This window comes from Sciurus vulgaris (assembly GCF_902686455.1).
Source record: "Sciurus vulgaris genome assembly, chromosome: 7".
Classification (NCBI taxonomy): domain Eukaryota; kingdom Metazoa; phylum Chordata; class Mammalia; order Rodentia; family Sciuridae; genus Sciurus; species Sciurus vulgaris.
This window is the reverse complement of record NC_136467.1, coordinates 83,245,958-83,318,046: the sequence shown is the minus strand read 5'-3', so window position 1 is coordinate 83,318,046 and position 72,089 is coordinate 83,245,958. Positions and strand designations below refer to the sequence as shown.

At 34.7% G+C, this 72,089-nt stretch overlaps 1 protein-coding gene across 1 annotated transcript; it reads right to left on the bottom strand.

Annotated features, from left to right (window-relative positions):
- Positions 1 to 18,108: 18,108 nt before the first annotated feature.
- Positions 18,109 to 59,142, bottom strand: LCA5 (lebercilin LCA5). Its single transcript, XM_079146526.1, has 7 exons — positions 58,455 to 59,142; positions 53,782 to 54,311; positions 28,130 to 28,267; positions 26,693 to 26,789; positions 25,592 to 25,734; positions 23,578 to 23,710; positions 18,109 to 21,493 (listed from the first exon to the last, which is right to left on the bottom strand). The coding sequence occupies exons 1-7, from the start codon at positions 58,651 to 58,653 to the stop codon at positions 20,664 to 20,666; spliced, it is 2,070 nt and encodes a 689-aa protein (XP_079002652.1). The 5' UTR covers positions 58,654 to 59,142; the 3' UTR covers positions 18,109 to 20,663.
- Positions 59,143 to 72,089: the final 12,947 nt, after the last annotated feature.

Here is a 72,089-nt window from a genome sequence, read left to right as displayed (position 1 = left end):
CAGGGGGAAAAGTATAGTATCATTATGATTTACTAAGAAAATACTTGAGACATCAAATACAAAGGAACAGAATTTAAAAAGCAAAGACATATAGAAGAAAAGTCAAGGAGCAGTAAAACCAACTGACATAGTTGAAGCCTAAATAATTGGTATGTAGTTATTAAATTTAATATGCCTTTTAAGGAAAAGTCTGAAAAAGGCATATAAAATAATAACATTAATTTAAAAGTCTATATTTGAACAAAAACTCAGAAATAGACAAGGGGGAATGAAGAAAATATAAAGGATAATTTTTGTATTTTACACTGAGGAGGTCAAAAGATTTGGGTTCATCCTTAACCCTCCTAGAAAAAATTAGGAAATTAGTAAATATCTAATGCTCAGGTAGTATAAAAGTGTTAGGATCGATAATTTTCAAATCAATAGAGAGATAAAAAGGAAACCTAGTAGGAGGGAAAAAAAAATCGTAAGGTTAGATGACCACTGTTGAAAACCCAGTAATGACAATTAAAAAACGTAAAAAGTAAAAATACTTATACTGGCTTTTAAAGAAATTCAGATGTATGTTCTTTATAAGACTATCAAAAGTTTTTTAGTATGCAGAAAGCATAAAATAAGGAATGAAAAGGATGTGAGAAACACCAACCAAGGAGACATAGGAAATCTTTATCAATGCCAAAATATAATTGAAGGCAAAAGAAATTCTTTAGATTCAAAGGGAAATTTTTCTGTTGCTACAAATTACATGGGAATGAGAAGGGAGAGGAGACCAAACTCTTCCACCCCTCAGCGTTAAGCCCCAGCCTCCAGAAGTGCTTCCCTTTAGCTCTCATTTGTTCCTTCCACGGGGATGGTTTGCTTGATCACTGAAATAGGAGAAGCATCCTTGCACAACCAGAGAAATGAGAAGTTGTACCCTATTTGTGTACAATGAATAAAAACAAACAAACAAACAAAAAAGCATCCTTGTGTATTCATGGGCTCCTCTCTGGCACATTCTTAGAACCACACATCTGAAAACAATATGAATCCTGAGTAGATACCTCCCTCTGTCACAGAATGGTAGAGTTAATGTCTGGCTTTGGAGAGTCAGAGTGGGCCTCTCCCTACTCAAGTCCCTTCGAATGAGCAACAATAACAGCGCACTTGCTATCTGGTCATGGTAGCTTCAAGATATGCTCCTTAGCATACTCCGCCAAACAAATTGTTGCTCCTACCCCTGCTACTTAGAAATTCTGGGACTACTGCCTTGTCCCATCCTAACTACTCCTGTTATGACTGAATAGTTAAAGTGAATGAATATAGAGAGTCGACTTCAATTAGAAATCCAAACTGAATTTTCCGATTCATGCAGTGAAGCTCATATTTCATCCCAATATGATTTCAAAGTATCTTTCTCAATTAGTTTATAAACAAAAAGGAGAAAGATGTGGGTAATTAAAACTTTCCAAACTTCCCAAATGGAAACATTAACTTTAGTGAAAATACATTAAAGCAATATAGAAGAAGTTGGCAAAAATCACATTCTAAAAGGAAGACTTAAACACTCTGAATCCTTAACTGCGGAAGAGGACAAAGAGCAGAACAGGAAATAGAGTATTTGAAAAAAGAAGAATTTGAAGGAAAATAACATTGAAATTTGGGCTTTACAAACAGTATAGTCTTTCTTTTCATGTATTCATGGGGAAATCTACAAAACTTGATTATACGCTGAGTTTTAAATAGAATCACAATAAATTCCGAAAAGTGATAATTTTATCTACCATATTCTCTTACTAAAAATAAAAATGGAAATTAGCAACACAAAACAATAGTAAAATAAATTTCAAAATGTATCAGAAATATCAAATAATCCTAACCCTTTGGTGAAAGTAACAATTAAAATTATAGTTTCAGATAAAGTATATCAGATGCCTCTTGTGTACCATCTCACTTGCTCTTGACCTCACCTCTGATTCCAGCTCTCTCTGTGGCAAACCTTTCCATGTGAATTACAACCTGATTTTTTGCAGATAGCATCTTACCCAAAGAGAGTATCTCAGTCCAGAAGTGTGGGGAGATTAATGCATTCAACCAATGGGGATGGAAGTCTATGGAGAAATACTTCCTTTGTCCCCAGGGGAGACACTCTCAGGCATATTAATACAGTCCCTGTGCGGGTCCCTGTGAGATCAAAGACCATCATCTAACAGTCATTATAAACCCATGTACCTGCTGGAGTTCCTTCCTTTCCCTAGTTCATTCTCTGTGCTCCCTTATTCCCACCTTCCAGAATCACTTTCCAAATCAACTAGCTACTTTTTGTCTCAGACTCACTTTTCCCTTTCCTAGGAATGCAAAGGAAGTCAAATAGAGTCCTGGAAAGCAGCCCCCCTGCGTGTTATCCAGAGTCAATTCACTAGGCAGAGGGCAACGGGGGTCCACTGCGGTGAGATGAACTTCAGGTGACTGAGAAATGACTGGGGCATTACTACAAAAGGAGTGTCCATAAGGACTAAATATATTTAACTACAGAGTTAAGACTAAAGCACATGAAGAATAGAGTGTCAGAACTGAATGCAAATGCTTTTGTGTCCTGATATTATGGAAATTATAAAACTAATAAAAGTTGTGGAGAGAAAGGAAAAAGAAATTGACTCATCTGCAACAGTTTAGAATCAAAAGGTATTTAAAGCTGATGAACTAAGTAGTAAAAATATAGTAATGTTCAATGATATAAAGAATAAGAAAGATAATGTCAACTAAAATCTGTTAGGAAAAAAAAGAGTCAGGGAAAAGAAACATGCTAATTTTCTAACACTGTTGGATAGGGAACTAGTAGATACCATCTAAACTAATAGAGGACAAAATGTATTAGGCTCTGGGAAAAAATGCAAAGCCCTTTCTGAAAAAAGTATACACACACAGGCAAAGAAAATAAACCATAAAATAAAGGACATTTTAAAAACTGCTCAAACAGTACATAAAATAATATGGAACAAAGATCAAACTTATCTGAATATCAATAAATGTCATGTTGCGTAATTTATACGATGAAAGAAAGGTTTTCAGGCTGCATCACAAAACAATATCCAGTTTATACAACTCTTTATATAAGAGATTTCGAAAACATAAAGCTCAAGAAAGGTTAAAAATAATAGTAGGCAAATAGCTTTAAAAATAGAAAGAGGATCAAGATTGTAATATCAAAAAAACATAGAATTCAACCCCCAGAGCAGTAAATAATCTATAAAAATACTTTCTAAGGGCACAATTCACAGTGAGGATATGACTGTAAATCTCTTATGCATCAAATAACACTCAAGTATCTTGTATAAAGCAAAAATTACAGAACCTACAAGAATAGAAACATTTCATTGACTTAATTCACCACCTTATTAAAGAGACAAGTATATGATTCTATCTATCTGTACCTACCAAAAAAGCATTTGAAAAACAATTGAGCAATCAAGCAATCATCCTTGATTAAAAATACTCAATTAAAATGGAAAAATGAGGTATACTTCCTTAACAGGATAATATAAACTTATCTCAAAACTTATCAGTCCAAAAGTTAGAATCATGCATAAGGGAAAACAATAGAAACATTCCCATTAAAATTATGTGCAAGATAATTATGATCACAATTCCACTGTAACATTGTGCTGGAGGAAGAAGCCAAGGCAATTAGCCAAGAGAAAGCAAGAAGAGGTGTTAATGGAGATGAGGAGTTAAAATTATCATTACCAAAATGATTACATAGTCAGAACACTGAAAAAAAACATTTTTTATGTATATAAAAAGTAATCAGATAAAAGATAAAATGAAAGAAAAAACCACAATTACATTGGCAACCAAAAAAAAAAAAAAAAAAAAAAAAAAAGATTAAAAACATAGGAATGAACTTACCAGGAAATGTGTAAGACAAAAACAATCACCACAACAAAACTTTAAAACATTAACAAAGTATACAGAAGAATTGAACAAATAAAAACATATAACTATATTCTTAGGTGGGCTGACATTATAAAAGCACCTATTAACATGATTTTAATAGAAATACCAAAAAGGTTTTTTTAAAAAAATTAAAATCATCCTAAAGCTTTAATTAAAATCATTTAAAGCATAAAAAAATAAGTGTGTGTATGAAAACACTGAAAATTTGAGATGAGAAATGAGGTGAGAGTCTAGTGTCACTAGATATCAAAATATATTTTAGGGTTTCAAATTAAAATGGTGATAATTGGCACATGGTAGACTGGCAACCATTGGAACAGAATAGAAAATCCAAAAATAGATTCAAATGTGTATGTATAATTTAGTATATGAAAAATGTGAAATTTAAAACCTAATTCCAAAAATGTACTTCTTAACAAACAGCACTTGGACAACTAGAAAACCATTTGGAAAAAAAGAATATTTAAAGCCATGTCTCATGGTATGTATGACTTCTATAGAAAGGGGACTTTAAAAAGTGTTAAATAAGAGAATTCCTTTATAATCTAAAATGAAAAATAAATGACAAAATAAATGATAAATGTTACATAAAATTAAAAAGTATGCATGGTAAAAAGAAAAAAATGCATAAAGTCAAAAGATAAGAAACAAGTTGAGAGTTTCCAAATCATATCACAGATAAAGGCTAAATATATCCAATATATAAATCTAGCCTAGAAATTAAGATCAATAACCTAATGAAAAAATGGGGAGAGGATACGAACAAGTAGTTCAGAAGTGTATGGCTCTTACCAATCTCACATTTAGTAAGAAGGAGAATGCAAATTTCCTGCCAATATTGAAATGTCTTTAGGAAGGGCAAAATAGGTTGAGGAACATGTAATATAGTTAAAATTATGGAGGATAGTATTGCAGTATCTGTTAAAATAACAAACAATATACCTCTGCCCATATTTCCACTTCTGGGAACTTGTCCTACAGATATGTGAAACTGATAAACAAAATCATGCAATGAAGCATATTCTAAGATGGAAAGTAATCCAAATGTCCATCAATAGGCCTAAAAAATTAACTGTGGTATATTCGCAAAAATGGAATACCATGAAGCTATTTTTTAAAAGTGAAGAATTTTCTATGTAACTTTCTAGGTAGTACGAAGAGATCATTATATTGGTTTTCTAGGGAGCTGGCTTAACAAATTATCATTAACTAAATGGCTTTAAAACAACGAAAATGTATTTGAAGTTTTAAATCAAGGTGCTGGCAGGGCCTCATGTCCTCTAAAGGCCCTGGGAGGGCTTTGTTCTATGCCTCCCTCTCAGCTCTTGATGGTTGCTGGCATTCCTTGGCTTGTAGACATCACTCTAATCTCTTTCTCCATCTTCACATGGCATTCTCCTCTAAAGTAGAGTTTGATTAAGTAACTGGGCAACCAAAGTGAGCCAAGCAGATATACAAAACTAACCACCCCAAAGAGAGTAAGTGAAAAAAAAATCAAACTATATATCAATGTGTAAAATTAATTACATTTCATTTACACAAGACGAAAATTGAGAATTATATTGCTTGCATTTGTGAAAGTTATGAATGGATTCTCAAGAAACCAATGAAAAAAGTTTAGTTGTATATATGTACATTTATAATTAATTAGATTAGGGATGGGGGAGAAACAAGAATTTACTGTAAGACCTTTTTATGTAATTTTGATTTTCAAACCACAGATGTATTACCTAGGCAAAATAGCTGTGGTATTGGCACAGGAAAAGGAGGATCTTTAGAACAAGATACAATGTCCAAAAATAAACATGAGCAGCCACACACACCCCCTGAACTTGCACTTCAAACAGGCCAGTAGGGCTAAAGTTTAATTTTATTTATCTGCACTGACTACTTCCTCAGTGAACTTGTTTCTTTAGCAATAGAAAAACAATGTTTAAAATGCTAAACTTTGGAAAGTTTAGCAGAGGCAAACGATTAAGGACCAAAGCCTTTTGAGAAAAACAGAATTCCTTTCTTCCTGATAATGTTTAAAAACTGATAGCTGATAGTTTCTCCTACTAAGAGAAAAAGAGGGAGGAAAGAGAAGGAAAAAGAAAGCAAGAGAAAAAGCAAGAAAGAAGTTAGAAGAGATTCAGCAACTTCATTATTTGTACAATGGAGGTATTTATGCAACTCAGAATCAAAAGTGAGAAATTATTTTTAAGGAAACTGGTTCCATAGTGAAAACTATTTGCATAATCATTTCTTTATTATTTCCTTGTTTGTATTCATGCTTTTATACACTAGTAACCTTGTGCAGATCCATGACTATGAATTTCATATCTGTGTGACCAAGTCCCCAGTCAGTACCTCTAGTGGAGATCTTCCTCTTGCCTGCTGGGCACGCCTAAAGGAATGTCCGTCCACTGATCCACTCAAAATGTTTAAGGTGGATACTCGTTATTTCCTACCACCGGAGTCTGCTTATCTCCTCATCCCCATTTCAGTCAGTGTCACTGTCCTTTCCTTAGTTACTGGGGGCCTCTTCTCTCTCCCTCTCTCCCACATCCAATTGATTACCCAGGACTGTCAATTCTGTCTCACAAACTCTTATTATTCATTTATGTAGTATATTCCCATAGACACTTTCATTATTTCTTATCTGCAATTCCTGAATGGTTCAATCCATCTAGCACATTAGTATGGAAGTGACTTTGCAAATGAAAATCTTATGTCCAATTGCCATTTAAAAATCCTCTTATGACTTCTAGTAATTGCATTATATACAATAGGAGCTGCATAAGCACAAGTTAAGTGAATGAACAAATGGACAACTGCATTATGGGCAATGAGTAGATTCAGACACAATCATTTTCATACTGATTAGCCATAAAATAGCTGTTAGAGAAATACCTCTCAGGTAAAGCCATTTCAGTCTGTAACCTCTGAAACAATGGTCCATGTGAAATCAAGCTATTATACATAAAGTTCTATTTTTATTTGTAAGCTTCTTGATTCTGTTAAATCAACTGGGGCAATGGTTGCAATTTATATGAAATTATGGAATCAAATACACCAGTAAATAATAATCATAACAACCACAATAAGATTTCTACAGAGCTACAGATACAATGGAGATGCATTTCCCAGTGGTGATTTAAAATTCACAATTCCTTCAGCTTCAAATCCACATATATATCAGGCAGCCCAAAGGAATGCTTTTCCTAAAATAAAGATGACTAATTCTCATCCACTAAATTATTATTCAAAACACATTCTTTGTAACCATCCCTAAAAACATTTCTGTAATGCTAAAAGCATTCAGAGATATACAGCTCTTCTCTTGCTATAAATTTAAATGCAGTCCTGACCTGTATTTCTACAAATGAATAAAAATGTTACTTGGGCAATCTGGCTTTTGCAGTTAATCAAGAGAATTGTACCTTTAAGAGTATCCTAGCAACCTCTCAGCAGCTAAGGAAAACCCGACTGACAATGGGCACCAATTGAATGATGCTGCTGGACTCCACTACACTTTGTAGTTAATAAAAATTTTAAAAAACTACTGGAGAAACAGAAATTAAGCTACAACTGAAAATGAGAATTACTGGTGAAGAGAGGAGAAAGGGAAGAATTTCATACCTAAATGAGAATTCTTTAAAGCATGTGTATGAATAAGCAGAGTAGTAAGGAAATTGCTGAAGTTATGATTCCAGTGGAGGTGTCAGAACCTATGCATTAATTACTCTAAGAGATTGCTAGACCCAGGCCAAAATTACACTGGGGTAATCAGTTTCATGGATATATTCAAAACTGGCAACTCTGCTACATTTCTGTTGGCCTGCCAAATGCACATTTTCTAGTGGTGCTGTATCTTATGGGACCTAAGTTCAGGAGAAACACACTTCTCTTGAATACACATTTGGAAATATTGCTATTTTCCTAATAACCACGGCCGCCCCATTATCAATGTCATGATTTTACATGGCCTGATGCTGGGCATAAAGATTCCACAGAAACAGGTCTGTTTAAGATGAGGTGTTTTTGTTGCCTTTTGTTTGATTGTGTAATAGACACAGAAATCAAGGAAGCTAAAGACATATGGAGACTTGGTATTGCAAACCAAATCTAATCTCAGGAAAACATGATGGATTTTGTAAATGAATATTTCCTCTGGATGTATAAGAAATTTTTGCTTATATACATCTGTCTTCACAGATGGTAAGGAGTGGACACATGAGAAATTTGAATACTTAGCTTTATTATACTTTAAAATATTCCCTGTATATTGGCTAATTTCTTTCAGGTAATTTTAGTATTTCTTAGACTTCAAGCACAGAAATTTCTTGCTTAGACCATCTATTTTGTTTCTCTCTTTCTCTCTATCTCACATACACACACAGCACTCTCATACTTTGGAGAAACTGGAATTTAAGAAATCCGTTGTCAAAAATCATGCTGATGCAGAGTGTTGAATTTAAACTTCATTGGTTAGCTTCTTGAGCATTTGCTATAAAGACATTTTAAAGGGTCTTCTGAAAACTTGGGGACTGTAGTCTACAATGGAGGAATGCCATATGAACTATCCAATCTTTCGGTGCTGGTTGTTTTTATAGGATTCTTCTTCCCTGACTAGTTCAAATTTTCTAACATGAATCACAAAGAACTGACAGTGACAGACTACAAATTGTTGTAGTCATTGATAGTGGTTTCTTTCTAGAGACTGCACTGTGAGGGCAGAAATGTCTCTAGATGCTACGCCTGCACACCATGATCACAGTCCTAAGTGCTAGTTTGAATATGCAAAACCCTACAGGAAGCTCCTTCTGTATATAAAAGAACACCCCTTGCGGGACTTATTGTAGAAGGTGATTCTCAAACTTCAGCTGTATTAGGACTCCAAGGGGCTTGTTCTAATACAGATTGCAGGCCTGTACCCCTAGTTTCTGATTAGTAGGTCTGGACTAGAACTAGAGAACTGGCATTCTTATTCCCAGTGGATGCTGCTGCAGCTCTGGAGAAGATGCTTTGAGGACTATTGCCTAAAGCATAAAGAAAATTTATCTATTTCAATGATGTGAATCTGTTCTTTTAAGAGGAAATTTGCGGTATTACTCTTTACACAGATTCTCCTGGTCAATGTTCTTTGGTTCTACTAATTCTACTTCTCCATTGAAAGTTATTTTAGATAAAGAACATGTAGGTTTCTATTCAATATTTGAAGGAGCTCCTCTATAAGTGCTTAGGAGAGTAAATATTACAGATATTAATATCCTCACAGATATTAATATTGAATCTAAATTTGAGAAAATATCTTCTAAAAGGAAAAAAAAAAAAACTTCAACAAACGTTTGTTCCCAGGTATACCCAAAGTTCTAAGTATTCATCATTGCCTATCTGCAGTGACTCTTGTGTTCTTCATATGGGGTAAAAATCTTGACTTCTATGATGCCTTGTAATAGATTGTTTGAAAAGTACATCTAAGCAGGATCAATATCAACCAGGAGAGGAAATCTGAAATTTAATATTTAGGTCAGTTGAAGTAAAAAGAAAGACAGTTGCCTTTGGCCATGGCATTTGGAGCATCTCCCCAGCTACAGGCAGGGAGGCTTCTTCCTGAATTCTAATGCCCTGCCGTCAGACCACAGTCTGGGCTGATTTGTATCTACTACTCTCCCATGGAAACAGTGAAACAAAACTATGTATGTAAAACCATTTCTCCTATTCAGGATACTTGTTTACAAAAGCAGCAAAGAGCCTTCTATGGAAGACTTCAACGTCTGAATGCCCATCAAAGATGGCAGATTATGGGGTAAGAAAACACGTTTAGTGTTTACAAATCCATATCAAAATGCTTTTGTTAAAATGTTTGGTGTGTTGATACAGAATATTTTTTAAAATGCTGGATAAAGCTTTCCCTCTACTGACATGCTTAATTACTTATTTTCTTCCCTTAAAAATATACCATCTGAATTCTCACAAATAAATTTTTTTTTTCCACATCTGAGGAACCACAAGAAAGGTTAAATTGACCAAAGTTGTAATTAGTAAGTAGCAAACTTCATCCCATCTCCTGACCCAAAACTTTTTTTTTTTCCCCGTTCTACTTTGGCTATCCATTTCTAATTTCTATTTTATTTCAGATCAAGATTGAATATGTTCCCCTATGTAGATAAATATTTCATAAATGTGCCTGGGTCTCTAAGTCCTTTCTCTGAACTCTAAATGTCTTGCAATTCCTGTTACACTGAAAGAGCTTGCCCTTGAATAACCAATGAACTTCACAGTACACCCTAGTGGTTAGAATCCTATTACAGAAATGTCTTGTTCCTAGGAATAAGGAGTGTTGAATAAGTAATGCTTACTCTGTTAAGAGCATTTTAAAGTTCTTTTTTTCCATAAGAACTTTCCATTTTAAATTTTTAAATTGGAAAATATCATATTTTTTGAATGCCTCAAATTCCTTTATCAGCAGAACCATATTTCCCCACTCCACAGAATCCTGTTCATTCCATGAAGAGGGGCAAAACAGGGAGTCCATCCTTCCCCTGCATAAGGCCACCAGCCTTAGAGGAAGACACAGCGTAAACTCAGTCAATTCAATGTCTGCAGCCATAGCAAAGACTTTTGGGGGGGAACTACCAGTTGAATGGATAATGTGGATTTGAGGCTGCCAATTGTAACATTATTACCAAATGAAAAATTCCTGAAAATGAGACCCAATCTGGCTGAGGTGGACTTAAGAATTAGCACTATTAATTCAATCTCCAAATTCCAACCACTTTTCCAAAGTCAAAATCAAGTCAAAAAATAATTTCTTTATGTTTTTAAGCTAGTTTGAGTTTCTACTAAAGTAGCAGCTACTTGGAAAAAGCTTTGTGAGGAATAAATGAACTAAAACAGAATATCAATTGCCATTTTTGGCATTCAACAAACATAAATGTCCTCCCCTTTGCTCGGTGTTTTTCCAAAACAACAAAATAGCTAGCATTTGAGTGCTTCTGGTTTAAGCTGGTTTTGTTCATAGCTATCATGAAGTAGTTTCTCTCATTAGTGATGTCTTACAGGAAAGGAAAAGGTGCAGGCCAGCCTGTTGTTTATCCAAGGAAACTCGGACTGCAGCAGAGCTGGTGTATGAATGATCGCATTGTACAATCAGAGTCCTGTGTTTTCTGGATTTTGTTTTCTCTTTGCTGTGAGGCTTTCACCTCCCCTTATGTCACTAAACCTGCCTTCAGAAAATTCTTCCAAAGTTTAGAATTTCTACTCTTCTGTGGAAGAGCTCAATTTCACTGCACATTTAATATTGAATAAATAATAAATGCAGGTCTGAGAGGCACAATCTTTTCATACCCGTTTCATGATAGTATGGAGGGTTAGAAGCTGTTTCTGTTTATGTATTGTGCAAAGTATAGTGTCCATGTGTTAAATATACATACCTTTGCTCTACTTTTTCAATTATTCCCTAAAATAAACTCATAATTAGCCATGATAATAGCAGCTAATGTTTACTGAATGCTTATAATATGCCAGGCACCTAGCCAAACATTAACTTAAGTATTTCATTTACTCAAAACCATGATCAGAAATATTGTGAGAGCTCCAGGCGGCTGCTTAGAGGAGGAGGCGATTGGTGAGTTGTTTGGACTTAAAGCGACCGCTCCTGAACACAGGGGGGCTGCCTGGAGGAGAAGCGTGGTGGCTCCCTTGGTCTCGAGTGGCTGCACCAGAGATCCGGGCGGTTGCCCAAAGGACACGTGCAGCGGGTCACGTGGATTCAGAGCCACTCAGAGCGACCGCTCCTGAACACCCAGGGGGTTACCTGGAGGAGGAGGAGGAACGGGGCAGGTCACTTCAAATCGGAGTGATTGCCCAGGGCTACGGGTGGTTGGTGAGAGGAGGAGGCACGCAGTGAGTTGCTTGGACTCCTAGTGACCGCACGGGAACACCAGGCGGCTGTCTGGAGGAAGAGGCGTGCGGCGGGTCTCTGGGACTCAGAGCGATTGTACGGGGCCCCAGGTGGCTGCTCAGAGGAGGGGCCGCATAGCCAGGCGATTAAGTGCAGAGCAGGGTCCCAGGATCTAGGAGGCTTCTGGGTGGAAGAGCCCCACAGAGACACGCTTAGAGGCGGAGCGAAGGTTCCAGGACTGCGGGCAGATTCTCTGAGGAGGGGCAGCCTAAGGAGATTCATCTGCGAAAGGTGAGGCTCCCAGGCCCAGCAGGTAGGGCCGGGCCCCTGGGAACTTTGCAGAGGAAGGCAGACCAGCCCAGGCGGTAGCTGTAAATTGAGGGGAACCTGTAGGAGGGAACTGACCAACGAGACCTCCCCACCGGGTGAGTCTTCCCTGCCGGGTGAGGTTTCCCCACAAGGACAATAAAACCAGAGACAAAGGCCCAAACAGGCCTTGCCTCAGCCCGCAGCCTAGTTCCCCTTTGGATGACCATTGGTCAACAAGTGGAGGCACCTCTGCCCACTAGCAGGGATTATACCCCACCTGAAGGCCACCACTCCTAGAGAGGCAGCTTCCTTGTGGAGCACCGCACTATCAACTTCCTCCAAGAATTCAGCTTACTGAAGGCTAAGAGGGGATATATATAGAAATCTTCAGGGACATTTTAAGTCAATAGAGGAAATCTGCAATATCTCAGCAGTCCACTGATACCTGAACAATATGAGAAAACAAGGAAAGAAAATGCTGCAAACAAATCTAGATGTTACATAAATAAAACCCAATGACAGCATGGCAGAAGAAATGACAGAAAAGGAGTTCAGAATGTACATAATTAAAATGATCAGGGAAGCAAACGATGAGATGAAAGAGCAAATGCAGGCACTGAATGATGAGATGAAAGAGCAAATGCAGGCATTGAACAATCACACCAATCGACAGTTAAAAGAGCAAATACAGGAAGCAAAAGATCATTTCAATAAAGAGTTAGAGATATTGAAAAAAAACCAAACAGAAATCCTTGACATGAAGGAAACAATAAACCAAATTAAGAACTCCATAGAAAGCATATCCAGTAGGATAGAACACCTGGAAGACAGAACCTCAGACATTGAAGACAAAATATTTAACCTTGAAAACAAAGTTGAACAAACAGAGAAGATGGTAAGAAATCATGAACAGAATCTACAAGAACTATGGGATATCATGAAAAGGCCAAATTTAAGAATTATTGGGATAGAGGAAGGCCTAGAGAAACAAACCAAAGGAATGAACAATCTATTCAATGAAATAATATCAGAAAATTTCCCAAATCTGAAGAATGAAATGGAAAATCAAGTTTAAGAGGCTTATAGGACTCCAAATACACAAAATTACGACAGACCCACACCAAGGCACATTATAATAAAAATTCCTAACATACAAAATAAAGACAAAATTTTAAAGGCTGAGAGAAAAGAACCGAATTACATTCAGGGGAAAACCAATACGGATATCAGCAGATTTTTCAATCCAGACCCTAAAAGCTAGAAGGGCCTGGAACAACATTTTTCAAACTCTGAAAGAAAATGGATGCCAACCAAGAATCTTATACCCAGCAAAACTTACCTTCAAATTTGACAATGAAATAAAATCCTTCCATGATGAACAAAAGCTAAAAGAATTTACAAAAAGAAAGCCAGCATTACAGAACATTCTCAGCAAAATATTCCATGAGGAAGAGATGAAAAACAAAGAAGCAAATCAGCAAAGGGAGGAATTATCCTAAAGGAATTGTCAAATAAAGGAGGAAACAAGTTGTGTCAAACAAATAAATAAAATTTAAAAAATGAACCAAATGACCGGGAAACCAAATCATATCAATAATAACCCTGAATGTTAATGGCCTGAATTCATCAATCAAAAGACAAAGATTGGCAGATTGGATCAAAAAGAAAGATCCAACAATATGTTGCCTACAAGAGACTCACCTCATAGAAAAAGATACCCATAGACTAAAGGTGAAAGGATGGGGAAAAACATACCATGCACATGGACTCAGCAAAAAAGCTGGAGTATCAATCCTCATTTCAGATAATGTGGACTTCAAGCCAAAGTTAGAAGGGATAAAGAAGGTCATTTCATACTGCTTACGGGAAGCATAAATCAGCAAGATATAACAATCATAAACATCTATGCCCCAAACAGTGGCTCATCCATGTATGTCAAACAAATCCTTCTCAATTTCAGAAACCAAGTAGACCATAACACAATAATACTAGGTGATTTTAACACGCCTCTCTCACCACTGGACAGATCTTCCAGACAAAAATTGAACAAAGAAACCATAGATCTCAATAACACAATAATTTAGACTTAACGGACATTTATAGAATATACCATCCAACCAAGAGCGAATACACTTTCTTCTCAGCAGCACATGGATCCTTCTCTAAAATAGACCATATATTATGCCACAAAGCTAATGTTAGCAAATACAAGAAGATAGAGACATTACCATGTATTCTATCAGATCATAATGGACTGAAGTTAGAAATAAATGAAAGAGTAAAACACAAACTATTCCAACATCTGGAGATTAAACAATATGCTATTATATGATGAATGGATAACAGAAGATATTAGGAAGGAAATTAAAAAATTCTTAGAGGTAAATGAGAACAAAGAAACATCATATCAAAATCTCTGGGACACTATGAAAGCAGTACTTAGAGGGAAATTTATTTCATGGAGCGCATTTAATAAAAGAAGTAAAACTCAACAAATAAACGACCTAACACTACAGCTCAAAGCCCTAGAAAAAGAAGAACAGAACAGCACCAAAAGTAGTAGAAGACAGGAAATAGTTAAACTCAGAGCTGAAATCAACGAAATTGAAACGAAAGAAACAATACAAAAAATTGACAAAATAAATAGTTGGTTCTTCGAAAAAATAAACAAAATTGATAAACCTTTAGCCACACTAACAAAGAGAAGATGAGAGAAAACCCAAATCACTAAAATTCGGAATGAACAAGAAAATATCACAACAGACAGGATTGAAATACACAACATAATTAGAAGCTATTTTGAAAATCTATACTCCAACAAAATAGAAAATTTCGAAGACATCAACAGGTTTCTAGAGACATGTGAATTGCCTAAACTGAACGAGGAGGACATACACAATTTAAATAGACCAATTTCAAGTAATGAAATAGAAGAAATCATCAAAAGCCTACAAAGAAAAGTCCGGGACCAGATGGGTTCTCAGCCGAGTTCTACAAAACCTTTAAAGAAGAGCTCATTCCAATACTTCTCAAAGTATTCCATAAAGTAGAAGAGGAGGGAACCCTCCCAAACTCATTCTATGAAGCCAATATCGCACTGATACCTAAACCAGACAGAGACTCATCAAGGAAAGAAAATTTCAGACTAATATCCTTAATGAACATCGACGCAAAAATTCTCAACAAAATTTTAGCAAATCGCATACAAAAACATTAAAAAGATAGTGCACCATGACCAAGTGGGTTTCATCCCAGGGATGCAAGGTTGGTTCAACATCAGGAAATCAATAAACGTAATTCACCATATTAATAGACTTAAAGTCAAGAATCACATGATTATTTCAATAGATGCAGAAAAAGCATTTGATAAAATACAGCACCCCTTCATGCTCAAAACACTAGAAAAAATAGGGATAGTGGGAACATTCCTTAACATTGTAAAGGCCATTTATGCTAAGCCCATGGCTAATATCATTCTAAATGGTGAAAAACTGAAAGCATTCCCCCTAAAAACTGGAACAAGGCAGGGATGCCCTCTTTCACCACTTCTATTCAACATCATTCTTGAGACTCTAGCCAGAGCAATTAGACAAACCAAAGAAATTAAAGGGATACGAATTGGAAAAGAATAACTCAAACTATCCCTGTTCGCTGATGACATGATTATATATTTAGAGGAACCTGGAAATTCCACCAGAAAACTCTTAGAACTCATAAGTGATTTCAGTAAAGTAGCAGGTTACAAGATCAATGCTCATAAATCCAACTCATTTTTATACATAAGTGATGAATCCTCAGAAAGAGAAATTAGGAAAACTACCCCATTCACAATAGCCTCGAAAAAAATAAAATACTTGGGAATCAATCTCACAAAAGAGGTGAAAGACCTCTACAATGAGAACTACAGAACACTAAAGAAAGAAATTAAAGAACACCTTAGAAGATGGAAAGATCTTCCATGTTCTTGGATAGGAAGAATTAATTTTGTCAAAATGGCCATACTACCTAAAGTGCTATACAAATTCAATGCAATTCCAATGAAAATCCCAATGACGTACCTTACAGAAATAGAGCAGGCAATTATGAAATTCATCTGGAAGAATAAGAAACCCAGAATAGCTAAAGCAATCCTTAGCAGGAAGAGTGAAACAGGGGGTATTGCAATACCAGATCTTCAACTCTACTACAAAGCAATAGTAACAAAAACGGCATGGTATTGGTACCAAAATAGAAAGGTAGATCAATGGTACAGAATAGAGGACACGGACACAAACCCAAATAAATACAATTTTCTCATACTAGACAAAGGTGCCAAAAATATGCAATGGAGAAAAGATAGCCTCTTCAACAAATGGTGCTGGGAGAATTGGAAATCCATATGCAACAGAATGAAACTAAACCCATATCTCTCACCATGCATGAAACTAAACTCAAAATGGATTAAGGACCTCGGAATCAGACCAGAGACCCTTCATCTTATAGAAGAAAAAGTAGGTCCAGATCTTCAACATGTCGGCTTAGGACCAGACTTCCTTAACATGACTCCCATAGCACAAGAAATAAAAGCAAGAATCAATAACTGGGATAGATTCAAACTAAAAAGCTTTCTCTCAGCAAAGGAAACTATCAGCAATGCGAAGAAAGAGCCTACAGAGTGGGAGAATATCTTTGCCAATCATATTTCAGATAGAGCACTAATCTCCAGAATCTATAAAGAACTCAAAAAACTCTACTCCAAGAATACAAATAATCCAGTCGACAAATGGGCTAAGGAAATGAATAGACACTTCACAGAAGAAGATCTACAAGCAATCAACAAACATATGGAAAAATGTTCAACATCTCTAGTAATAAGAAAAATGCAAATCAAAACCACCCTAAGATTCCATCTCACCCCAATTAGAATGGCGATTATCAAGAATACGAGCAACAACAGGTGTTGGCGAGGATGTGGGGAGAAAGGTACACTCATACATTGCTGGTGGGGCTGCAAATTAGTGCAGCCACTCTGGAAAACAGTGTGGAGATTCCTTAGAAAACTTGGAATGGACCCTCCATTTGACCCAGCTATCCCACTCCTTGGCCTATACCCAAAGGACTTAAAACCAGCATACTACAGAGATATAGCCACATCAATGTTCATAGCTGCTCAATTCACAATAGCCAGACTGTGGAACCAACCTAGATGCCCTTCAATTGATGAGTGGATAACGAAACTGTGGTATATATATACAATGGAATATTACTCAGCCATAAAGAATGATAAAATTATGGCATTTGCAGGCAAATGGATGAAATTGGAGAGTATCATGGTAAGTGAGATAAGCCAATCTCAAAAAGCCTAAGGACGAATGATATCACTAATAAGTGGATGATGACACATAATGGTGGGGAGGGAAGGGTTAGTGTTAAGGTTAGAGTTAGGGAGGGGGGCAAGTATGCAGGAAGGAAGCACTGTATAGAGGGAAAAGAGGGGTGGGAGGGGTGGGGGGAAGGGAAAAAATAACAGAATGAATCAAACAACATTGCTCTATGTAAATTTATGATTACACAAATGGTATGCCTTTACTCCATGTACAAACAGAGAAACAACATGTATCCCATTTGTTTACAATAAAATTTAAAAAAAATCCTAATTTGAAAAAAAAAGAAAAGAAATATTGTATGCTGGGCGCTGTGGCACACGCCTGTAATTCAAGCAGTTCGGGAGGCTGAGACAGGAGGATCAAGAGTTCAAAGGCAGCCAGCAAAAGTGAGGTGCTAAGCTACTCGGTGAGACCCTATCTCTAAATAAAATACAAAGTAGGGCTGGGGTTGTGGCTCAGTGGTCGAGTGCCCCTGAGTTTAATCTTCAGTACCTAAAAAAACACCACCACCACCACAAAAAATAAAAAGCTCCTAAAAGATGAATACGAGCTGATGAAGCTCCAGTCCCTGGATGCACAGGGAGCAGTGGGAGGGCAGTGTTATCATGTGAGGGCAAGGACCCGTCTGGCTGACTCACCACACTTTCCTGCCACCTAACACACTGTGGAGTACCCAGGAAGCACCCAAATCTCCAATGGAGAAAAAAAATTTTCTCTTTAATAAGAAGACACTTTCAAATTATATAAAAGGGGAGGGACATGTATTGTGTAGCACAGAAAATACTTTTAAAGGCATTCTTTGTTGACAATTTGTGGTACCTTCTTTAATCCTAAAAAGTTCTTATTGTCACTATGATACAAATTTCCCTTCCCCACTTCCTCAAGCAGATTTGCATGCTCGATCCACCTAAGAGCCAGCCAGTGATACCAGAAGCTTAGGGCTACATGCCTGAAAATAAGAAGATGGTCAGAAAAACTGAGTCAGCCTGAAACAAGTTTGTGTTTATTTTATGACCAATTTAATTCTCCACACCGTCACCCTTTTTTTTTCATTATGAGCACTATGTGCCATTATGATACATTATGATAGCTATTAAAGAGTGAAAGGATTAATTAAAACTATAATTATCTGATAAGACTAGCATACCTTCTAACCTAACTTAGGGCAAATTCATCTACTTCAACTAAAAATACTGGACAGGAAAAAGAAACATGAATAATGAAATAAAAATTAACCCTGCCATTCCTGTTTCTACTACATATTTCTAAGTAACCTAAGATATCATGCAAATAAAGAGTCATAGTAAGTTTTTAATTTTTATTAACAAGAGTTTTAAGTACAAATAAATTTAACTTGACATTTAGAAAAAATGATTCACTCTCTAAAGTTTGTCCATTAAAAAAAAAACCTGTTCTGTACAATTTAATCTCCAATTTTAATATTTAATGCCATAATGTTTTTAAGTCTACACCTCAATTTTAGGTTTAGTTTTAATAATTGTCTTATTACATCTAGTTAAAGATATCATGTAGAAAAAAAGAAGGGCCTAATTAAAATAACCTGAATAAAAAACTTTCCTAAAAGGCTGTAGGTCTTTAAAATAAAACAAAGTAAAAATTAGAATACTTTTGGCAGAAGATTAGCAGTTATGAACAAAATTATTACATAATAATATTTTATCAACTATATTATAAATACTGTTGTTTTTTTACACATATTAGAATGATTTGCAATGTACCAAGTGCAGAGTTTCTGTTCCCAATAAATGACAGGAACACAATTCAGAAGATGATAGGTGGTACATCTTTTAATTAGAGGCCTAAACAGATAAATCTTATTAAATAGTCATGAAATGATATTCACTAATAAGCATTTGTAAGAGCTCTAGATACACTAATAATTCTTTCCCCTCATCAGTATACATGCTTGGCATCAGAAACCATACTATGAGCAAATTATACAGATAACTCTTGAAAAAACAGCTCACTTTGGAATAACTGTCAAACTGAAGTTTTTATTCTTCTGTATACATTCTTTCCTCCAATCTTCATTTTAACAGTGTTTTGTCCTTGGTTGGTGTTGTACATTATTAAAAACCAATCACACCCAGCATATTCCTTGGCAGCTGAAGTGAACTGCAAATAACCAAAAGAAAACCAATGCATTTCTACAGAAAACTATCCAACCTACTTTGTAGGGTACAAGCCCTCCAAAAAAGCCTTTATCCAAGGCTGCTTTAAAATTAGTCTTGTAAGTCCAATTAGTATTACACTATTGTTGTCTCCTTGGTTTGAGGGCAAGTTCAAATCTTAAAAGTATTAAACTTTCCAAATGATACTAGTCTGGAAACATAATTGAGTTGAAAATCTTTTCTATTTCTTGTATTTGGTATGAAATCTTACCCCCAGTCACTGAGACATAAAGAATGTATGAGAACAAGGAGAATTACACTGTACCCAGACCTCTGGGAGCCATGCCAGAAGAGAACTCTCCATGTACAGAACTGTCTTCTGAATTCCATCTAAGATGCTAGTAGAATTGTAGTTAAGTGATTTCAGGATATTGTAAAAAAGTAGTGTTTAACTGTGAGGACTTTCAGAGGAATGGGGAGTCCTAATGTTGTCACAGCTACCACTCAAGAATAGCTCAGTCTTGCCACTTAAGACAGGGACCTTTACCCCTACCCATAAAAAGCAGGCTTCTACATAGCACCAGATCTCTACCACCTGGGACCTTCCTTCCCCAATACAAAGTCATTCACTCTTAATTTTCATTCAGTAATCAGTGGGAAGATTATATTTAGCTCAGTGAGAATTTGATCAAAATAAATAGGGATAAAAAGTAGAAAACAAATGATTTCCAATGAAGTAAAACTTCCCATACAGCTAGTTTAAGAGCTAAAACCTATTTGTAAGTAAAAAGTCAACATGAAGTAAGAGAATCTCTATTTTTGGTTTCACTCAAAAAAGCCTTCTTCATTCCTGGCAAACTACCTATGTCGTGTGGATATACTTTTTAAAAAATACTTTTAAATAATGTATTTAGCTACTAGAAATCATTCCTTAATGAGGAACTTTTAACATCAAAAAGTCTAAATGTTTATCATAAATACTGTATTAAAATATGTTAATATTTACAATTCAAAAAAGTATACTCTAGTCAGTCATCTCAGTGCTACTTCTTCAATTTCATCTTCTACAGAATCAACTGCTTTTACTGCTGGTTTATTGTTTGCATGTTTTAATCGATGTCTATTTGAATTAAAACTTTTTCCTTCATCTTCATCATGCTCTCTACCCCTGCTGCTTTTATCTCCAGGGAGAAGATTTAGAGAGTCAAAGTCTCCTTTGCTGGCAGCCAGAGAATTTGGGTTACTGCTTTTAGAGGAAATAGGACTGCTGCCACTGGTACCAAATAGCTGTTCCATCAAATTGGCTTTTTTCTCTTTTCTTGCAATGAAATCCGCACTGTCTTTACTAAGGTCTTCCATACTGGTTTTTTTGAAATCCAAAAGGCCACTTTTTTGGCTGAATGGATTTGACTTCCCTGATGTTTTTGCAAATGAAGGCACATAGCTACCAAATGCAAATTCATTTGGAGAGGTTGGACTTCTAATATTTCCTAAATTCCGACCCTCTCCTTTTGGAGTTAAAAAACTGATGTCTTGCATATGATGCCCATTAAATAATCTCTCTGAGGATTCAGAGAACATGTATGTTTTGGAGTTTTTCTCTGAGGAATGCAGTTTTGATCCCAAATCAGGTATTAATGGCAAAAGAGGGCATTTTAGATTCTGAGAATCTTGAAGTTCTCTGTTGATTTCATTCAGTTTAGCAAGTAGCATTTCTCTCTTCAGTCTTTCTTCTTCTTCTTCTTCTTCCAATTTATCAATACTTCGAATTTGATACATTTCCACTTGGTATCTTCCAGTCTCCAACTCAGGCTTTTCTTCTCCCTCTTTCTGCTTTTTATTGAGTTCTTCTCTTTCCCATTCTGTATGAAATAAAAAATTATTAATGGCATTTTATAGCAGTCAATATTTTTAAAAAAGAAAAAAATATATACCATATTTTATAACACAACCATTTTTATCTAATTTGGTATTAAAATAGGGTTTAGATGGACATCATAATATTTCACTTCTATACTTGATTTTCAGAAATAATATATTTAATGTGTACTTCATTTAAGAATCACACTTATAGAAACTTTTTTGTTCTTCAAGGTAGGGACAAGGAAAGTTCTATTTTTTTTTTTTTTAAATAACTAATATGATGCTATACATTTCATGGTGGGTGGTAGGATGGATGCAATGAAGCAAAGATTTCTAAAGATAAGTTAAATCCTTGGATGTCAAATCCTGAGAAGGACACAACACCACATAAACACACAACACCACAAAAACATAGTGTTTGACAAGAGATGCATTAAGCTAAATTTAAGAGATTTGAAAATAAAGAACATTCTATTTTTAAAAATGTGTTGTACTCATCAAAAATGGTAATCTCACAAAATAAAAACAAAGAAATTGCTCCAGAGCAAAGAAAGCTGAAGAGATATAAAAATCAGATGCAATTTATGATTGTATTCTGGATGGAAGAAAATGCTATAAAGAACAATATTTTGTCTACTGACAAAATCACAATATGCCAATAGATTAAATAAAAGTTAAGAGTTAATAACTGTATTGGGAAAATGTAAGATAATGTCTTTGGGGAAAATACAAATGGAAGTATTTAAGGAGATAGGCATGAGATACACAGTTCACTCTTAAACAGTTTTTTTTTTTTTTTTTTTTTTTGGCTATTCATGCCACTTCCTATAATTTTGAAGTTATTTTCAAAATTAAACATTAAAAATATTAAAATATGCAAGAATACCACAAATGTGTTAATTTTGGTAAATGGCACATATTCTGATTAATGTCAGAGATCAATCCATATAGACTCAAAGAAAAAAGTAGTCAAAAGGACAAAGACAAGTGACAGTCTTCTGTTATTTTACTCCTTTTTCCTGTTACCTAGATGGAACTGACCATAATACCTAATTTTCTGTTCTGTAGTTTAACATGTGAAAGCATCTTGCTCTGTCCATTAGCCAACAGTGATGTAAATATAGCTTCTATTTCAACAGTTACACTGTTTTTAAGCAACCATTGGGTCATGATTTTATGTTCCATGAATGTCCATGAAAGAAAAAAGAAAAAATTTCTTTATAAGCAGCTACTATACAACTAATGGAAACAGAATACATTCAAAACATGAGAGTTGAGCTGAGGCTGTAGCTCAGTGATGGAGCACTTGCCTAGCCGGTACAGATAGGCCCTGGGTCCATCCCCAAAGTGACAAAAAATAAATAAATAAATAAAAGATTAGAGCCTGGGATCCCTCTTGCCCATACCTTTATGACATTTAATATAGATGAAAATGAAAGTATTCCTGAACTGCATTTCAGTATCTGAGCTTATACGAATTGGTTCACTAAACTTCCACATAATGATTGAACACATTGAAGACTTACTTTACACATTAAAATCAAATAAAGAGGGGCTGGGATTGCAGCTCAGTCTCACCTAGCATGTGTGAGGTTCGGCACCACTTAAAATAAATAAATAAAATAAAGGCAGAGTGTCCACCTACAACTAAAAATTTTTTAAAAAATCGAATAAGGATTGCAAGGATACATTCAGTTCCTCATAATTCATTTTACATTTAAATTCCATGGAACAAAGTCCCAAGGCTGAAACAATAAAGAAAGCTACCTTTCAGTTATTTCTCATCTAGTTTTAGTTCATACACAAAGAATTTTTCCCCCTCATCTGAATTCTGTTTCATCTGAATTTTCTGAAGGTAACTTGTTCTTATTCTGTAACTCCAAATAGTGAGTGAAGGTCAACATGTTTATTTCCTTAATTACAGCATTCAAATGGTTGTGACTCCTGATACACCACTGCACCGACCTTTTCTTGTTCTGTGTTAACCAATTCATGGTTCAGCTGGACAATATTAAGGGACCCTAACCATTTCTTTCCCAAGGGATGCTGGCTCATTACTTGCTTAACAAAGTCTTTTTCTTACCGTCTTTTAGTTTCTCGATCTCCTGTTTCACAATTTGTAGTTCTTGATCTTTAATGCATTTTTCTTCTTCATTCACAATTGGGTTTAGAATTCCTGCTTCTTCATGTTTTTCTTGCTCTTGGAATTCCAGATTCTATTATTCATTTAAAAAATGTAAATTCAAAAAATAGAAAAGGGGAAATACTATTTAAATATCATAGATTTATCTTTCATTAAGTTAGAAATTAAAGCAAAATTTCACCTTTAATGAATCAGCAAATCACAAGTTACTGTGCTTTGAAAGATGATTCAGAAACACATAAGATCATTTCTTACTTTAAATTTTTAAAGAAGCATTTATGAGACATATCAGAACCAATATAATGGAAGCAAATTCAACATCCTGCATAAAATTCTGAAAAGCTGCAGAAGTATCTTTGTACATTTTCACTACAAAATTTGATAATTTGGTTAACCAGAAATGGCTAGTAGCCAATTATGATAGGCAACTGAGATGTTACCTATTAATAGTGAAGACTAGTTTAGTAGATAATTATCTCCTGGTACACATTTTGACTAAGAACAGAATTCCCTTGAGTTTCAGCAGGGCGCAGGGCTGCTCTGTTGGATACTACATTTGCTAGCCTCCCTTGTACCTAGACAAGACCAATGGGGGTGTGATTAGGAATGTGTGTGCAACTTCTGATCACATTCATAAAACTGCTTGCCCTCTACTTGATTAATCCCTTTTTTTAGGTTGGTAAGCCAGTTCCAAAAATACAGAAGATGATTATACTCTAAAGTGCAAGACCAGTAAGATAGAGTGACTATCACAAAAAAAGCTGTATACCAATCCTGGACTACCCACTTGACTTCAGTCTACTATAAGAGAAAGGAACTTGTTATCTTATTTTGGCCACCATATTTGTGATAGCAAGTTAACCTGTACTCTAACTAAGCTATCACTTGCTAAGTGACATGCTCAGTCTTAAGAGCTTTAGAAAATTCCTCATTAGTCTCCACAACCCTGAAAATTAACTCATCCCATTTTACAGATGAGGAAATTGAGACTCTAAGGAGTTAAACAACTAAAATGTTATAAGCCATAATTTTAAAAGCAGAGCAAATTCTAAAGCTATGTTCATTTCACAATACCAGGTTGCTAATGCTCCTGATGAATCTTTTAATACTTTTAAAGAATTACTCCGTTATTCTATACCATTTCAAAGACATAACATGATCTGGTCTCAATTAAGATAGGGTAAATACAGGAAAAAATAGCAAGTACAACTTATGTGTCTGAGTTTTTATAAAACAAAAATGAAATTAAAAACTAGAGTACACTGAGGAACTAAATCAGTCCATCCTTTCTGATTTATACCTTAAGAAGAGATGTCATGCACTGGGAAACTTTATAAGGCACAAAAAATACAACATTATATGAAATGTTCTGAATCCATGAAATACTATTTTCTTGAATTGTAAACATTAAAGATAAAAGCCTCTTAAGAGAAAGGGATCTGCAAGTGATTCAGTATGAAAAGTCCTTTAAATGAAGGATTCCCTAAGTTCCACTCTTAATTTGAATGGTATAAAGTCAGATTCCATCCTTGTTCAGCATTCAGTTAATCTATAAAATTCTCCTATATGAAGCCCCCAAATAGTAAATCTAGTCAAATTCTAAAAAAAAAAAAAATCACTTGAAAACTGTAGTTTGCTACTAAAAGCACTGAGGGTTTTCTAAGAATATACAAGCAGATAAAAGAAACTTTGAAAGCAAATTTTTCTGTATTACCTCCAACCTAGAAAGAACAATCAATCTCCCTGAAGCATCTGAAAAATGCTATGTGATTCAATCCAAAATAATTTAATAAAACACAAAGATGTTAACTCTTTCCCTTTAAAAGGCTAGTTGACTATTCATATGGATGTAGTACTAGCTCCACTGCTGAAATTTTAAAACGTTTGATACTATGATTTTAGGGGCAACTTTAAACCCTGAGTTTGGTACATAATCATATGTTGCTAAACTCACCAAAGTAAGATGTTCTGGTTCTTCCCATTTATTTTCACAACACATAATTGTTTGTGGTGTTACAGGTAATTCTTCCAGCTCGCAGTCTTCAATTGTTTGTACTTCTTTTGTACACAGGTCTGTAAAATCACTTTGGCATGCAGCTATCATGAAAATAATAAAAGAATTTTTCTAATCCCACTGAACAATGGTAAGATACAAGAATTCACCCTTTATATGTTCATCATCTAAATGAGATACTGCATGTTTTGCTCAGCCCAACAAATACACATTATTACTATTTTTGTTTCTAAGATATATATTTGATTTGGCGGTAGTTCCGACTAAATGCTATCAAACTTTTGCAGTTTTTTTTTGTTGTTGTTGTTGGTTTTTTTTGGTTTTTTGTTGGTATGGGGGATTGAACATCAGGGGCATGACCCCTGAGCCACATTCCCAGCCATATCAGAGACAAGGTCTCACTGAGTCGCTTAGTGCTTCACTTTTGCTGAGGCTGGTTTTGAACTTGTGATCTACTGTCTCAGTCTCCTGAGGCATATACCACTGTGCCTGGCAACTTTTACAAATTTTATGTTTTAAAACTCTTGCAATTCATAGAATTACACTTTTGTTAAAAAAAAAAAAAACTATGCACAATAATGCTAAGTATTTATAAATGAAATGAGATGATATCTGGGATTTGCTTTAATATATTCTAGAAAAAATAGGAAAAAGATTAAATAAAAGGTGGCTCAGTGGTCAAGTACCCCTGAGTTCAATCCCCAGTATCAGAAAAAAAAATTGGTAAAAGGGTAACTGTTAATGGTTCATTATGCCATTCTCTCTATTTTGGGCATGTTTATATATTTTCATAAATTTTAAAAATTACTATAAGAATTTTTCAAAAACTCATGTAAGACTTAATTTTAATGACCTCTCTTCAGGGGAAAAAAACTGATGAAAGGATTTCTGAAAACTATAATGAAACAAACTAAAACAATGAATTTAATTTAAATGTATTTCAATAAGGTTGTTTATTGTCCTTTCCTTCTTCAAAATTAATTTATTTTATTAATAAATAATAGCTACAATATCAGTTTTCAATAATAATGACTATCATACCATTCTTCCTTGGAGTAATTTCTTTTTCTTTCTTTGGAAAAGACTTTGGCAGGCGATTAGAATATATGTTTTTTATGTCCAGTTCTCTCTCCTTTTCCTGAAAACAAAACCAATACAATGAAATGAGGGTGTCACTTTATCCATCAGCATTTTCCTTACCAAACTGAAATAAACCTACAGCTCAGCTTCCCTTTTTAACTACCAAACATCGGGAAAAAAATGTCTTTAATACATTTAGATTAGGGAAGAACAATGATTTTTCCTATGAAGTTCAATGTTCTTGATCATTCTGGGACTATGATTCTAAAAAACTGATTAACAAAAAGAAAACTATATAAGATAATGAATGATTTTGCACAATTCTGCACAAAATTTCAATTCACCAATGACCATTAGATAAAATTAGAAGAATCATTCAAAAATTTAATGTTTTTAATATTCTTAAACACTATAAAAATCAAAGGCATTATTTAAAGCAACATGTAAAAATAATCATGTGGTTATCTGAGGAAGAACACTGGATTGTTTTTTCCACTTTTTTGTTGACGCATTATAGTTGTACATAATGATGGGATTGTTGTTACACATTTGTACATGCACACAATACAACAACATAATTTGGTCAACATCACTCCTCAACACTTCCCTCCTCCCTCCCAACTCCCACCCCTTGGTCCCTTTCCTCTATCGATTGCCCTTTGATTTTTCATGAGATCTCCACTGCTCCCTTTCTTTTCCTTTTTCCTCTCTAGCTTCCACATATGAGAGAAAACACAGGACCTTGACCACCTGAGTTTGACTTATTTCACTTAACAGAACGGTTTCTAGTTTCAAGCATTTCCTGCAAATGATATAATTTCATTTTTCTTCATGTAAAAAAATGAAATAAAACTCCACTGTGTATATATATACCACATCTTTATCCATTCACACATTAATAGACACCTAGGCTGGTTCCATAGTTTGGCTAGTGTGATTGTGCTGCTGTAAACATGGGTATGGATGTATCACTGTAGTGTGATGACTTTAATTCTTTAGAATAAATACTGAGGAATGGTTTCTCTGGGTCATGTAGTGGTCCCAGGCCTAGTCTTTTGAGGAACCTCCATACTGATTTCCATAGTTGTTGTACTAATTTACAATTCTACCAACAGTGTAAAAGTAGAACACTGGATTATTTAATCAGTTAACACAAATGGTAGTTCCTTAATACAGTTTTCTTCCAGGATTTAACAACTTATTTTACATTGTTCTTAATGAGTTGTAATAATTACATCAAAACCTTTTCCTTCTAAGTGCCAAAGGTAATAATAGAATTTTGTAAATTATATCATACCAACTTAAAAACATGAATAGTAAGAATATGTTTTAAAATACTGGGTTTTCATCAAGTTTATATTACAGAGAAAATAATACCATTTAATGTAAAGTGCTTACCTTTAATTTGTGATATAGTCGTTGTAACTCCTTTTGAAGAACTTTATTTTCATCATGAGCCTCATATGCCCTTTTCCTTTCAGCAAGCAACTGTCGTTGAAAACTGTTAGTACTTAGTTCAAGGTTTTTCGATAATTCCTAGGTATACAAACGATATTAATTTCAAAAACAGTATTAATCAAAAGAATCCAATAGTAAAACATAGCACTTAGCAGTGTCAAAATGATGTTTTTAGTGGTTCTGTACAAGACACAAAATTAGGCTGAACTTCATGAACATAAACTAGGAAATAGATTACCAATGATTTAATAAAAACCTAGTTTATTATTTATTTAATCATTTTTCACAGTGATTTGTAAATATATTCCTAAGCATTTGAAGCACACAAGCACAGAGCAAAAAGATAGCCGAAGAATGTGATAAGCAGCACAGGCTTTCAGAAATTATTGCTTGGGCAAATTGGTTAAATACCAAGATAGCTAAAATTACAGCATGCTCTTCAAGATGCAGAGTAATCAGAATGCTTCTCTAAATAAAAACAACAGCTATTACCATTGTCTTTAAATATCTCCCATGAATTTTATGGAAGTATTTAAGCTAAAATATTTTCTTTTAAAATAACTTGTCAAGATACCATGCTTAACTTCTGAATGAAAAAAATAAACAAACATGCTTTTTATACACAAAGAAAGCATTACAAAAATCACAAAGAACACGCCTGTAATTCCAGTGGCTCAGGAGGCTGAAGCAGGAAGATCAAAAATTCAAAGCCAGTCTCAACAATTCAACAATTTAGCAAGGCCCTAGGCAACTCAGCAAGTCCCTGTCTCTAAATAAAATATAAAAAAGGGTTAGGGATGTGGCTCAGTGGTCAAGTGCCCCTGAGTTCAATCCCCAATAGCAAAAATAACAACAACAAAGAATCACAGTATTCTTTAAATTATTATAAAATTACAAAGAAAATCAGAAAACACAGTTGTAATCCCATTATCCTGTGATCATGACAGCCAATATTTTAGTGTATATAATTTATGACTTTTATATATTTTCCTAAGTAACACAAATGCCTAAGCCAACACACTTTTAATACCACAATTTTTTAAATGGAGTACTATTCTATCTCTGGACTATCATAACTTACTTAACTAAATTCTGCTGTTCACCACTAAGGTGTTCCAATTTTTTCTGTAGTGAATATCCTAGCATATATAACTTCAAACATATCTTTTATTATTTCCCCAGGGTAAATATTAAAGAAATTTTCTTAGACTTTATTGAAATTAAGAATCCCTGCTCTTTGAAAGAAACTGTTAAGAGACTGAAAGGATAAACCATAGTTTGAGAAAAATACATACAAATCATATGCTACAGTATGTATCAAGAAAAAATGTGTACACATATATGATTGTTACAAAATTCAGTAGTTAGAAACTAAACAGCTCAGTTAAAAATGGAGGAAATCGTTTGAACAGATAATTCACCACAGAAGATATAGAGACAAGCACAAAGAATGATGCCTTGATATCATCAGCCAAAATGAATATGCAAATTAAAGCCACAATGAAACAACATTTCCTATCAAAATGTCTAAAACTAGAAAAACCTTGGCATACAAAATGTTGGTAAGGATGAGCAGCAATCAGAACTCATATACTTTTGGTTGAAAGGTAAAATGGCACAACCATTTTGAAAAAGTGGGCAGTAAACATATACCTACTATATAATAGTCATTTCACACTTAGGACTTTAACCCAGAGAAATAAATGTCCATAACAAAGACTTTTGCATGAATGTTCATACTACCTTTATTTATAGTAGTCCCAAAATAGAAACAACACAAATGTATACTAACAGGTTAATGAATACACAAAAAGTGGTATATTTCTGTTACTCAGCAATAAAAAAGAACACATGCAACAATATATTTTAATCTCAAAATAATTTTGCTGAACGAAAGAAGCCAGGCATTAAACAATGCATATTGTATGACTTCACTAAATGCAAACTAATTTATAGGAACCTAAGTGAAGGTGGGTAGGGATTGGAAAAAGGGAGAGCAAATAAAAGGGCAATTGGAGAACAGTACACATGAGAAAAGGTAGTAAAACTGAAGTTTACAATTAAAAAACGGCTTGTGGGTTGCCAGATACGTGTACAATTTTAAGGCTTTTGAAAAGTATCACCAAAATGCCCTCAGGTTTTAACAATTTATTCTTTTCAACGCCTGGTAGCTTTTATTTTATTACATTCTTACAATAACTGGACATTGTAATTCTTTATCAGATTGACCAAAAAAAGAAAAGGATTCAATTATTTTAATTTGTATTTCTCTGATTACTACTAAAGTTAATTTTCATGTTTATGGGCCATCCCTATTTTTCTTATTTATTTTAAACTTTGGTACTGGGGATTAAGGTCAGGGGTACCACTAAGCTACAGCCACAGTTCTTTCTATTTTTTATTTTGATACAGGATCTCTCTAAATTGCGAGAGCTGTTACGGAAAGCTCAGTCCTTGTCCCCTTGTCCCTGATGCTAATTAAATAAACAGGGCAGGATTTTGAGAAAAAGGCAAAAGAAGGTTTTGCTAGCAAAGAGAAGCACAGGGACTTCTATCCCAGAGGCTGTGATTCTGCCCATGGGGGAGAACAGAGGGTTTTTTAAAGAGGATTCACAGGCTACATTCCAGGTTGCTGGAGTGCCCTGATGATATGCTGAAAGTAACTCATTAATTTGGGAGATATCGCTTCCTAAATCTTTCAGGGACATCTTCCTGTTGTTAGTGTGTGCTCAAGGACAGATAACTAGACCCGAAATAAGGAAGAAAAAATAACGCTGTCTCCCTAATCCTGTTAGGGAGGGAGAAGAAAGAGAAAAACAAACAAACAAACAAACAAACAAACCATGTCCCTTTTAAAATAAGCCCCAGTGGCAGAGCCTGAAGGGCTAGATTTAAAGCATGAGGTGGACCACTGTTATAAGACTGGCCTCAAACTTGAAATCCTACCTCTGCCTGCCAAGTTGCTAAGATTATAGGTGTATGCTACTGTGCCTGGCTGACTATCAGTATTCTTGATCAACTGCTTTTTTTTTTTTTTTTTAATTTTTACTTTTACAGACTGCATTTTGACTCATTGTACACAAATAGGGTACAACTTTTCATTTCTATGGTTGTACACAATGTTCAACTGCTTTCTTTTATAATATAATAGTAATCTAAGATAATGATAAAAATGTGAAGAAAAATACATTAAAAAACACGAAATATGGGAAAAGTAATCAGAAAAACAAAAAGGCTAAGAACTTTCCAAATCTAAAGACAGGAGAAGAAAGATGGAGTTGGAAAAACCATCATGAGAAAAATTGGAGAAGGAAAGAATTACAGCAGATATGAAATTTTGATAGGGACTAACATTTACATATCTTAAAGCAGCTCCCCATAAACTGCTTATTGGTTTGAATGAAAGGGGAAGAACAGTCATTGTCCATCCATGCTGGATAAATGAAGTAACATTGGGCCAGGTGTGCAAAATGAACATTACCAATGAAGGAGAAAGATGGACATCATGTGCCTCTAGATGCGATATCCTAAGGAGGAGATAGGGAAAGGTGGGCAAGATGCCTGAAGAGAACTCAATCTGTTCCTCCACAAAGAAGAACCAAAGAAACACGTGTACAGCTGCATATGGAAGTGGATGACCACAGGAGAACGCTGTAATTCAACAGTTGAAAATGGAAACACTGCACAATCCAGAGACCCAGGACAGAAGCACAAGAGAAATAAATCGCCCATCACTGCCCCACAACCATGGGAGGGAAAGTTTCCTCTCTGCACCAGTAAAAGTGAAAGTCCCAGCAAGCCCTGTCAGTTCAGATACTAGCAGCCCTAGCTTTGGAAAGTTACTCAGCCCTTGCAGGCATACAGCTCAAATTGAAAAGGCACCTGAAATATGCACAGTAGTCTGGCTTTGGAAAAGAAATTCACTTCATCTAAGAGGGAAACTCAGGGTACTGTACCCAGGAGACATCTTGAGGATGGATCTATTATTTGAATTCAGACTGTTCCAGGACTCAGAAACCCCTGTGTATTCCTATCCCTGGGACCCACAAACAATTCACTGTACTGGCTCTACTAGTGGCTGCTTCCTGAGCCAGACTTGGCTCAGTGAAGTGACTCACAAAAAACCCAGAATATATATGGTGGGGAATAGCTATTGTGACATGGAAGTGAGCTGAGTGCCATCTGAAAAATCAGGGAGATGGGGAGCTCGTCCTGAGACCAGAGACATTGCCACTTATATGGCTTCGAATGGGTGCCAGAGCTGAGGGGGTTTGCCTACACAATTCCCATCACCCCTCTCCTAGGGCCATGCACAGGTATCTGTCCCTGAGGAGGTAAAGAAAGAACTTTGAGTTTCCACCAATTCCACTGCAGCTGAGGTATGCACAACTTTGTGTGTGTGTGTGTGGGGGGGGTTGTCTCTGGTCCCATTCCTAGTGAGCATGCCCACAGTAGCAGCCAAGAGGAAAAATGCAACTATTTTATCCATAGAAATGATGAACAAAGATGTAAAAATTCTCAACAAAGTACTAGTAAATTTAATTTAACAGCATATATCAAAAAGATCATATGCCATTATCAAGGTGTTTTCATTCCAGAGATTTAAGAATGGTTCAAAACATACAAATCAATAAACATACTACACCACATAATAGAAGGATAAAATCATATGATCAGTTCAACAGATGAAGAAGCATTTGATAAAATTCAACATCCCTTCATGATAAAAGCCCTGAATGAATTAGATATTGAAGGATCACACCTCAACAAAATAAAGGCTAGATGATAAACCTATAGCCAACATCATATCGAATGGTGAAAAACTGAAAGCATTTCCTCTAAGGTCAGGAACAAGACAAAGGTATCCATTCTCGTAGCTCTTATTCAATATAGTACTAGAAGTTTTAGCTAAAGCAATTATTTGAGAAAAATAAATAAAAAGCATACAAAAAGGGGAGCTGAGTGTGGTAGCACATGCCTATAGTCCCTGCTACTAAGGAAACAGATGGGAAGATCACTTGAGTCCACTAGCTCAAAATCGGCCTGGACAACACAGTAAGATCTCACCACAAACAAAACTAGAGCATAGAAAGGAAGTCAATAGAAAAACCTAGAATTCCACCACAAGGCTGTTAGAACTAATAAATTCAGTAAAGCAGCAATATGTAAAAATAATGTATAAAAATCAGTAATTTTTCTATATACTAAAAATTATTTTGCTGAGAAAGAACTCACGAGAATAACTTCATTCACAAATAGCCACAAAAATAAAATACCTAGGAATAAACCTAATTAAGGAGGTGAAAGACTGCTATAAAGAAAATATAAACCTGAAGAAAGAAAATGAAAATAACACTAAACGGTGGAAGGACATACATGTTCATGGACTGGAAGATTCAATATTGTTAAAATGTCCTTAGTGCCCAAAGCCATCTACAGATTCAATACAATCTCCATGAAAATAAAAATGACATTCTTGGGGCTGGGGTTGTGGTTCAGTGGTAGAGTGCTTGCCTAGCACATGTGAGGCACTGGGTTTGATCTTCAGCACCACATAAAAATAAACAAAATAAAGATATTGTGTCCATCTACAACTAAAAATATTTTTTTTAAATGACATTCTTCACAGAACTAGTAAAAACAATCCTAAAATTCATATGGAAGCACAAAAGACCCCAAATAGTCAAAACAATCTTGAGCAAAAAGAACAAAGCTGGAGGCATCACAATATATGATTTCAAGGCATTCTAGAGTTAACAGTAACCGAACATTATGGTATTGGTATAAAAACAGACATATAGACCCATGGAACGGAATAGAGATCCTAAAAGTAAATCCATACAGCTATAGCCAACTGATTTTCAACAAAGGTGCCAAAATAATACAATTTAGAAAGGACAGCCTTTTCAACAAATGGGGCTAGGGAAACTGGTTATCCACATGCAGCAGATTGAAACCTGATCCTCTCATCCTACAGAAGAATCAATTAAAAAACAGATTAAAGACTTAATATAAGACATGGAATTCTGAAACTAATAGAGGAAAACATTGGGGAAGCACTTAAAAATAATTGGTATAGGCACACTTTCTCTATACAACTCCCAAAGCACAGAAAACAAAAGCACAATTGACAATGTGATTACAGCAATTTTAAAAGTTTCTACACAGCAAAGAAAACAACTGAATGAAAAATAACCTACAGCATGGGAGAAAATATTTGTCAGCTATTCTTCTCAGAGAAGGTTGATACTCAGAATAAATAAAGAACTCAAAAAACTTAAGAAAAGTAATCCAACTAAAAAATGAGCAAATGATCAAAATACACTGTTCAGAAAAATACAGCCAATAAATACATGAAAAAAGGCTGAATATCTTTAGCCAAAAGGGAAATGTTAATCGAAACTACAATGAGATACTATCTCACCCAGTTAGAATGGCTATTTTCAAAAAGGATGTGGAGAAGAAAGGAACCCTTATACACCATCAGTAGGAAGGCAAATTAGTAAAGCCATTATGGAAAATGGCATGGAGATTCCTCAAAACTGAAAATACAACTATCATATGATCAAGCTATCATAGCCCTGGGTATATATATCCAAAAGAAATGAAATCAGTATACAAATAGATACCACATGTGCATTTTTATTGCAGCAGTGTTCATAATAGCTAAGATAAAGAATCCACCTAGGTGCCCATCAACAGATGAATGGGAAAGAAAACATGGAATATGTACCAAATGGAGTATTTTTCAGCCACAAAGAATGAAATCCATTTGCAGCAAAATGGATGGAATTCAAGGACACTGTGTTAAGTGAAATAAGCCATACATGGAAAGACAAGCATAACATGTACTCTTTCATTTATGGAATATTTTAAAAAGCCAATCTGAAAGTAGAAACTGGGAATGGTTTGTTGGGAGAGGAGTTTTGGGTGGAAGTGATGAATGTATGGTGTATGTATACAAAGAAATATCACAGTGAATCCTATATGGTAATAAAAATACATACTAAAAAACAATGACAACATTGCTGATAGTTTCCTTTACTAAATAAAAGCTTTTTGGTTTGAATCTATCCCAATTATTGATTCCTACTTTTATTTCTTGTGCTTTGGAAACTATTAGCAATGTGAAGAGAGAGCCTACAGAGTGGGAGAAAATCTTTCCCACACACACTTCAGGTAGAGCACTAATCTCCAGAATATATAAAGAACTCAAAAAACTTTACACCAAGAACGTGAATAACCCAATCAACAAATGGGCTAAGGAAATGAGCAGACACTTCACAGAAGATCTACAAGCAATCAATAGATACATGAAAAAATGTTCAACATCTCTAGTAATAAGAGAAATGCAAATCAGAACTACCCTAAGATTTCATCTCGCCCCAATTAGAATGTCTATTATCAAGAACACAAGCAACAACAGGTGTTGGCGAGGATATGGGGAAAAAGGTACATTCATATATTGCTGGTGGGGTTCCAAGTTAGTGCAGCCACTCTGGAAAGCAGTGTGGCGATTCCTTAAAAAACTTGGAATGGAACCACCATTGAACCCAGCTATCCTACTCCTTGGCCTATACCCAAAGGACTTAAAATCAGCATACTACAAAGATGCAGTCACATCAATGTTCATAGTTGCTCAATTCACAATAGCTAGATTGTGGAACCAACCTAGATGTCCTTCAATTGATGAATGGATCAAGAAACTGTGGTATATATACACAATGGAATACTACTCAGCCATAAAGAATAATAAAACCATGGCATTTGCAGGCAAATGGATGAAGTTGGAGAATATCATGCTAAGTGAAATAAGCCAATCCCAGCCAAAACCAAAAGCTGAATGATCTCTCTGATAAGCACATGATGATACATAACAGGAGGTGGGAGGGAGGCAAGAATGGAGGAAGGATGGATTGTATAGAGGAAAAAGAGGGTTGGAAGGGGTGGGGCAAGGAAAAATAACAGAATGAGACAAGCATCATTACCCTATGTACCTGAATGATTACACAAATGGTATGACTCTACTTCATGTACAACCAGAGAAACAAGTTGTACCCCACTGTACAAGTTGTACAATGAATCAAAATTAATAAATTATAAAAAAAGACAACAAATACAGAATCTGAACTGAAATAAACAAACATAACCAAATAACTAAAAATGAAATATGAGACATGAATCTATTTATAAACTATTAAATGGATAAGGTGGAAAAAATAAAGACAAAAACAAACTTCTGAATAAGCATTAAATTCACAAGGTTTTAAAAAATTTTAAGAAACAGATATAGCTATCTTTTATCATCTGAAGGAGGACAAGGAGGAGTTCTAAAAAAAAAAATCATTATTTTTGGGTACTGGGGATTGAACTCAGGGATACTTGACCACTAAGCCATGCAACCCTAGCCCTGTTTTGTATTTTATTTAGAGACAGAGTATCACTGAGTTGCGTAGTGTCTTGCTTTTGCTGAGGCTGGTTTTGAACTCATATCCTCCTGCCTTAGCCTCTCAAGCTGCTGGGATTATAGCGTGCACCACCGCACGCAGCTAAAAAAAATCATTCTTGATGAAAATATTTATAATCTTCTTGTTTTTTTTGGCAGTGCTGGGGCTTGAACTCAGGGTCTCATATATTCTAAGCAAGTAATCGACCACTGAGCCATACCCCCAGGCCACAATTTTTATAATCTTGGTGTCAAAAGTGGGTAAGAAATATTACATATGCAATCAAATTAAATGAATGCAAATGCAAAAAGAGGATAAGGACAGCTTAAAAAGTAAAATCATAGGCCATCCTTCTTCATTAATATTGTTGCAAAAAATTCCATATATTAGCAAAAAAGAATTAAGCAATAGCATCAATCCCAAGAAAGCAAAGAATCAGAGTTGTTCATTATGTGGCTGGAAATGGTGGCACATGCCTGTAATTCCAGGTACATAAGGAGCAGAAGCAGAAGGATCACAAGCTTAAAGCCAGTTTCAACTTAGCAAGACCCTGTCTCAAAGTAAAAAATAAAAAAAGTAGGGAATGGAGCTCAGTGGTAAAACACTCCTGGGTTCAATCCCCAGTATCAGGACCACAGGGAGGAAATCTAAATGTAATTTACAATGTTAATAAGAAAAACCAATCATTTTCATAGGAAAAAAAAGCATTTGATGAAATTCAACACAATTTATCATTTAAAATAATTATTCCACATACACACATACAGGTGAATACTTACATAATGTGGCACATACTAATGGATGGAAATATAAAGCATAAACACTCAGATGCTAAAAGCGGTAAGAATGTTTTATTTCATTTATTTCTCTCACCCTGCATAAAACTCAACTCAAAATGGATCAAGGACTAGGAATTAGATCAGAGGCCCTGCATCAAATAGAAGAAAAAGTAGGCCCGAATCTTCATCATGTTGGCTTAGGATCCGACTTCCTTAACAAGACTCCCAAAGTGCTAGAAATGAAAGCAACGATCAATAAATGGGATGGATTCAAACTAAAAAGCTTTTTCTCAGCAAAGGACACAAACAATAATGTGAAAAGAGAGCCTACAGAGTGGGAGAAAATCTTTTCCACATGCACTTCAGATAGAGCACTAATCTCCAAAATTTATAAAGAACGTACACAATTTTACATCAAAAATACAAAGAACCCATTCAATAAATGGGTCGAGGAACTGAACACTTTACAGAACATATACAGGTGATTAATAAATATACGAAAAAGTGTTCAACATCTGTAGTAATTAGAGAAATGCAAATTAAAACCACCCTAAGATTTCATCTTAACTCCAATTAGAATAGCTATTATCAAGAACACAAGCAATAACAGATGTTGGCATGGATGTGGGGAAAAGGCACACTTGTACATTTCTGGTGGAGTTGCAAATTGGTGCAGCCATTCTGGAAGGCATATGGAGAGTCCTCAGAAAACTTGGAATGGACCCACCTTTTGACTCAGTAATCCCACTCCTCGGTTTATACCCAAAGGCTTAAAATCGGCATACTACAGTAATGCAGTCACATCAATGTTTATAGCAGCTCAATTCACAATAGCTAGACTGTGGAACCAACCTAGATGCCCTTTAACAGATGACTGGATAAAGAAACTGTGGTGTATATATAGTGGAATATTATCCAGCCATAAAGAAGATTAAAATATGGCATTTGCAGATAAATGGATGGAACTGGAGAGTATCATGCTAAGTGAAATAAGCCAATCCCAAAAAACAAAAGGCCGAATATTTTCCCTGATAAGTGGATGATGATACATACTGGGGGTGGGGAGTAAGAGAAGAATGGAGGAACTCTGGATTATGTAGAAGGAAATGAGGTGGGGAGAGGGTAGAGGTATGAAAGATGGTGGAATGAGACAGACATCATTATCCTATGTACAATTACACAAATGGTATGTATGAAGTTACATCATGTACAACCATAGAAATGAAAAGTTGTACCCCATTTGTGTACAATGAATCAAAATGCTGTCTGTAAAAATAAAAAAAAAATTTAAAAATCATGTTTTTTTCATTTTTTAAATGAACTTGTGCTACTTATTAATGCACATGTACTACTTATGGAAAATAAAAATATTTCTGAAAATATGTTCAAATAAAAATAAAATGGTTAGGAAGGTAACGTCTAACGACTCTTAGGGAAGTAGTTACTTCTGAGGAGGGCAGAGTAGAAGGATGTTTGGAGAAAGTACACAGGGGAACTTTAACATCTTATTTTTAAAAATAAGTTCTAAGGCAAAAGTAGGAAAATATCAAGTAGGAACATTAATCTTTTAAATATCTCTTTTCCATATGTTCAAAATATTCCATATATGGGAAAAAGTAAAATTACTTTAAGAAATAAAAAATTACTAAATAAAGAAAAGAAGAAAATGCAAATATTATTACCTTTGGTTGATAGGACTTGGGGTATTTTCCCTACTACTTTAGTATAAATTTCAAAATGTCTTGAAACAAGACAAAAATTTTAAGGTACTTCAACTTTTTTTCCAAAAGGAAATATTACAGAATTGTTACTATTTAACAGAGAGAAATAAAGAATTAATAATAACAATTTTTTATAAACTAAAAGGATAACAGATTTTACCTTATTTTTACTAATTAACAAAATAATATACACTTAAATAACAATATTTTATTTGTTAAAACAGGACCAGACTCGGCGCTAGGATTCACTCTCACGGTTTGGAGTACCCAGTTGTTCTGCTGTGCGGTTGCTGAAGATCCCCAAGGAGCAAGCCTGGCTCCTGAGCACTAAGAAATGGAATGGTTGACCTTCAGGGATGTGGCCATTGATTTTACTGAAGAGGAGTGGGAATGCCTGCAGCCTGCTCAGCAAAACTTATATAGAGATGTGATGTTAGAGAACTACAGAAACTTGGTCTTTTTGGATGTACATTTACATCATTTACATCAGAGGGCAGAGCTCCATCTGATCCCAGCTTAATCTTCAAAATCTGTGTGTCAATTGTTATTTTACAATTCACCTTCACCCCTTGCTTGAACTGAGAGTTTGGCCATGCTGGTCATGGCACTCACAGCCATCTTGTCATCCAGGAAGAAAAGAGGCTTGCAGGTCCTTCACAGACTGGGCCAGCCAGTGGGCAGTGCAGTGGAAACTCCAGGGGGTCTGCAGGGCAGAGGCTGCAACCTGTCTCTAGATCCCTTGCTCATTCACTTACCTAGGGCTGGAGGACCCCAGAGACACTTGTAGGAGCAGGCCATGCTCTGTTTCTCCTTACACTCTCTCCCAAAACTGACTTGATTCCTTCTTTTAGATTTAATTCTGTTAGTCAAGTTTTTGTCTTAATTTGTGTTTTGTAACAAAGCATTTATAATCAAATTAATTTTTAAAAGTGAAGAACTCACTATTCCTACCTTGAAAGTTATTTTTTATATTTCTTATCATTGTTTTTTCTACTTGTTTAACGTGGTTTATTGATTTTCACAGTGGCATGCTTCGATTCCTCTCCCACTACCCTTTATATATTTTTATTATATGTATACTTATATCTATAATTCATATATTATTATATATATTGCACTTCTGTTTATATATTCTATAGTTTTAAATTTTTATAGAATTTCCCTAAGTTGCCTAGACTGTCCTTGAACTTAGGGTCCTCCTTGCTCAACCTCCCACGTTGCTAGGATTACAATTTTGCTCACCATGTATGCCTCTCTCAGATACTTTTTAAAGGAATGCTTCACATATACAATTTCTGCTTATTTATAGTAAACATTTTTGTCTTAATTTAGCTCCTTCAAATTGTTATTTAGTGTGCTTTTGATAATTCATAACTCTCACTATCCTAATATTCAATTCCAAATGTATTGTTTTGTTACTTTGATTAAGCCATGCTTACCTTAATCTTTATTGATCTGTCCATCAAACAAACCAACAGTATATTAAATAGTCATTTTGGAAAATGAACATAATACCTTTGTTTTTGTTTTTGTTTTTTTCTTTGTTTTTTTTATATATATATATATTTTTTTTTATTGTAAACAAATGGGATACATGTTGTTAATGCCTTTGTTTTGTTTGTTTATTTTATGTGGTGCTGAGGATTGAGCCCAGTGCCTCATAAATGCTAGGCAAGTCCTCTGTCACTGAGCTACAGCCCCAGCCCTGGAAGTTTTTTAAATAAATAAATAAAAAATAGGAAATTACAGTGTTAAATGCTTGTGATCCCAGCTAATTGGGAGGCATGCAAAAGGATTTCAAGTTTGAGGCAAATCACAGACACTTAGAAAAACCATGTCTTGAACAATTTTAAAAGGGCTTGTGTTGTAGTTCAGTTGTATAGCTGAATCCCAAGGACCTCATATAAAAAATTAAATGTAGAATGACCCTGTGATCCAGAAATGTCAGTACTCAATATGTATCCATGAGACTAAATCAGGATATTGAAAAGTTAGCTTCACAGTTGTGTGCAGTGCATTGTTCTCAATAGTCAAGATATGGGCTCAATCTATTGTGCCCATCAATGATTTGATGAGTGAAAATGTGGTGTTTATGCACTATTACTATTTAGCCGTAAGAAAAAAATACCTTGTCATTTAAAGTGACATAGGATGAATATGCAGGTCCTTGCATTAAGTGAAATAAGGCAGACACAAAAGTCAGTTGCAGGAGCATATGACTCACTTGTGGAAGTTAGAAATTTAAGAATAAAATTGTGGTCACCAGATACTGTGTTTTGTGGAATGTTGGCATATTGTTACTGAATGTCTGAAAATTTTTATTTTAATAGGAGTAAGAAGGTCAAGACCTTTGTTGTACCACATAATGAGTGTAGTGTACTAGGTTCTTTTTTTTTTTTTTTTTTTTTGCAGTGCTGGGGACTGAACCCAGGGCCTCGTGCTTCAAGGCAAGCACTCTACCAACTGAGCTATATCCCCAGCCCCTTAGGTTCTTAATAAATACTATTTAGAATGAATGCAATACTTTGTAAGCACAAAAGTATCAATTATATGAAATAATACATGTATTAATTCACTAGATTTAGTCATTTACCTTGTGTGTATATGTTAAAATACCATGATATATTTAGTAAACACACAAAGTTGAATCTGTTGATGAAAAAAATCAGCAAATAACACAAATTTAAAAATAAGCAGCAATTCATTTGTCTTGATGGTCATGTGTTTGTTCCAACTAAGTGTTATAGACATGCTGTATAAGTTTTTATTGCCTCTCAAACTTTTTTACATGGAAAATCTTCTCTAGATGTGTGTGTATTTTTCCTCATTAAAAGTTTTGTACATATTTCTTAAAAAAAAAAAAAAAAACAGGACCATCCATCTCAATTGTTTAATGCCTGTTCAGTATTTTTCTAAGCTTAGTTCTGAAGACAGACCTTAGTATAAGAAAGGAGACTGGAGCTTATCTCACTGGCCTAGCTTCTGGAAATGTTTTTTTATGATATTCCCACAAGAGGAACATCCTGCCTCTACACAAATACCTCTGCAATTTCAATTATTTGAAAGCTCTTCCTTATAAATGAGTGGAAACTAGTAATATTCATTGGATTTGCACTGACTTAAAATAACATCAAAAAGCAGATTTATTTCCCCTCTTCCATGCAACAGGCCTTTATGTAATAAAGTTATTTTCCCCCAATCTAATCCATGATTCCATATTTATTCCACTGCTTCTCTTATGCCATTTTCAACATAATGATTATTCTAGTTGCTCTTTACATGTCAGCTTGTTACCTAAAATTTGGTACCTGTTATTAGATGTAATCTGACCAGTAAAGTTATAGATACTATTACCTCCCAGGAATAGAGCGCCACCACACTTGTTTTTCTCTTCTATTAACTTTTTTTCCCCTCATTTTTTATTGGTGCATTATAGTTGTACATATTGATGGGATTTGTTGTTATATATTCATACATACACACAATATAACAATATTATTTGGCCAATATCACTCCCCTGCATTTCTCCCCTCCCTTCTATTAACTTTTTAAGTAGCAATATGATTTTATGCTCATAAACTGTCATATATTTTTAAAACCTGAATTACTTTCAAGTCAGGAGTTCATATATGATACCCGTTAAGACAAATCTTTTAAAAATGAAGCCTTAATAGTTAACCAGTTCAAATTCTATCTTGCTTGTCTGAGGCCAGATTTTGAGCTTAGGGAGACCAACTCAATCTTCATGTTATCATTCATCAAATTGGGGGTTCCTCCTTTTAGTGAAGCTGTCGTGAATGCCACTTTATTTCATCCATCCATCCATTCATTCTTTTAAAAAGAACTAATTCTATACCAACTAGTCTATCAGATGTTACGAACACAAAATCAAATGAGACTTGTTCTTGTCCTTTAAGAGCCTGGTGAAATTCACCAATAAACTGAAAGGAATAGGACCTAGGATGGTAGCCCAAAGCAACCCCCTAGAAACTTTCTCTCCAGTTGACAGCTGTATCTGACCATTTGGGTACAGTTAAAGATCGCACTATGAAGCTTTCTAACATTATTCTCAATCAGTCCATATTACTGAATTAAAAAAAAAACATGACAGACAATATTAACTATATACCGTGTATATTGTATCGACTATACAACATATCCCCTAGACTATAGTAGATATAATATACAGCTGTAAAATATAAATGCATGTTTTATATATATATATATATAAATATATATATAGTGTGTATGTAGTATATAGTACAAGAATATAGGTGCATAGTATGTGTATATATATATATATATATGTATATAGTAGATACATCTTCATGAACCAATCTAAAGTAGTAAAATAAAGGACAGTTCTTAGCAATAATTTCCAAAACATGTTCCAAAATTTCTGATTGGCATTAAGCTACTAATTCATAATATAACATTAATCTCTGCTACTCTTAAAAACATTGGTACTTGCCTTTTCTCACTCTGTTAACCCTCCTATAGTCTTCCTAACTCCTGAAAGTACACTGACCAAAGGATCAGAAATCACATTGCAAGGCTCTTCAGTCCTCTGGGATATAATTATCTGAATCTGGAGACGGAGCTCATGTATATGAGCTATCTTTTCTTATTGTGCTTTTGAGTGGGACAGGTTAGAAGCAAACTTATAATCCAATAGTATGCATCCTCTTTGCACCACAAGCCTACCCTAAACAGTGAGTCTTATCCCTGTATTCATGAAACCTGCTTTCCTTAAAATGTTTGTAACTCTTTCCTTACTCTGAACTTTTGTCTTCCAACAGTTAGAATTTATTCCATGGTATTTACTATAGTTAGTAATGAAAATAAAACATTTCAGAGGTGGTTCCTATGCTCAATAAATCATCACAAATGCAGAATAAGCATATGAAAGATTCTGAAAAAATGATTTGTTCCTTTATAGTTTGTAAATCATCTCATCAGAAGATACTGATAAAATAGCCAAAATTTTAATTACTTATTTTAATTTTATTACTTATTAAAAATAATGAAAAAGTACTATCAGAGGAACCTATTACTCATAAAATCTCTTTGATGAAAATAATCACAAGAAAGACCAATTTAATCCTCCCAAAATAGGAAATTTTAACTTTAATTGCTCTAAGAAAATACCATTAGCCGATAGTACTCTTTACAAACCTTTTATGAACAAGTAACCAAAGATGATTTTAAAATGCTTTACTGAGACAAGGACTTCCTCTTCTAGGAATTTCCATTGTAATTAATATACATCTCTCTCTCTCTCTATATATATATATATATCTATATATCTATATATATATCTATATATACACACACACACACATATACACTATGTTTAATGCCATGCATCTTTAATACTACTCCAGAACAAGAAACCGATATATTAAAAACAAAGGTTCATCATATTATGACATATCTACACAGACTAGTATGCACCTTTTAAAACTTTTAAAAAGCATGAAACTTGGGAGAGAAAGGAAAAATAACAGAATGAATCAAACACCATTACCCTATGTAAATATATGATTACACAAATGTATGCCTCTACTTCATGTACAAACAGAGAAACAAGTTGTACCCCATTTGTTTACAATAAAATAAAAAAATAAAAAGCATGAAACTGACTTTGTATGTGCAAGTTTGTGTATATGATATATATGTACACCATGCTATGTAAAAAGTGCCAAAAAATACTTTTCAATGAAAAACAACATACTGAGCAATGTATAACCTGCTACTACCTCTAGTAAGAGGATGAAAAACATGACATTAATATACAGATACAAGCTTGCATAGGCAATTTCTTCAAAGAATTTTTTGAAAATGGGTCTACAAACAGTATAGAAGTCATCATTGCATACCTTTTTGTATTATTTGAATTTTTAAGCCCATTTTTTAGTGCTTGTATTACTTTTTCAACAAAACCTTATCTTAAACATTAACATAAAATTGCTTTAGTAACTGTCTAAAAATAAATGGGTAGTTTCTAAGGTCCCTGAAAAAAGTCAATTTCTGAAATCATTCTAAATTTTACTGCTTGGGTAACATTTCATAATTTCATTAAAAATCTTTTTCCTCCAGAAATGTAAACTGCCTTTATATATATATTATTTATATGTATGTGTATATATACATGTATATATAAAATTTAGTAATTCCTTAGATTATTATATTGTAAAACTTAAGATCTCAATGAATGATATTTTATTTTACAAGCAATTTGTTTTCAACATTGGGAAGTTTTCATCTCTCCAACATTCCTTAATTTTGGTGTTGGTAGAGGGGAATGCACCACACTAAAAACACTTTTGGTACATGAAAGTTTTAAAAGCATGACTTCGAACTCCTCAGATTTTAGATTTGAAAGTCACCTCAGAAATCATACCATTTAATTCCTCAGACAAATCAACTGAAACCTGGGGGTTAGAGGAGTTACACACAGAGTAGGACAAGAACAGAGCTGATCTGTTGGGCTGACCTCCATTTTCTGTCTTAATTAGCTGCTCTTGTTAAAAATAACTCAGAACAGGTAGGTGAGTCAAAGGCTTCCAGATTTGGGTTTTGGAAGGACAAAAGGGCAGAAAATTTTTTAGAGCAGATCCCCAGGAACTGGAGGTAAGTCATGGCAAAGAAAGAGGAAAGGAAATGGCCCTACTTGGTCCAGTGAGTAAAGGGAAGATAATGCTGAATTATCTTTTTGAAAATGGTTTACAGTGAGGAACATTATTTTAACAAGAAATACATAAGGGTAGCTTTGAGGCCAAGGAAATCTGAATGCCAGTCGCTCATAGGAAAAAAAATCTATCAAACTTCTTTTCACAGCTCTTTGATCCTGAGTTCTAAGATATGCAAACCACTTCCCAAAATCTTTACGAATTTCTAAAAAGAGATAAAATCTTAAGAGTTTCATTATTTTTTCCCAAAATGTAATTCATTCTGTGCCATGATGTTAAAAGTATAGTTGGAATTTTAACATACTAAATGTATATCCTACTGTTTACTGGAGTTCTCTTAATAATTATGTATACATAATTACATTTTTAAATCTTTTCATAAAGCTTAGAAGATAATTCCCTACTTAATGATTATGGATTCTTATGATAATTACAATTCATGATTTTTCCTTTATGACATGTTGTTGGTTATAGCTATTAATCTGCTACAGCATTCTTCATCAGGAAGACAAGGTGAAAACTTTTTCACAAAAGGATTAAGACAGAATTGGTACCTTTACCTTGAGCCCCTATTTGAGGCCAGTCCCAGGCCCAGAATGAGATGGTAGAGTTGGGTAGTCATGAAAGAAACTGCATATGGGGGAATCACTAATGAAGAAATGCTAACAAAGAACTGCTTAGGTTAAATCAGTGATTCTCAGAGAATGGTGTAGTAACCCCCAAAGATCTCTGGGATACTTTTAGGGGTCTTCAAAATCAAAAGTATTTTAGAATAATATTATTTGCTAATTTCACTCACATGTGTCATGAATATAGTGGACTTTTCCAAAGACTACATGACATGATATTATATAATGAAACATGTAAATATTTAAAAATCTACATAACTCAATGAATTACTATTTTCCAAATGACCCATGTGTAATATTATGAAATCACACCTAGATAAAACATTCTATCAAATAAGATTAGACACCAATAGGTTTTAATGTAACTGAATATACTAAGTTCTGATGCAGTTTCCCATCAACTTTGTAACTATTTAGATGCAATATCACTTATTACATTTTGGTGTAATATCAAAGTAGAATATCCAGTTATATGAAAAGACTACTAAAATACTCCTCCATCTTCTAACTACTACAGACATCTGTGTGAGGCTGAATATTCTTCACATTTATCAACACAACATACTCCAACAGATTGAATGCAGAAGCAAATGTGAGGGGTCAGCTGTCCTCTGATAACCCAGATATTTAAAAAATTTACAAATATATGGAATGAGCCAGTCGATTTATTTTTGGTTTGGGAAAGATACAAGATTTTATAATATGTAATGAGTTGTCTTCTATTTTAGTGAATAAAGAAATATTTCTACATGTTCTCAACTTTGATTTCTAATGTGGTAAGCAGCAATAGATAGACCTACAAACAGAAGCTTTACTGGAGAGGTTCCTGGATAATTTTTAAGAATACAACTAGGTGTTTGGAGCAAAAGTTTGAAAATCACTACATTATATAACTAGAAAATGGCTTTCTGTTCTAAAAGTTAGGTTGTGTATATGTTGCAGTTTTGAGTATTAAATATGTATAAAAATATTAAATAAACGTTAATGTGACTGATAATTTAGGATTCTAGTCAATAAATTTCTGGAGGTATGCTTTTGTTTAGTAAGGTAACTATGGAAAACAATAATGTACTGTACATTTCAAAAAGTTAGAAGAAAGGAGTTTAATAGTTTTCACCATAAAGAAATATTTGAGGACATAAATATGGTTAAACATGATTTAAACATTATGTAATGCATACATGTATCAAAACACAACACCTCATTAATATGCACAATTTTTATATTTTATGTATCAGTTAATGTTTTTTAACTTTTAAAAAATAAAAATACTATTTTGAGAAAAAATAAATATATTTGTCAAAACAAAAGCCAAAATAAAGTATGAAGTCAATTCTAAATAAAAAAATATATAGCTGCTTATCCTTTGTACAGAACTCAAAAAAGTTAACCCCATCACGTAGTTCTTTATTCCTGGTATTGTCCTGGGATTGAAACAAACCCTATCACACCGGTGGGCTGATTCCTATAGGAGGAAACACAATTGTCATGAGGTTGTCTCCACTTACACCTTTGGCTGTTTCTAACCATGTATCCATTTCTAAACTACTGTACTGCTAAATTACTCAGTATCCACACATTCTGTCACTTCCATCAACTAACAAAATGAGTCCTCACCCAACTTACAAATTGATGTTCAGAGGAAAGGTTTATTGTAGCTCAGTTAGTTTACACTTGAAGAATGCCAATTTCCCCCTCCCTTTAAGAATAAAATGCAAAAAAAAAAAAAAAAAAGAATAAAATGCAATGAGAGGAATAAGAGTTGTACTGGAAACTTCCTAGATATGAGATAAGCTATAAACAAAGCTGCCTGCCATAAGTTTCAGCTTAAGGAAAGACTTTAAAACAGAAAGCTACACCAAAAGAAAAACAAATACAAAACTGAACATCAAACAGACAGTCATCCTTAGGAGAGAACAGCACAGATCTTAGAAAGAACACTATTAGGATGTTACCATAATTTCAAGATTAGGTCTTCCTACCATTTGAGTTAATTTGCAAAATGAAACAACACAAACAAGCTCTTAGCTTTTTCCCCTAGCCAAACAGTGGTAATGACTATAACCTACTGTTAGAAGAAAAAAGATTAATTTGGACAAAATAAAATTTGGAAAATTGAATAAGGCATAAAATCAAAGTTAGATTTCAAAGCCAAGTAAGAAATTCAATAGAATCTATTTCAAATTCTGGAATGACTACTGAGATTATGAAAGATATAACTATACTTAGTAGGCTAAAAGCCAAAGGTTTTAGGAAGTCTGAAAAGGCAAGCTCGAGTAGAGAATAACTGCCCTCAGATGGGTTGCAAAGGTTATACCATTCAGAAGGGAGCTACTATGGTGTGACAGTGGAAGTGAGATTGCTGATTTCAGAAAAATAACTTCATAATTGCTTATTAAATGTTGATTCCGATGTAATTTCAATTACTGCAGAAAGAAAGCAGTTTAGATCTATTAATTCAAATTGGAGGCTCAGAACTTACAAATCCAATAACCTTAAAACTTGGGAATAAACTAAAATCAAGTCATTTCTCTGTGTGCACAAAGCATTCACAGCCCTTTGTAAAAATATTTTTTACAACAGAAGCTTTGAAATTTGAAAAAGTTCAAAAGTAACTTTTTAACCCAGAAAGAATTGAGATCATCTAGAAATTGAAGATAACCTAAAAAAAGACATATTGTGTTTAAGAATTGGAAGATTCAATATAGTAAAGATGTCAATTCTTCACAGATCTGTTTAATGCAATTCATATCAACATCCCAGGAAGGTGTCTGTACACATAAAGAAGCTTATTCTAAAATTTATATGGAAAGGCAAAGGACCTAGAGTAGCTAAAAATTTTAAAACAAAGTGTAACATGAGAGGAATCACTATCTGGTATTAAGGCATACTATGAAACCTAAATTAAGAGAGTATGGTAATAACAGGGGGATGAACACATAGGTTAATAGAACAGAACAGAATAGAAACCCACAAAAATGTGTCCAACTAATTTTTCATAAAGGTGTCAGAGCAATTCAATGGAGGGAGAATAGCCTCTTTAACAAATGGTGCTAGAGCAAACTGGGCATCCACAGAACCCCCCAAAAAGAGCCGACTACCTCTACCTAAATCTCAACACTCTGCACAAAAATTAAGCTCAAAATATAAATCATGAATTCAAATAATCCAGTCGACAAATGGGCTAAGGAAATGAATAGACACTTCACAGAAGAAGATCTACAAGCAATCAACAAACATATGGAAAAATGTTCAACATCTCTAGTAATAAGAGAAATGCAAATCAAAACCACCCTAAGATTCCATCTCACCCCAATTAGAATGGCGATTATCAAGAATACGAGCAACAACAGGTGTTGGCGAGGATGTGGGGAGAAAGGTACACTTATACATTGCTGGTGGAGCTGCAAATTAGTGCAGCCACTCTGGAAAACAGTGTGGAGATTCCTTAGAAAACTTGGAATGGACCCTCCATTTGACCCAGCTATCCCACTCCTTGGCCTATACCCAAAGGACTTAAAATCAGCATACTACAGAGATACAGCCACATCAATGTTCATAGCTGCTCAATTCACAATAGCCAGACTGTGGACCCAACCTAGATGCCCTTCAATTGATGAGTGGATAAAGAAACTGTGGTATATATATATACAATGGAATATTACTCAGCCATAAAGAATGATAAAATTATGGCATTTGCAGGCAAATGGATGAAATTGGAGAATATCATGCTAAGTGAGATAAGCTAATCTCAAAAAGCCAATCTCAAAAAGCCAAAGGACGAATGATATCGCTAATAAGTGGAGGATGACACATAATGGGGGGGAGGGAAGGGTTAGTGTTAGGGTTAGAGTTAGGGTTAGGGAGAGGGGCAAGTATGGAGGAAGGAAGTACTGTATAGAGGATAAAGAGGGGTGGGAGGGGTGGGGGGAAGGGAAAAAATAACAGAATGAATCAAACAACATTACTCTATGTAAATTTATGATTACACAAATGGTATGCCTTTATGCCATGTACAAGCAGAGAAACAACATGTATCCCATTTGTTTACAATAAAAAAAATATATAAATCATGGACTTAAATGAAAAACATAAAACCTTTATAAAACACCATATTGTATACCTTAAATATGTGTGTGTGTAAAATTTTTGTCAATTATACCTCAGTAAAGCTGGAGGAAAATCCTTTTGGGAAAAGCACAAGAGAAAATCTTTGAGGCAACAGGGATAGGAACTAACACCAAAGCACAGTTGATAAGAGAAAAATATGATATATTTGAACACATCAAAATGTAAAACTTTCCCTCAAAAGACTGTGAAGAGGATGAAAAGACAAGCTACAGACTGGGAGAAAATATTTATAAACCACACACCTGAAAAAGAACTTGATGTATCAACAATATATAAAAAACTAACTCATGCTTATAATCCCAGCGGTTTGAGAGGCTGAGGCAGGAGGATCATGAGCTCAAAGCCAGTTTCAGCAAAAGGAAAGCACTAAGCAACTCAGTGAGACCCTGTCTTTTTATAAAATGCAAAATAGGAATGGGGATGTGGCTCAATGGTCAAGTGTCCCGAGTTCAACCCCTGGTACCGATTCCCCCTCCAAAAAAAAAAAAAAAAAAAAAAAAAAAAAAAAAAAAAAAAAAATATATATATATATATATATATATATAAAGAACTCTAAAAAATCCACAGAAAAAGCATAATAATCCAATTAGAAAAATGGCAAAACAAAGAAAATAAACAGATCTACAGAGATTGAATAAGCACATAAAAAGACTATCCATCATCAGCCATTAGGAAAATGCAAATTAAAATCACAATGAGATGGTACTACACATCTCTTAGAATGGCTAAGATAAAAACTAGCATGCACTCCAAACACTGACAAGAATGTGGAGAAATGGACACTTAGATATTGCTAGTATGTAAAACAGTACCACTAACTCTAGAAGAGAATGGTGTTTCATACAAAACCAAACATATACTTATCTTACAACCCAGCAGGTATAGTTTTAGGTATATGTCTCAGAGAGATAAAAACTTTTGTTCAAACAAAAATCTGCACATGAATTGTCATAGCAGTTTTATTAGTTAATAGTCAAAAACTGGAAATAAATCAAATGCCTTTCGACAGGATACATCCTAACATTTGCAGCACATCTATCCCATGAACTAATACTTGGGAATACAAAGAAACTACTGACACATTTAACTTGGATAAGTGTATATGTGAAATCCTCCAACATCAAAAGGTTACATTCTGTATAATTCCACTTGTATAACATTCTTGAAATGACAAAACTATAGAGATGGCAAATGGATTAGTGGATGCCACAAAAGTTAAGGGAAGGCAGGAGGTAGCTACGGTTATAGCAGGGTAACACAAAGGATCCCGTGATGAAACTATTCTGTATCTTGAATGTGATCATGGTCACACAAATCTGTTCATGTGATAAAATTTCATATAACGACACACACACACACACACACACACACACACACACACACACACAAAATAAAACTAGCAAAAGCTAAATAAGTTTGATGGATTATATTAATGAATCACAACCAATTTCTTGACCAGAATATTACAACATGTTACCAATGGGAAAAACTAAATAAAAAGTATATGGGGGCTGGGAATGTAGCTCGGTTGGTAGAGTGTTTGCCTTGCATGTGCAAGGACCTGGGTTCAATTACCAGCACCACCCCAAAAACAGAAAAGAAGTATATGGAATCTTTCTATATAATTTTCTTACACATGCATGCCCATCTACAGTGAACTTAAAATGTTAAGCATTTAAAAACCCAATATGAAAACAAGACTCAGGACACTATATGGTTAATTATTTCAGACTAATCATTATAGAGATTTTCATGCTACCAAGTGAACAGCCCTATGATTTCCTTCATCTACAACTCTGAATCCACAAACTTAACCCCATTTTTCCTCCTCCTTGCTTCTTCTCTCTCCTCCACCACTTGTCAACTCCCTTCATAACTGACTATAAGAGAGAACTGCAGTTTACAGGTGTGTGTATGTATGCATGCACTGCAATTTCTTTCTCTATATATGTAGTTTTCTTCTTCTTTCTCTCTCTCTCTGTTATTTATTTACCATGTATATTAATTAGCATTCTGGGTTCTTTATTCCTAATTTAAAAATCCATTATGTAGCACACGTTCTACTTCCCTTTAAAAAGTAATTCAAGTGCCAGTTATATATAGTATGGTGATAACTGCTTTCAGTCCCCATCACACCTCATGGTAAGTAACCCTAAGGAAAAAAAGTTTTCTTATATTTGCTTTGCACTTCCAATTGATCACTGGTGGAACCTATATAACAGGATTACCTTCTATGCACTGAAATAGAAAATAATGGTTGCAAAATTTAGAGAATAAACTAGGAACCTTTTCTGGCCATTGATTCACACTGTATTTAATAAGCCACTGTCCCTGAGCATGGCATTGGTATATGGCCATGAATATTGTACACACTAAGTACTATAACACTCCATGTATTAAAAACACCTAATTAATATAGTACAGAACTTAATTTATTTAGAATTCTGAGTGTTTTTTGATCAGAAAGCTCTCACAGCAGACATTATTCCCATATATTTTGCTTACCTTTGCTTTCTAAACTACTTACTAATTCTAAATAATAGAATCCAACTCGAGGTTTCTGTTTGTTATATAGCAAGTAGCAATCTAATATGAGTTCCATGTATGAAAGTCATGAAATATGACTCTTTTTTCCTCCTCTCTCCATAGAAAGAAAAAAAAATTTTAAAGATTTTTACTCTCAGTCTAATTATTCAATATTCTCCCATCAACTCTTCTGTGAGGATTTTATTTTGGGGAGGAGGAACCTTGCCCCAAAACATGTATTATGTACATTAGTCACAAATGCATGAAAAAGGAAATCATCAATCAGAGGATTTCCTATGTGATAGTCCTAAAAGGTCAGTTTTATGTAGCCTTACTATGATAGCATCATTTTCAATTTTAAAGAAACGATCAAATAACCAAATAAGAATTTTTCCCTCAAATGACTACAATCCATGGAATTAAACATTCATCAATCCATATGCGACTTTTTAACATATATAATCTTTGGCGTCTTGATCTTAATTATACAATCTTAAATTTTCACTTAAGATCGTATCCAAGTAAGATTCTTATTTGGATAATAGTAAAAATTGTTTTCATTTATAAACAAATGTGAAACTGTAATAAGCTGTTTAATCAGAGCATATGAAATGCCCAAGGAGAAACAACCTAAGACAGCACCAATTAAAAGCCATGAAAATTTTACCTTAATTCTTCTCTCGGTGTCATCTAACTTTAACTCTGCTGAAACTAGTTTCTTTGCTAAATCATCTCGTTCAGGTAGGTGTCTAGCTTCAGAGATCTTTTGCAGTTTCTGTAAGGAAAATTTTGTCCTAAATAGTTCACCTTCTGTATCTTTCACCTTTTTCTCAGTTGCTCGTTCTTTCTCTTGAGATTTTCTTAAGCGTTCTTTGAGTGCTGTAATCTCATTGTTATGACGAATTACAAGTTGTGAGATTTCATGTTCTGCATCTTCAAACTTATTCAGGGCTTTCTCCTGTCTGTACTGAAGCCTTTTCAAAGCCTTATTTTCTTTTAGCAGCTCAGCTAACTTGACCTGGAGTTCAGATACTTCATTCTGCAACTCATTGATTTTTAGCAGTCTTGCAGAAAGAACCCGTTTTGTGACAATATCAGGATTTTTCCGAAGTGGCTCTCTATTGAGGCTTTGGGAACGAAATCCCACTTGGACTCCTCTTTTGTTTGATAGACCCTTAGGGCTCGGTTTCCTGGGGGCTAAAAAAGAGTAATAATGTAAAGTGAAAGCTATACAAATATAGTATCATTTCTTCATCTAAACACATGGGTCCATAACATTGTTTTTGTTTTCAAAAAGGATTTTTCCAATATTTAGTTAAATATCAGGTTTTATTTTGAGCTCCAACAATTGCTTCAGGCACCTACTTCCTTAATACAGCTCTTAATATATTTCTATTAAGAAAGTTTGGGATCTTCTAAGAAAGAAATTTTCTATCCATCAAAAATGACATCCCACTTGCCTAGCATGTGCAAGGCCCTGGGGGTCAATCCCCAGCACTGGGGGGAAAACAAGGAAAATGATATACCAACGGTTTATAAAGGTTATTCTATACTGCTTAAAAAGATGGTAGTATCAGGCTTCAGCCACCTTTAACTTGATGAGATGGAAGTAAAAATTCAAACATGGGCACTATTAGCATGAGCATGCTATAAAATAAACATTGTACAAAACATTGTGATATTTAAGTCATTTATCCCAAGGGAATTAGAATCCTTATTTTTTTTTATTTATTTATTTTGGTACTGGGGATTGAACTCAAGGGGGCTTAACCACTTAGCCATATCCCCAATCTTTTATTTTTTGAGAGAAGGTCTCAGTAAATTGCTTAGGGCCTTGCTAAACTGCTGAGGCTGGCTCTGAACTCAGTCTTCCTGCCTCAGCTTCCCGAGGTTCTGTATTACAAGTGTGCAGTACGATGCTCAGCTGGAATTCTTATTTACATGAAACTATGTTTTCTCTAGATTTATTACAACTCCTTTTCTTCATTTGGGAAACAGAATAACAGCGTATTGTATAGTGAGAAAATCTGAGACTCAAGATTTACCACCTAATAACCTCCTTGGGCACTTCAATTAAACTTTTTCAATTCTATTTTCCCAACACATAGGATGAAGATAACACCATATACATAAATTGGTTGTTGTTAAGTGTGCATGTAAAATAAGAATTTCTCCAGAATATTCAGTTAGCAATAAGAACTTACATCCCATTTATTAGTGAATAAAAATAAAAAACAGTAGTACAGGTGTGTTTCTAAACACTTTCTTAGGAAATTTATTTTGTGTGATGTTCAAATCAAAGACATCAACATAATTTGAAAACAGGAAAAAAAAAAACACATCCTAAAAAAAAGCATATGAAATCTTTAAAAATCTATATATGAAATCATAACATTCTCAAAAATTTAGAATGTTTTATTTTTACTAAGAGTTAATTAAACTTAAGTCTCAATAAACAGAGTACCTGCACTTTAAAAGAATCATCTGAAAATGTGCTGGTGTTAAGATAATGAACTTTAACTGAGGTGACTGCATTTTTTTATTTTTTTTCTCAAGGAGTAAAAGGGGGAAAAAAAAAGGAAAGAAAAGAAAAACTGGAAGATTCAACCCTTCCCTTCCCTGTGTCACCATGGATACCTGATTCGGTAAGAAAACAAGAAAAAAATAACTAATTTTTAAAATTAAACATTATAAAGTTTCATCAAACATATGAAAATTTCACAGAAACTGCTTTGAATATACACTGATTTAGAATTCTAGCTATATTAATGTTTGGATTCAGAAAAGAAAGTGGTAATAAAAAGAAATGGGGGATGCGGGAATGCCTAATTGAAACTATATCTATCCAATATGGCAGACACTAGCCACATATGGCTTTGGAGAAACTTGAAATGTGGGTAGTCAAATTGAGATATTCTATAACTGTGAAATATGCACTGGATTTTGAACAGTTTAAAAATGCAAAAGAGTCCACTGATTTATACTACTGTATATAAAATAATATTTTAAATATGTTGGGTTAAATAAAATTAATTTCACCCATTTTCCTATTTTTAATGTGGTTACAGATAAATATAAAATGGCACCTGTTGCTTGCATTTGTGACTTGAAATACATTTCAACATTGCTTCAGAATGTAATTTTGAATTTGGAGCGTCCAATTTTTAAATTTTCTTTTTTTCTCAACAACTGAGCTAGCAGAATTTTGAGTTGCACTATATACTCCACTTTTGGATTGACACATCTTGATAGTTTTCAAATCAAGATGAAATATAATATTAATAGAAGTAAGAAGAAAGATAATTGGCTCTCGTGTTTGTCATTCTTCTCTCCCTTCTTATGTCACTATCAAAAAGTGGGCAGAAAAATAGTTGGTTTTTTTCTTCTTACTTCAGTTGTTAAAAATGAAATAAGACTCATTTTAAAAATGTAGTAAAATAAACTGCATTTAACAAAAAAACAAGACATATTTATATTACTGATAAAGAATAAATATAATACATATAATAAATATGTAACATACAAACATGTATAACTAAAGCTATTATTAAATGTTACTATACAAAGAAATTCTAATAGTATCATTTTTATTTTAAAAAAGAAAATTTCCTGAAAATTTAAAAGAAGAAAGACTTTCAAACACATAAACCTGCAAATTCAAGTGTTTAAGATGCTGCTTTCATTACATTTGTTTTTTCCTTAGTTTAATCTACATTGGTGGCGATTTAAACTGAGAGAAATTAACTTGGAGTTCAAAGAAAAATATCAGTTCGGTCCTATTGCTTGGTCTAAGGTAGACAGATTTTAATTCAAAAAGACAGTGGAAAGCAGAAAACAATACAAGTCAGAAGAAAAATGATAATTGAAAATTTCTGGTTACTAAAAGTTTATTAAACTTAAACCTCAGTATACAGAAACATTTTTCACATCTTTTTCTCCATTATCTTCTCAAATAAGATAAGGCTTACAAAGTTCTGACTCTAATTGGGTGACCTACTAAGTGGCTTTTGGGGAAGGAAGAAAAAATTAAAGTATTTCTTACCAATAATACCCTAGGTGTGTAAATTATTTCTAAGGAATAATAGACATTTTCTAAGATTCGATCCTACAATATATTTGCTCTTAATTATAAAACAGAAGCTTAAGATCATGCTCTCAACTATGACACTATCAAGATCCCCTCAAATGAAACAGATTTGGAGAAAGGGACCCCCTACTTATGACCCAAAAAAAGCATTGTGTTCGAGGGGGGAAAAAAGAAGAAAAGGCACTCAACGGTTAGAAGTAAGGACATCCCTGAAGAGCCAGACAGGAGCTGAATTAGGGATCCATGAAAAGATTGCGTTCAAAAAGGATTCACATTCTTTGTAGTTTTTAATGTATCATTACTTTTCAAAGTAAAAATTTATAAAAGTAAATTAAACTATACCCATGCATATATCTTTTCAATAGCTATTCCCCACAGAAACAGACATTCATTATACTGTATTTTCATAGGATGCAAGATATTTCATGATATGGCCCATTATTCTTTCAATCTCTAGTTGTATCCTGCCTTGCAATAGAAAGTATTACCAGCCTAAGCTACTGCTATTATAACTGCTACTTTTTAAATGCATACTATAATTACCTCACATACCTTACCATATTTTTCTATGCTGTTCTTCTCAACCTTACATATCGTTACTCAGTACAATGAGATTTCTTGAGACTTATTAAAATGAATAGATTATATAACACGATGTAACAAATATGTTTCACTCATAAATTTTAATAATAAAAATATTTTAATGATGATAATGGAGATTATAACACAATTTAATGAAAAAAATTAAACTGATAGTACCAAATTCCAATCATATTCCTAGTTTTAATTCAAATTTGCAAAGTGAGCAATAGATTACCTAGGGTAAATAATTTCACTCAAACTATAAAAATGCCCCTTACTAATATATCAGTGCCTTTCACTACTTTATGAAAGAGAAGATACAGAAAAGTACAATTGTTTTGTAGGTTTTGTCTTGGTTTTGCCTTTACAGGAAGTACCTTAGAGATCCAAAAATAAGCATTTACTCAGGAGGAAGAGGATATACAGTAAGTAGCCTTACACTACCTTCTTTTGTATATAATGCATGATTTTGAATAGTAAACAGTGGAAACAGACCCATAAGCAAGGCTTATATCAATTTATCAAAATACAGCCTATTAAAAATTTAAATCAGCTTATATCCATGTATATAGCAATATACATACTAATAGAAGACTTTTATTCACACAAGTTTTCCTTAAGTATTGTACATAATTGTCTAGGTCCACAGAATTCATTTAAAGAAAACTTACATTGACAATATACTTGGTTATCTGATACTTGTTTTTTAGTATTTTTTCCCTTAATAATTGTAGGTGAAGAAGGACTGACTGGCGATGACTGACCAGAAGACTGGGATGTAATTCCAAAATCAGAGGAATAATTAGAGCAATGGTGTTTGTCTGCTTTTCTTTCTTGATCAGCATCTGGACTTTTCGCTCTTTCCCCCATTGTTTTGAAAAATCGTCTCTAGTCACATAAATTCACAGATTGATGACAACACTGAAGATCATTTTCATAGTCTTCATAGTATTATTTCTGTTCAATTTATTTTCTCCACAGTATATACTTAGTCCACAATTCACATTAGCAACCAGGAATATACTTTATTCCCTACAATTAAAGAAGAGAAAGGAAGACTCATCACACAGTCATGGAATACATTTCTACAGTTAATTATAATGGAAAATACTAAAAGCAAAATAATATACTACTTATAATTTTTACAAGATGCTATAATTTTTCTCTATTTTCACACATAAGTTTTTGACAGCATTTGGAGAAAAGACAGTTTCTGTCATGACCTAGAAAGAAGATAACATATAAAGTACCTGAATAAGTGTCAATTAATTTGATTCCCTTGAATCTTAAGTTATAATAAACACAAAACCTGAATCTTTTTTTAAAATAATTTTTGGTTGTCCATGACTTTATTTATGTATTTATTTATTTATACATAAATAAATCAAACCCAGGATCAAACCCAGGGCCTCACACATGCCAGGCAAGCACTCTACCACTGAGCCACAGCCACAGCCCCACAGCCCCAAAACCTGAATCTTAACAGGGCAATAACCACCAGTTCTTTTTTTTTTTTTTTTTTTTTTTTTTTGGTGGAAGGGAGAACAAACCTGCTAATAAATGCAAAGAAAAATACTTATATTGACTACAAAAAAATGTAAAATTTAAGTATATTTTTTAAAACTTACTTAAAAGGCATTTGATGAAAAGCATTTTCAAACATAACAGGAAAATGGTTACCATTTGTAATATACAAATACCTTATATCAACTAAGAAAAATATGAGGTCAAAAGGTAAATAGGCAAAATACATAAGACCCAAAAAAGCAATACAAATGATATACAAAAATGTTCATCCTGGTAACATTTTTAAAGCTCTCATGTTATTAAAATATTTTTCAAAATAATCACACTGTTGCCAGAGCTGCCATCATCAGGAAAAATCCATGGAGTTTTTGGAAAAAAGGTTGGAAAAAAATGTATTAAGACTTTAACTGTTGTCCCGCCCTCTCCTCCCACTCTCCTCCTTCTCCTTCTCCTGCTCCTCCTTTTTTTGGTACCAAAGATTGAACTCAGGGGTGCTTAACCACTGAGCCACATTCCCAGTCCTTTCTAGATTTTATTTAGAGACAGGGTCTCACTAAGTTGTTTAGGGCCTGGTTAAGTTGCTGAAGCTGACTTTGAACTCTGATCCTCCTGCCTCAGCCTCCCAAGTCACTAGGATTACAGGTGTGCACCACCATGCCTGGCTAATTGTGCTTTTAATCTTTGATTCAATAATACCATTCCTGGATTCCAATAAAATAACTCTAAAAATCAGGGGAAAGTTATATACAAATGTCTAATGCAGTATATTGCAATTTTTAAAAAATGGAAGGAACCTAAATATATAACCATCACAGATTAATTAAGAAAAATACTATAAAGTTCATACAGCATAATATCTGTTGGAAATGTTTACAAAAAGTTGTGTTCAAGAAAATGCTTATGCTATTGTAAAGAAAAATTCAAACCAGTGTATACAGTATGATCTCAAATACACATATTTATTGAATAGAAGATTAAATTACTAAGTATTCTTTCTATTTAAACGCAAGAACTAAAAACAATTTACAAAGCAACTTACAAAGGGATATATGAACATTAAAATAGTGTCTGTTTAAGCAACTTGGTTTTATTTTATTGTATCTCTCCTTCTAAATATTGTTTTCTAATACATTCAAATTAGACTACTTTAAAATGAGAATGGTTACTTTTAATATTTGGAAAAAAAATCTTATTGATGAAATTAGTATTAATAGTATAGTGGTCCTAGGACTATATGAACAGACATATGTACAAGACTAAAATAATCAAAATAACCATCAATAAGAAGCTGGTCTTATAAACTGTAAACATCGACACAATGCAGTACTATGGAGCTATAAAAATAATGAGGACTATCTTTGTATATTTGCTAGCAATCAGAGTAATTCTCCAGAATATGTTAAGAAAAGAAAGATAGGTAAGAGCACATATAGATGTATAGCAGGGTTTGGATATGGTTTGTTCCCCAAAGGTTCCTGCACTGGAGGCTTGGTCTTCATCGGAGCAGTGTTGAGATTGGTAGAACATTTAAAAGCTGGTGCCTAACAAAAGGTAATTAGGTCACAGGAGAATCACCCTTGGAAAGGATGAATGTTAATCTCCCAGAATCATTAAATTCTCAAGAGAATGAGTTATTGTAAAACGACTAACTCAGGCACCCTGATTCCCTCCGACTTCCTGTCTTACCATGCAAACTCTTCCTTCATCCTTTCATACTTTTTCATCCAATGTATGACATCCACCATGAGGCCTTTGCCAGAGGCTGATGAACCAGGGCTGCCCATTCATGGAACACCCGGTAAAACTGTGAGCTAAATAAAGTTCTTTCAAATAAACTTCTTTGTAACTACCCAGTCTTAGGTATTTTGTCACAGCAAATAGACTAACATAGTATGCTACTATTTATCAAAGGAACGTAATATATAAGGTTTATATTTTTTAAAAAGTGGTACAATAAATCAAATATTTAATTTTTAAAAAAGAGTTTTCTAGGTTAGACTGTCCAAATAGAACTTTCATCAGGGATGTAAAGGTTCTATAATTTGTTATGTCCTATGTAGTAGCTGGTCACAGGTGGTACTGAGCTCTTAAAATGTTGCTACTGTGGCTGAGGAATAAATTTTTAAATTTAAAATGTAAAGGCCATATGTATGGTGGTTTGCTTCTTGAAAAAAAACAACTATGGCAGAATAGAGGAAGAAGAGCTTAGGAGAGAGATGGAAGTAAATAAACTCGTATAAAACTATGTGTAGATTTAACTTTGAAAATTAATTTTTAGAAATAAAATGTTTTAAAAAGCAATTCCTATAAATCAAAAGAAAATAAAACAAATCAGTCTAAATTACATATATAATTGATGGCAAATATACACAAAGTAACCAGTTCAAATAACTAAAAAAAAAACTACTTTATATCCTTAGAGAGACATATCCCAATGAATTATGGGTTACTTTTAGTAATTGTAGCATTGGTATTGTTATTCTCAGACCAGTACATGTGTTCAGATACAGCAAATGAGTAATTATTGTTGAGCATGGGCACTAGAATTTTCAACAGGAGGAAACAAAATTAATCTAATGTGAGCTCTAAAATTCTGAAGTCCAGAATTCAAGTAACAAGTATCAGTACAAACTGATGATGCCTTTTTTTGTTTTTTTTAAATACTTCTTAGTGTTCACTCAAAAATTCTAGAAACAAAAAACAAATGAACCAGATGGAGTGGTGCATGCCTGTAATCTCAGTGGCTTAAGAGGCTAAGGCAAGAGGATTCTAAGTTCAAAGCCAACCTCACAGCTGAGTGAGGCCCTGTTTTAAAAAAATAATGTGGCTCAGGGTTAGCACTTGTGGGTTTAATCCCTGGCACCAAAAAACAACAACAAAAAATGAGGTGCAATAATCTAGCACCAAATGTAGTTTCTAAATGCTACTTCCCAATAAAAGAAACTAAAACTCCTTATAAATGTCTGATTTTATATCTGAGGGAGAAAACAAAAGATGAATCAGAGAATCTGGAGGTTTGGTCATTTCAAAAAGCAAGGAAGCTATCAGACTGATGGAGTGTCAAAAGGGCTGAAGAGCCAATTGAAGAAGCTCCTACTAGCCAAAGATGGGAAATGTTCATCATCAGAATTATATCAGTAAGTGATTAAAACAGATCAAATATATTTAAATTCATATCATATGTTTTTAAAAAATCAGTCACCTTTTGAAGATGCTAGAGAACAGACTCAATAATTAAAAAATCAATACATAAAGGGGAAAAAAATAAAACAAGTATATTGCCTATAATGCCAAAAGAACAAAGTAGCACATGAGGGAAAGTATTTCATTATAGAATTACTTTAGAAAATAAATGGAAAAGAAAATTTTAAAATGAAGGAATTAGAATATTGACATTTTGCAACCACTGATGAAATAATAAAGCTAGATAATGATCACTAGTGGCTGTAACACCAAGTGTCCCCCAAAAGCTGCTGTGTTAATAAAAGAATATTCAAAGGTAAAATGATTAGCTTATGAGAGCTACACTGCAATCAGTCAATTTTAGTTTAGATGAACTGAGTGCTAACTGTAGGCAGTTGGAACATGGTTGGAGGAGGCAGATCACAGGTGGCATGCGCTGAAAGAGTTCATCTTCCCCAAAGCCCCTTCCCCTTCTTCTTCTGCTTCCAAGCTGCCACGAGGTAAGCAGCACTCCTCTGCCACAACCTTCTGCCATGGTGTTCTGCTTTACCTTGGACCCAGAGCAATGGAGTTAGCCCACTGCAGACTAAACCTCTAAAATCATGAGCCAAAATGAAATTTTCTTCCCCTAAGTTGTTCTCATCAGCTATTTTGGTCACAGCAATGCAAAGTTAACATGAAAAGAAACAACCAGATATTTTGTATCTCCTAATAGTACACAATACCTCTGAAGTAATTTGCCCTCCTCTGCAAAAGAGTTAAATCTGAACCTGATCAATCCTCTAAATGTAAATGACAATTTACAGACAATACAAGGGACAAAAGGAAGTACATGGAAACTAACAGCAAAATATAAACTGAGGCAAACTCTACAAGAAAAATGGTTCTTCAACAAATAAACTGCAAACATAACAGGAAGAGGGTATTATGGACCTTATTTCAATCCTGATTCAAAAAAGTTGCACAAAAAAAAAAAAAAAAAAAGATAATTGAGAAAGTTTAAGCACTAACTGGCTATTTAATATTAAGGAATAATTAACACTTTAGGTAAAATAGTGATATTGTTTGTTTTTTTGTTAAGAATTTTTATCTCTTAGAGATCTTTATTCAAATACTTACATGTAAAATTAAATGTCTGAAGTTAGTTTCAAAATACTCTAGGGAGAATGAAATAAGATTTGCAATGAGTTGATAGTTTTGTAAACTGGTGGTAAAGACTTAACAGCTTCATTATTCTGATACTTTATTTCTGTATTTGTTTGAAATTTTCCTTAGTTTAAAAAAAATGAAATAGAAACTTAGGGGGTTTTTTTGTTTGTTTTTGTTTTTTTTTTTTTTTTTTTTTTGGTGCTGGGACTCAACACAGGGCCATGTGGCATACTAAACATACTCTACCACAGAACTATATTCCAAACCCAAACTTAGGACTTTGATCTTACTTCTGATATATTACTATCTAGCAATCTCAATCTCTATTAAAATTCACTACTGGATCTGAAATCAGCAAATACTAATATTTAAAAAATAAATTTAATCCCTAGCACCTCGGAAGAAAGCAAAAAGTGAAAAAATAAATTTAATCAGCCTGAATCTTTCCCTTTGCAATCCTGAAAGAAAACACTTCCACATAAAAAAGTATAAAGAAAAAAAAATAATGGGTAAGAGTAAGGAAGTGTCTTCACCTCATTGGCTATGCAAATTTGGATTTTAACTATCAATCTAAATCTAAAATTTTTAAATTTTTACCTTTAAAATAAGACTATTAATAGTAACAAACTATAGTACTGTGAGGATTAAAGGGGATAATTCAATAACTATGACACAATTAAGTACCTGGTAAACATCAGCAATTTTACTTATAACTCAAACAAGATTTATTTATAAATCTCATTTATATTTATTTATTTGTAATCCAAAGTCCTTGTCAAAGACTTTCGCTTTGCTAACATTATAATAAAAAGATGATTTCAAGATGGCAGATTAGAAGCACCCAACACTCACCTGTTTCTCCACAAGGTAGAAACAAAATAATGAGTGTAGTTGCCTACTGAGGTGAGCAGCTATGACAGAGTGCTGAAATTCAAGAACAGAGAGAAGGAGACCTTGAGAAAAACAAGGATTTTGGATTTTGGAATAGAGGGAGAAACAGTATCCCAGCACTGATCTCAGAGCAGCATGGTAAGGAGAGAAGAAATATTTCACCAGCAGGGTATAGGTGAAAGGGGAAGTTCCAGAGAGCTGTACTAGTACAGACTTTGGAACCTTGCAGCCATAAACTCTAAACAGAAAAAGGACCAGGGAACTGCACAGTGAGCTGACTCTAGAAAAGCTCTCCCCACTTCCCAGAGTATTCTCACAGAGCTTTAACTGGGAGCCAAACTGAGAAGTGTCTGTTGTTTGAGCTGACTGCTCTAGAGATCAAAGGGCTTCACATTTTCCTATCTCAGGGACCCTATACCCCGTAGCAATTTCACAACATTGATTAAGTGGGTGTCTGCCTCAGGAATTGGTTTGGCCCAGGTAAGAGACCTGACACAAACCTGATGAGAATTCTGAGATGGGAAACCAGATTGTGAGGTGGAGGGAAATGGAACGTACTTCCCTTTAAAATCTGCAGTTTGGGAAACCTGACAAGTCTGTGAGAGTCACCAGTCATGTGTGATGCGGTATGCAAGCAGTGTGTGGGAGCACCGGGATTGTGGGTGATGAACTGTGCAGAATCCACTGCCACCCTCCCAGTACAGTTCTTAGGTAGCACATAGCTCTCTCTACCCACTGAGGCATCTGGGGACAAACTGGATGTTCCCTGCCCATGGAATGAAAGTTCAAACAATTCCAGAATCTTTGCTTAGTGAAATCTGAGCTCTGCACTACTTTGCTAACACACTTTAGCTCCAGTTTTTGTCCTACTCTCAGAGTGCACAGCACAAAAAGCTATGGAGGGAATCTTTGCCTGGATAGCTCTGCATTCTGTTCTAGCCTATATCAGCATGAAAAACAGCTGAGAGGAATTCCAACTAGCTTCAGCCACAAACCACTCCTGCTAGCCACCTGGCAAGCAAAACAACAAAAAATAAGGAATGGAGAATGGGGGACTGTGAACAGTCTAGTTTTCTCTCTGTACACAGGGTGTCCAGCCTAAGAAGACCCAGAGAGAAGGCTTGATCAGCATAAGCTGCAAGTATCCACTCTACCTCACAAATAAATTTTTATTTAGACCTTTTTTCCTTTTCTACTCAAATTTTAATTTTTCCCTTTTTTCAACTTTTTAAAATTTTAACTTTAAATTTTTGAAATATTTTATGCTAAATGTTTTCCCCTTATCTTGTTTTGCTCCCCTACCCCTATTGGTGCTAGGCATCAAGCCCAGTATTTTTTTACATGTTTGGTAGGTGCTCTGCCACTAAACTATGCTCCAAGTCCCATAAGAGGAGTTGCACTCAGCACTAGCCATGTCTTGGTCCTGCTCAAATCTTGGCAGATACTTCAACTTAAAGAATATAGGGAACAGAAGCCCCTACCTAATGGCCCATCCTCAAGTGGGCACAAATGGGGGCGGGCTCTGACACTTTCCTCCTGGGTAGTCACCCCCTCAGTAACAGCAGAGAGAAATAACAAAATCATTTTGGACACTGCATCTATGAGGGTCCTCAGCGTTGGTTTTTTCCACATCCTGTCAGATGGCACATCACTGACAAGTCTGGATCTGAGCACCACAGAGTAGGAGCTGTGACCTGAGTCCCTGCATCTCCACATGAAACACCAGGAACTGCACTAATGTCTTAACAGAAGATAAAAGCTGCAAGTCCTTCACCATGGTAGAAGAGTCAATATGAGAACCACTTTCAAGTAACAGTGCCATTATCAACAGTGTCTAAGGAAACCGCCACCATCTTATAAGGGCATATATCCCCATTGTAGGAGTAACCACAGAGAGTGCCACTCCACCCTTCTGTCTATACAACACTTAATTAAATTACCAAAGGGATTCCGCTCTTGCAATGCCTTCTGAGAAAGTGGGCCTCTCAGGCTCCAGTACACTACATACTGTGTCAAAACTCACTAATCCCAGCTGAAGACACCTCAGGGAGATTATATTATGAAGTTCAGTTGGAATTCAACCCAGCACTACACAATAAACTGATATCCAAGATATAACACCAAAAGGAGGTCAGATAAGAAGTCCCTCACATAAAAATGGAAGAGATATCCATCCCAAGATAATGTGCAAATCTCAACATATGAACACAAAAAAATATGATAAAACAAGGCATTATGAAACTTATAAAGTTCAGAGTTCTATAGTAATAGATTCCAAAGATATCAAAGTCAATAAATACTGGATAAAAAAATTCAAAGGAATGATTTTTTAAAGTTCAGTGGATTCCAAGAGAATACAAATAAAGAACTGAATGAATTAAGAAAGACAATGCAGGATATGAATGAGAATTTCAGTAAAGAGAGTTTTTGAAAATGAATCAAATAGAAATACTAGAAATGCAAATTCATATAAATTAGATAAAAATTCAGTTGAGAGCCTCACCAACAGACTAGATCAAGCAGAAGACAGACTATCAGAGAGCTAAGACAAGCCTGATGAAATATTACATTAAGATAGAAATAAGGGAAAAAAAGAACAAAACATACAAAATCTTTGGGACATCATTAAAAGACCGAGCAAGGCTGCAGCAGCTACTTCATCTCTTAATGATGCTGCCTCCAGCGGCTGCTACACTGTCCGCCAATGCTGCCCCATCTCCAAAAGTATCTGCCTCCATTTTAGACACCACTGCCACCACATCACCATCTTGAGATGCGGCAACCTCCATCTTGGGACACCACCAGGGGCCTGGAGACCCAGTGTTGGGGATGCCTGAAGGTTTTTGGCACCTCAATCTCAGGATGCAGCACCTCCATTTAGGGACACTGACCAGGGCCTTGAGGTTCATTATTGAGGTGCCTGCAGGTTTACTTACACCTAAGATCTTCCTCCTGGATATGCTAGTAGCCATCATCTTGCTGCAGAGGTGGGAGCCAGGCTCTCCCCAGCCCCGTGAGTCCTGAAGTGTACAGGGGTGGACAGGACTAGCAACAGCAGGTGAAAAGGCAGGATGAGGGTATGAGGGCATCTTGCTCTTGGATCGCCCAGTCAGTGGGTCTGGCACCCACCAGGTTCCCAGGGCCCACTCAGTCCAGGACTCACTGGGCCCGCAGCACCAGCCCAGTCCCAAACTCCCTTCGCAGTCCAGCATCCACCGATTCCCTGGTCCCGCTAGGTCCAGCATCAATCCAGCACACAACAGGGCACTCTGGCTCCCCAATCCCCAGTCTCCCAACCCCTCCCTAGCCACCAACCTGGCACAGTACTCTCAGTTTTGAGCTGACCCACAGCTCTCAGCACCTGGTCCTGATCTGCCTAATACAGAATAGCTCTCCATGACAGGGACACAGGTACAGGTGCCTAGCACCCAGGACCACATGGGAGAAAAGTGCCTGTTGTCTTAATAGGAGCTATTTGGCTGAAGGCTGTATATTGTTTGCATTGGGTGCTGTTAATATTGATCTTCCCCTTAAATGCGAAGTACTGAAGATCTTCACGGATGCTATAAGTCTACAGGGTAGAAACTGTACTATGGCAGACCCACACTGCTAGACATGAAGACACACAAATGACATGAAAAAACAAGGGGACAAAGGGCCCCAAACCAACCAAGAAGCTCCAATAATAGAATCCACTGACAACACAGTAAAAGAAATGTCAGAGAAGAAGTTCAGAATGTACGTAGTAAAACTGATGGATGACACAGGGATGCTGTAAGACATGAAACCAGAGATTAATTTCAGGAGGTAAAAGAACCCTTCAATAAAGAGAGATTTTGAAAAGAAACCAAGCAGAAATCCTCAAAATGAAGGAATCGATAAACCAAATTAAAAATTCAATGGAAAGTATCACCAACAGACTAGACCACTTGGAAGACAGAACCTCAGGCAACGAACACAAAATATATAATCTTGAAAGTAGGCCAGACACAGTGGCACACCCCTGTAATCCCAGTGGCTTGGGAGGCTGAGGCAGGGAATCACAAGTTCAAAGCCAGCCTCAGCAAAAGCAAGGCAATAAGCAGCTCAGTGAGACCCTGTCTCTAAATAAAATACAGAATAGGGCTGGGAATGTGGCTCAGTGGTTGAGTACCCTTTAGTTCAATCCCTGGCAACCCCCTCCAGAAAAAAAAAAAAAGGAAATAAAGTTGATTACATAGACAAAATGGTAAGAAACCATGAATAGAACTTCCAAGAATTATGCAATAACATGAAAAAACCAAATTTAAGATTTATTGAGATAGAGGAAAGCACAGAGAAATAAAGGAATGAACAATCATTTCGATGAAATATCAGAAAATTTCCCAAATCTAAAGAATGAAATGGAAAACCAACTACAAGAGGTTAAAGAACCCCAAATGTACAAAATTACAACAGACCCACACCAAGGCATATTATAATGAAAATGCCTACCATATAAAATAAAGATAGAATTTTAAAAGCTACATCAGAAAAGTATCAGATTATAAAATGGGGGAAAATGATATTTGTATATCAACTGATTTCTCAACCCAGACCCTCAAATCTAGGAGATCCTAGAGCAACACATAAAAAACTGAAAGAAAATGGATGTCAACCAAGAATTGTATATCCACCAAAATTAAGCTTCAGATATGAAGATGAAATAAAACATTCCATGAAAAACAAAAGTTAAAAGAATTCACAACTAGAATATTCTCAGCAAAATATTTCACAAAGAGAAAATGAATTAAAAAAAGTGAAAACCAGAAAAGGCAGGAAATACACTAAAGGAAATTTCTGGTTCTAAAACCAGAAATAAACTAAAATGAATGGGAATATAAATCATAGCTCAAAAACAACCCGGAATGTTAATGGCCTAAACTCATCAATCAAAAGACACAAACTGGCAGATTGGATTAAAAAAACAAGACCCAACAATACATGGTCTCCAAGAGACTCACCTCATAGGCACATCCACAGACTGAAGGTGAAAGGATGGGGAAAAAAAACCTCACTCACATGGACCATGTGAACAAGCAGAGGTTTCCATCCTCATATCAGATAAAGTGGACTTCAAGTCAAAGCTAGTCAGAAGGGACAAAGACTGCTTAAGGGAATTATGTCTCAACAAGACATAACAATCACAAATATTTATGTCCAAAACAATGGAGCATCTATGTACATCAAACAAACTCTTATCAATTTCAAGAATCGAAGAGATCACAACACAATAATACTGGGTGACTTTAACACACCTCTCTCACTACTGAATAGATCTTCCAAACAAAAACTAAACAAACTATAGAACTAAATAATACAATCAATAATTTGGACTTGACATATTGAATTTTTCATCCATCAACAAGCAAATATACTTTCTTCAGCAGCACACAGATCCCTCTCTAATACAGATCATATCTTATGCCACAAAGCAACACTTAGCAAATACAAAAAAAAAAAAGATACTATCCTGCATTCTATCAGATAATAATGGAAAGAAATTAGAAATCAACAATGAAGTTAAAAATACAAGCTACTCCAACACCTGGAGACTAAATAATATGCTACTGAATGACAAATGGATAGCAGGAGAAATAGGGGATGAAACAAAAAAAATACTTAGAGGTAAATGAGAACACCAATACAACATATCAAAATATCTGGGAAACTGTGAATGCAGTGCTAGGGGGAAAGTTCATTGCATTGAGCTCATTCATTAAAAGAACAGAAAGTCAACAAATAAATGACCTAACAATACATCTCAAAGCCCTAGGAAAAGAAGAACAAATCAACACCAAGAGCAGAAGACAGGAAGTAATTAAAATCAGAGGTGAAATCAATGAAATTAAAACAAAAGAAACAATTCAAAAAATTGACCAAAAAAAGTTGGTTCTTTGAAAAAATAAATAAAACTGATAAACTCTTAGCTACACTAACGAAGAGAGAGAAAACTCAAAATACTAAAAATTTGTGATGAAAAAGGAAATATCACAATGGATACTACTGAAATGCAGAAAATAATTAGAAATTTATACTCCAATACAATAGAAAATCTCAAAGACATCGACAAATTTCTAGAGATATATGACCTACTCTTAAGGTTTGGATGTGAGGTGTCCCCCAAAAGCTCATGTGTGAGACAATGCAAGAAGGTTCAGAAGAAAAATGATTGGTTATAAGCATCTTAACCCAATCTCTGAATTAATCTTGATAGGGATTAACTAAGTGGTAACACTGAAGTGTTAGGGTGTGGCTAGAGGAGGTAGGAATTGGGACGAGGCTTATGGGGTATATATTTTGTATCCGGCAAGCCGAGACCTCTCTCTCTGCTGCTTGTCCACCATTTGAGCCACTTCTCCCTGCCATGCTCTTCCGCCATGTTCAGCTTACCTTCAGCCCCAAGGAATGGAGCCTGCTATGGACTGACACCTCTAAAACTATGAGCTCCCAAATAAACTTTTCCTCATCTATGTTGTGCTGGTCGGGTCGTTTAGTCACAGCATCAAAAAAGCTGACTAAAACACCTACCCAAACTGAATCAGGAGGACACAACACAAATTTAAACAGACTGATTTAAAGCAATGAAATAGAAGTTGCCAACAAAAGCCTACCAACAAAGAAAAGCCCACGACCAGACAAATTCTTAGGCAAGTTCTAGAAGACAGAAAGAATTAACACCAATAGTTCTCAAATTATTCCATGAAATAGAAAAGGAGGGAGCCCTTCTGAACTCATTCTATGAGTCAAGTATCACCCTGATACCTAAACCAAAGACAAATCAAGGAAAGAAAACTTCAGACCAATATCCCTAATGAACTTAAATGTAAAACTTCTCAATAAAATTCTGGCAAATCACATAAAAAATATATTAAAAGATAGTGCACCACAATCAAGTGGGGTTCATCCCAAGGATGCAAGGTTGGTTTAACATATAGAAATTAATAACCATAATTCATCACACCAATAGACTTAAAGAAAAGAAACATATGGCCATCTATTTTAATAGATGCAGAAAAAGCATTTGACAAAATACAGTTCCCCTTCATGTTCAAAACACTACAAAAACTAGGGATAGTAGGAACATACCTCAACAATGTGAAAGCAATCTATGCTAAACCCAATGCCAACATCATTCTAAATGGAAAAACACTGAAAGCATTCCCTCTAAAAACTGGAACAAGACAAGGAAGCCCTCTATCACCACTTCTATTCAACATCATCCTAGAAACTCTAGCCAGAGCAATTAGACAGACAAAAGAAATTAAAGGGATATGAATAGGAAAAGAAGAAATCAAACTATCACTACTTGCTGATGACATGATTCTATATTTAGAAGATCCAAAAAATTCTACCAGAAATCTTCTAGAACTAATAAATGAATTCAGCAATACTTTGGATATAAAATCAACACCCATAAATCAAACTCATTCCTATATGCTAGTGATGAATTAACTGAAAGAGAAATTAGGGAAACTAACCCATTCACGATAGTCTGAAAAAAAAAATAAAATATGTGAGAATCAATCTAACAAAAA

Bases quoted from the DNA above. Each gene is read 5' to 3' on its own strand.
- LCA5 (XM_079146526.1), bottom strand. From the start codon at position 58,653: ATGGGGGAAAGAGCGAAAAGTCCAGATGCTGATCAAGAAAGAAAAGCA. The intron at 26,790-28,129 runs GTAAGCACTTTA...TTTTGTTTTCAG, and splicing joins GACTATATCACAAATTAAAG to GAAAAGGAGAGAGAACTGGA. The intron at 25,735-26,692 runs GTATGATAGTCA...TTTTCATGATAG, and splicing joins AATTACTCCAAGGAAGAATG to CTGCATGCCAAAGTGATTTT.